The following is a 72089-nucleotide window of genomic DNA, read 5'->3' as shown; positions in this document are numbered from 1 at the left end:
TTAGAGAAGATAGTACAGAATATGATAGAACAAGTAAGATCAGAATACCCAACTACAGAGAAAATAGTTGTATCTGGCTTCACGGATCCCAAATGAAGTCTTCAAGTCGTTAACCTAATATGGTTTTGGAAAAACCAAGGTTAAAGGAGAATCGACTCTAGTACGCAACTAGGACACAGGAAAGTGCCGGGATTAGGTTTTCCAGTTGCTAGAGTTCTCCCTTATATAGTCTTTCAAATCAAGGTTGCTTACAATCAAAGCTAAGATAGCTTAGTAAAAAAGCATTCAATATTCACCTTTAGATGAAAACCTGATTTAAGATTCAAGCTAAGTCTGCCTAGAAATAAAGCAATTAATCTCCACTGTTAGATGGTATTAGCTTGTTACACACAAATGAAATATACCTTCATTTAGATATGGTTAACGTACCTAACCGTGTACATTGAGTTGGCTCAATAACAGTTAACTGAAGTTAGTCATATGAACACTTTTGTTTTAACCACATTCATCTAACACTTCTAGATCAAATATGATGATCAATCAATCATGACAGATAATCAAATGAATCTAATTGTGTTCCACATAGATTTGTTCAATTGTTCACTATCTCATAGAAATATATATGAACAAGTTGAAACAAAATCGGATTGATTCGTAATCATACAAATGACATATACAAGAATCAATTCATGAACATTAAGCCACGGTTTGCAAATATTGCATTCCTTAATTCATAAATGTTTTAGTTCATGAGTATGAGAATTATACTTTACCAATTTTAGAACTTAAACACTATGTTCGCAAACCAGGTACGCGAACAACAGCTCCGGACCTTGGCCTTGTCCAGCCGTTCGCATACATCCGTGTGACAGGAAGTCACTTTTATTCTTAGCTCAATGGACTGTTCAAAAACATTCAGAGCACAAGAATAATTGATATTTTCATCACGTCACAGTGTGGTAAATAAGATAGTAGAGAACTACATAACATTATTTATCCTCAAGAGGGCAGAAATACTCTGACATAGAAGGTATGAAACAAATGGAGTTTCCTCAACACATTGAATACAGTCAAATGTCAGAAACATTTTGCAAAGAGGCTTTTCCTATAAACCAAAAATAGTTTATACCCCCTTTTTTTTAAAACAAACTAACCCAAAATACAAAATCACAAAGCTAACCAAACCATTACTTGCCCATCTCAAGATATATACAGATGGGGTGGAGCCAAATCTTGTTACCAAGAGGCTAGATGGGCAGGAGATTGCTCAGGCACCATCTCCATTTATATTTGTGATATGTACCAGAAGTATAATCATAGTAATGATGATACTCAGGGGTTAACAAACTTTTTTACCTTCCCGATGTTTGGAACTTGGAACACACTCAGCAGAAATACTTTTATTGATTTTACCTGAATTGTTAACCAGACCAGTCTGCACATCATTAATCCATGACTTAGCAGAATCGGAACAATTATCAGGATAACCTTTTTCCTTAATCCAATAAAGTCGCTCGAAGAATTTAAACAAATCTTCAAAAGCTATAAATAGATCTTTGTCGAAAGATCCATCATGATAGTATTCCTCGAATAGACTGAGTAACAATCAAGTGAGATTCCATATCCTTGAGCTTTTGTTCACAAACTTCTTTCTGCGATTTTTCTTAGAGGAGACCTTTCCTTTCGGTTGTTTTTCATCAACTAAGATTTTTTTCTTAGTTGACTCCAGATTATCTTGAGAGACCAGAGGTCTTGCAAAGAATAAACTCTGAACAACCTTTGAGGATTTCTGGCGTGCATCACAGATGCATAGAACAAGTTTCCCAAAGTGATTTCCCATTAGGACAACTTATAGGATCAAACAAACACAAACTTATCAGGTTTATCGTGTTTGCCCACTCTTATACCAATTGAAAAAGCGGGGGTATAACAACCACACCCAATAATTCGTTCGGCAATATGTATGGACTAAACTCCAATTTAATTCCGAGAGCACCAACTTAAAAGCGAGCTCAATCAAGAGATATATCAAAGAGCTTTATCTTTATTTCTCAATGCAATCAGCAAATCGAACAGATAGAAATCTGTGAGCCTCATTGATAAGAGAAATAACTTGGACGGTACCAAAGACCAATATCCAAGTGTCAATCAAGTTATATCCAACAAAGAAGGTCGGATTTATCAACTGATTGAAATACGCATTGAAAAGTGGGGGTACAACAACCACACCCAATATTTTGCTTAGCAATCTGTATGGACAAACTCCAATATACTTTCTAGAGAATCAATTAGACAGTCAGACTCAATCTAGATAAAAAGTATATCAAAGAGTTTATCTCAATCTCCCGATTTGATATATACTCAAGAAAATAGAAGTCTGCGAGTCTTTATCAAATACTAGAGAGATAACTTGGATGGTACCAAAGACCATTATCCAAGTGTCAATCAATTTAAATCAACAACCAAAAGGTCGGATATTCTAATTGATTGAACAACGCACAACCTGTGATACTACAATTATATAACAAAATATAATGCGGAAAAGAAATAACACAGACACCAGAATTTTGTTAACGAGGAAACCGAAAATGCAGAAAAACCTCGGGACCTATTCCAGTTTGAAAACACACTGTATTAAGCCGCTACAGACACTAGCCTACTCCAAATTAACTTCGGTCTGGACTGTATTTGAACCCCAATCAATCTCACACTGATCCAAGGTACAGTTATGCTCCTACGTCTCTGATCCCAGCAGGATGCTACGTACTTGATTCCCTTAGCTGATCTTACCCACAACTAAGAGTTTCTACGACCCAAAGTCGGAGACTTTAATAAACAAATCCGTATCACACAGAAAAGTCTACGGTAATAGATAAATCCGTCTCCCACGAATATACCTACGAATTTTATTCCGTATTTTGATAAATCAAGGTGAACATGAACCAATTGATAAACCAGACTTATATTCCCGAAGAACAACCTAGTATTATCAATCACCTCACAATAAACCTAATCGACGCAGCGAAAAAAGATATTGTGGAATCACAAACGATGAGACGAAGTTTTTGTGATTACTTTTCTATCTTGCCTTTCGGAGATATAAATCTCAAGCCAACTATCACAATTGTACTCAAAACGATAGAAACAGCAAGATCAGATCACACAACTACAAGAAAAGTAGTATCGGTCTGGATTCACAATCCCAATGAAGTCTTTAAGTCGTTAACCTGGTTTAGAAGAAGAAACCAAATGTTAAAGGATAATCGACTCTAGCTTATGCAACTAGTATCACACGTGAGGTGTGGGGATTAGGTTTCCCAGTTGCTATAGTTCTCGCTTATATAGTCTTTCAAATCAGGGTTTGCAATCAATGTTAGCTTGGTAACAAAGCATTCAATATTCACCGTTAGATGAAAACCTGATTAGATTCAAGCCAATATTTCTCAACCGTTGGATCGAAATCTTAGCTTGTTACACACAAATGAAATGTCCAATTTTGGGTTTATGTAACCGTTCCCAAACATTAACATTTGTTGGTTCAATAATATCTAACCAAATGGTTAGCCATATGATCACTTTCATATCCACCATATTCTTCTTCACCATAACTAGTCCAAATGACTCAACTGAACTAGTTAGAGAGTTGTTCAATTGCTTAGATCTTATGTAACTACACAATACACAATCGAAGCAAAAACGGTTTGATTCACTCGAATCGGTTCATGAACTTTATAGCCACGGTTTGCAAAAGCATTCCTTAGTTTATATAACATGAGTTCAAGAACAACCGATTTTAGATATAACCTACTCAAGTTTGCGTACTGGGTTCGCGGACTTAAGCTCACGGAAGGAGTTCACAAACTCCAGCAGAAATTCTCGGGTCGAGAACTTCCGCCAGTTCGCGGACTTGGCTCACGCCACATTCCGTTTCTCTTGATCAACAAAGTTCGCAAACTTTGGTTCAAGGAATAAGGACTTATACATATATGTGTTTCCACAACAATGCGTATATCCTACCAATGGTTATGTAATCTAAACTCTCATTTCAATCATTGAAACATTCTCAGAGGACGTTATATAGTCGTTATTCACATACCATTTTTCGTCAGAGCAATTTCCAAAGTGATTGAAACATAACATGACATTTGTCACTAGGTAAAGATGAATTTGGATAAAGTGAAAGCTTACCAACACATATTTTGAGAAATAGATAGGCGAGTTAAACTCGGCTCGAAATAGCAAATGTGTATAATGAAAGTCTATATATCAAAACGACTTTTGTCTCAAGAATAGGAGATAGGGTAAATAGACTTTTGAGTGACAGATAAGTTCAAGTCTCCGCATACCTTTTAGTCGATGAAGTTCCACCAGTTCCTTGAGTAGTCCTTCGTCTTGTATGATGATTGCCATGGAGTCTTGAGCTAAACTACACTTTCTATCCTAGTCCGAGACCTTTAGCTATATAGGCTATAAATCAAGACTTATAGTTTTGATCAATAACATTGACAAACATGCTTGAGATAGCAACGCATGCGAGTTCGACCGAGCAATTCTCTAACAATCTCCCCCTTTGTCAATTTTAGTGACAAAACTATTAATACATATGGAATACAAAAAATAAATAAATTAACTTTTGTAGCTCCTATTCCACATGCCTAATCTTCAACATTACTCGAAATCTTCGTCACTTCCAAGTACTCCAATGATCCCAAAGGTTGTAAGTTTAGCATCATCGTTGTTGAAAATCCGTAGCTATAACAACAAGAAAACAATAGTTCTCAATCATTGTTATATAGTGTCATAGTATCATTACACAGCGTCAAAGTCCAATTGTATCACAACTTCAACAACAATACTATGGTGATATGTATCACTCCCCCTTAGTCAATACTCCATCTCACATGGAAACCACTTCCCCTTACATAATGATCCGAAAACCATATGTATTTGTAGTGTGAACTACATATTAATTCTCCCCCTTTTTTTCAATAAAATTGGCAAAGGTACAAGAATGGGATCCTAATGAAATTTCCGAAAGAGACATTTCATGACCAAAAGAAATAAAAAGTATATCATCTTATTTAGATGCAATCATAAAGCCGAAGCTAAATGCATTCATCAAGGAGTTTAAAGATACAAGATAACCCCTATAATATTCCACACCCGCACTCCCCACAAAGATTTGGAAATTAGGCGCAAGTTCAAAAAGAACTCTCCCCCATAATATGTCATTCTCGAAAGAACAACAAGAGCGACCTTAATTTCGAAAGAAAATAAGGATTTCTTTGGACATAACAAATCACATACAAGTATGAATTTGAATCCAAAATTCTCAATTAAATTAACCACAAGAGAACCCATGATGAATTTAATCGAAATACACAACCAAACTAATCACAAAAGTAATCAATTTAATTGGTCATGCTTGACATAAGAAAACTTACGGAGCAACAACTAAATAACCAAATAAGATGATTAATTTAGTTGAATATGCTCGACATAAAGTACCTTACGGAACAACAACAAAGCTAATCATAAAAATAATCAACTTGGTTGTTTAGTGCTCAACATAAGACACTTTACGGAGCCTCACAGTAATACATAAAATATGGATCAGGGAAGATCAATACTGCGGAATACATAAGGATTCATTCTATTATCCATCACTATTCGCATAACGACATTCAATAGACATAATACTTGCAAACTTTAACCTATCTTCCATCAATAATTGACAATATAGGCTTAAATTTTGTATTTGTCAAAAGTCTATTCATTTTTTTTTATCAATACATGCATATCGACATACGAAAGACTTTACTTTTGACAAGATATGGGATAATCATAGTTCACGGACGCAAACACACATGTCCCATAAACAATTCCAATATATAAAATCATAAAGATTAATACTGCAAAAATCATCTTCCAAACAAATTTATAATTTAAACCAATAAATCTAAAAAACATGAAGATGAAAACGTTGGACATAGCTATGTGTAATCACAATAATGTCTATGAAAATGCGAGGGTCTAACAACACCACCCAATATTTCGCTTAGCAATCTGTATGGACAATCTCCGAAATACTTTGCTAGAGAATCAACTAGACAGTCAGACTCAATCTAGATTAAAGTATCTCAAGGAGTCAATATCTCTCACTTGTTTTGATTTACTCAAGCTAAAACAATAGCGAGTCTTTAATCAAACACAAGGAATAACTTGGAAGGTACCAAAGACCAATATCCAAGGATCAATCAATATCAATCAACAAACAAAGTTTGGATTTCCAATTGATGATCTTAACGCACAACCTGTATTATTTCAATTATATAAAATATAATGCGGAAAAGAAATAACACAGACACCAGAAGTTTTGTTAACGAGGAAACCGCAAATGCAGAAAAACCCCGGGCCCTAGTCCAGATTGAATACACACTATATTAAGCCGCTACAGACACTAGTCTACTCCAAGATAAATTCGGACTGGACTATAGTTGAACCCCAATCAGTCTCCCACTAATTCAAGGTACAGTTGTACTCATACACCTCTGATCCCAGCAGGATACTGCGCACTTGATTCCCTTACCTGATCTCACCCACAACTAAGAGTTGTTGCAACCCAAAATCGCAGACTTGATAATAAACAAATATGTCTCACACAGAAAAGTCTATCAAAGGATAAATCTGTCTCCCACAGAAAAACCCTAGGTTTTGTTCCTTCTTAAGATATAAAATCAAGGTGAACAGGAACCGATTGATAATCCGGTCTTATATTCCCGAAGAACAGCCTAGATTAATCAATCACCTCTCAACAATCCTTCTTGACTATACAAGCGGTTTGTCGAGAAATCACAAACAGTGAGACGAAGATGTTTGTGACTTCTTTATCTTGCCTATCGGAGAACTCTCACGATCTCAAGCCAATCAAAGATTGTACTCGTACGATAGAAGATGCAAGATCAGATCACACAACTACGATAAAAGTAGTATCGGTCTGGCTTCACAATCCCAATGAAATCTTTAAGTCGTTAACCTGGTTTTAGAGAAGAAAACCAAAGGTTAAAGGAGAATCGACTCTAGCGAGCGCACTAGTATCACACAGACGTGTGGGGATTGGTTTTGCACAATGCTAGATGTCTCCTTTATATAGCCTTCAAATCAGGGTTTTGCCTTAGTTACAAAGAAATCCATATTCACCGTTAGATGAAAACCTGATTTAGATTCAAGCTAATATTTCTCAACCGTTAGATCGAAAACTTAGCTTGTCACACACACTTGGATAGACGTTTACTGGGTTTGTGAAAACCATGCCCAAACGTGTACGTGTATGTTGGTTCAACATAGTAACCCAAAAGGTTAACCATATGAGCAATTCATATTAAACTAGTTCTTCTTCACCATAACTAGTTCAATTGGCTCAAATGAACTAGTTAGAGAGTTGTTCAATTGCTATGAGATCTTATGTAACTACACAAGACACAACTGAAACAAAGATGATTCGATTCGATGAATCGGCTCATGAACTTTATAGCCACGGTTTGCATAAAGCATTCCTTAGTAATTTAAGTTTCATGTTCAGAGCACATCTTTAGATCATAAACACTTAAGCTCACAAACAAGTTCGCGGACTTAAGCAACCGACAGAGTTTCCCAAACTCAGCAGAAAATATCGGCAAAGAGACTTCCGCCAGTTCGCGGACTAAACACGCAAATGAGTTTTTGGAAAGTCCCAGCAGAAATTCTCGGCAAGAGAACTTCCGTCAGTTCGCGGACTGAGTTCGGAAACTGAGTTCGCGAACTTGGCAAAGCCAATTCCTCCGGTTTCTCTCAATCAACAAAGTTCGAAAACTTCGGATTAAGGAATACATGGTTATGCAATCTAACTCGCATTCCAATCATTGAGAAATTCTCAGAGGACGTTATATAGCCGTTATTGACAGACCGTTTTACGTCAGAGCAATTCTCAAAGTAATTGAAACTTTTCATGACTTTCGTCACTAGGTGAAGATAAACTTGATCAAAGCGAAACATTTTACCAACACACGATTTTGAGAAAAAGATAAGTAGTAAATACTCATCTCGAAATGTCAAATGTGTATGATCCAGTCTATATAGTATACGACTTTTTGTCTCATAAGAAGTAGGAGATAGAATGGATAGACTTTTGAGTGATAGATAAGTTCAAGTCTCCACATACCTTTTTGTTGATGAAGTTCCACGGTTCCTTGAGTAAATCTTCGTCATTGTATGATGAATCGCCATAAAGTCCTTGAGCTCAACTACACTTTTCTATCCTAGTTTGAGACTTAGCTATAATAGACTAGAAATCAAGACCCATAGTTTTGATCACTAACATTGAAAAACATGCTTGATATATCAGCGCATGCGAGGTTGACCGAGCTATGCTCTAACAGTCTATTCCAAACTCTAGTAATCCTTCTCAAAAAAAAGAATAAATTCTCATAAGAAGTTTCCTAGGCAACAAGACAAACTCGTAATGCACATACAAGATGATTTGATCTTATAGGGTAGATCAATATTTTTCGCATGGATTTACACCAACAATAGATACCAAAGGCGTATAAAAAGATTTTCTTAATCAAAGAAGAACATACAAAGTCAATAACGACTATGCACCATAGTTCACAAAGGATGATTGTGAACATTCAAGAATTTCATAGCACTGCGTACTACTTTCCATTATTGATCTTACTTATTTGTGATTTACCAACAACATTCTTGTAAAAGCTAAAAATGATCTTAGAAGAGTATTACTCCATGAATCCAAGTGCCCAAGTCCAAGAGAAGTGGAACAAGTGCGACGAAACGGAGCAAAAACACTCAAAAACAAGAGACAGGACAAATAACAATCTTAACTCATCCAAATTCAGTAATTCTCATCTCCAATTTGAAGATAATTCAATGAGGAAGAGAATGCAAAAAAAATGAGGTCATTCCTAGTTCGGACGAAGAATTTACGGCCAAAACAAGTTTACCGAAAATCAACGTCTACAGGCAAGTATGCATACGGGTTTGCAAACGAATTTTCATGACTTAGAGCAGTTTGCAAACTTGGTATGCGAACTTAAACCCCTGGATTTTGATTTTAAATGATGGCATGCATACTTGGTATGTGTACCATGTATTCCAAACATCCCAAACTATTATTTTCAAACCTAAACATTTAAGAACCTTAAACACAGATCAAGTTAGGTAGAAATGAACGATAAGAAAGGTACGTGGATCATTGTGAGTACTCTAGGAAAATAAAAACACAAATATTACTCAAGTTTATAGACATACCTTTTTAGAAGAATCCAATCGAATTTTATCGCCTTACCGAACATAATCTGTGTGCCCCAATTATTGTGCTTCCCTCACCGTATTCATAGCAGGGCATTCCTTGGTGAGGATGCAATTACAACACACTCAAGTTTTGTTGAGGTGAACAATATCTTGCTCACCACAAGTGACTTTCGGATTATCATGAAAGAGATCGCTTTTAGAACCTTTCACATTCAAATCCATCTTTCCAAAGAAGTTTTTAAGTTCCAACATCATGGATACTGCCTTCTCCATTGTCATGGAATTTTCTGAGAGATTATTCCTTTTCTCAATCAAGGCATCATAAACTTTCTTTGGTATCCACTTCTGAGTGTATTTAGAAACAACCTGACCCTTCTTCCTGTTAATCTCTTCTGGAATTCTCGGAAGAGAATTGGATTGACTATTCTTTTGCAAGTTAGTCTTTCTCCAATTGGGAGCATCGGATCTTGTCTTCGTCTTTACAAAGTTATCCTTTTGATAATCATCACGATTGTGAAAGGGCTTCTTATGATGTTTATAGGAAAATCTAGGTTTATCACAGCACTGATTCCTTTGCCTAAAGGTTGGACTGTTACAACCTGTAGCGTTAAGGGAATTAGCCTTAACATATGATCTTGGTTTCACAACTTCTTGTGATGCCCAAACAAGAACATCATGAAGTTTCTCATTCCTTATACGGAAACGACATCTCCTTTCCAGGTGACCTTTATTTCCATAATAGTGGCAAACATAAGGAATGTTCTTACCTCGATTCATATGTGCTGACTTTGGAGGTTGATATACATTGTTCTTTCGATTTTTAACTTCTGGTGAAGGTATTTCACTTTTTCCATCAGTGGAAACCTTTTGTTTAGAAGAATCACTAGCCTTGACAAATTTTACCTCTTTGTTAATACTTGGAGCATTTATTCCCTTATAGCCCAGTCCTCGTGTATCACGATGATTTTTACTTGCTCCTATCATAGTGTTAAAATTTTCTTGAACTAATATTGAACTTTTCAAGTCTTCTTCCAACATCTTGATTTTATCAAGAGCAACAACTAAATCATCCTCAAGGCGTTTTTCTCGAGCGAGATAAGCGCTTTCTCTGTCATCAAAGCTAATTTGTTGAGAGTTAAACCTTGCTTCAGATTCTGCAAGTTTCTCTTCCAACAAAAAGTACTTTTGATAAAGATTATCACATTCAAGTGACATCATACGTAGGTATTCCTCAGAATCCTTGAGGATCGATTCGTTAGAACGATTCGAAAAATAAACACCTGCATAACATCTTCTCAATTTCTTGTTTTCTCGACAGAGAGGAGTCAGAAGAGGTGAGACATGAGAAGTTGTAATCTTCTTCATATTCCATGAATCCAAAAACTTAACATACTCTGAGACTTCCTCATCAACATCTCTATCAATATCTGAATCACCTTCATCAGAAAGTTCATCCAACTGTTCTTCTAGGAGAGTTTCCCAATCATCAGTTTTTACATCAAGAGAATGTTTAGATATTTACTTAGATGTAGCAGTTCTCTTAGGTGAATCCAAGCTTTTAGAATCATCTGGTAATTTCTGAACTGGTACGCTATTAGAGATAGACTCGTCCATAATCAGATCGCTACGAACACATACTTATAAGGTCTTTAACGTGTTTGCCTGCTCTGATACCAATTGAAAAGTGGGGGTACAACAACCACACCCAATATTTCGCTTAGCAATCTGTATGGACAAACTCCAATATACTTTCTAGAGAATCAACTAGACAGTCAGACTCAATCTAGATAAACAGTATATCAAAGAGTTTATATCTCAATCTCTCGATTTGATATATACTCAAGCAAATAGAAATCTACGAGTCTTTATCAAATACTAGACAGATAACTTGGATGGTACCAAAGACCAATATCCAAGTGTCAATCAATTTAAATCAACAACCAAAAGGTCGGATATTCTAATTGATTGAACAACGCACAACCTGTGATATTTCAATTATATAACAAAATATAATGCGGAAAAGAAATAACGCAGACACCAGAATTTTGTTAATGAGGAAACCACAAATGCAGAAAAACTTCGGGAACTAGTCCAGTTTGAACACACACTGTATTAAGCCGCTACAGACACTAGCCTACTCCAAATTAACTTCGGTCTGGATTGTAATTGAACCTCAATCAATCTCACACTGATCCAAGGTACAATTATGCTCATATGTCTCTGATCCCAGCAGGACGCTACGTACTTGATTCCCTTAGATGATTTACCTACAACTAAGAGTTTCTACGACCTAAAGTCGAAAACTTTAATAAACAAATCTGTATCACACAAAAAAGTCTACGGTAATAGATAAATCCGTCTCCCACGAATATACCTACGAATTTTGTTCCGTCTTTTGATAAATCAAGGTGAACAGGAACCATTTGATAAACCAGACTTATATTCCCGAAGAACAACCTAGTATTATCAAGCACCTCACAATAATCCTAATCGACGCGGCGAAAAAAGATATTGTGGAATCACAAACGATGAGACGAAGTGTTTGTGATTACTTTTCTATCTTGCCTATTGGAGATATAAATCTCAAGCCAATTATTACAATTGTACTCAAATGATAGAAACATCAAAATCAAATCATACAACTACAAGAAAAGTAGCATCGGTCTGGCTTCACCATCCCAATGAAGTATTTAAGTCGTTAACCTGGTTTAGAAGAAGAAACCAAAGGTTAAAGGAGAATCGACTCTAGCTTATGCAACTAGTATCACACGTAAGGTGTGGGGATTAGGTTTCCCAGTTGCTAGAGTTCTCGCTTATATAGTCTTTCAAATCATGGTTTGCAATCAATGTTAGCTTGGTAACAAAGCATTAAATATTTTCACCGTTAGATGAAAACCTGATTAGATTCAAGCTAATATTTCTCAACCGTTGGATCGAAACCTTAGATTGTTACACACAAATGAAATGTCTAATTTTGGGTTTATGTAACCATTCCCAAACATTAACATTTGTTGGTTCAACAGTATTTAACCAAATGGTTAGCCATATGATCGCTTTCATATCCACCATATTCTTCTTCACCATAACTAGTCCAAATGACTCAAATGAACTAGTTAGAGAGTTGCTCAATTTCTTAGATCTTATGTAACTGCACAAAACACAATCGAAGCAAAAACGGTTTGATTCACTCGAATCGGTTCATGAACTTTATAGCCACAGTTTGCAAAAGCATTCCCTAGTTTATATAAACATGAGTTCAAGAACAACCGATTTTGGATATAACCTACTCAAGTTCGCGGACTGGGTTCGCGGACTTAAGCTCACAGATTTAGTTCACAAACTCTAGCAGAAATTCTCGGGTCGAGAACTTCCGCCAGTTCGCGGACTTGGCTCACGCCACATTCCGTTTCTCTTGATCAACAAAGTTCGCAAACTTTGGTTCAAGGAATAAGGACTTATACATATATGTGTTTCCACAACAATGCGTATATCCTACCAATGGTTATGTAATCTAAACTCTCATTTCAGTCATTGAAACATTCTCAGAGGACGTTATATAGTCGTTATTCACAGACCATTTTTCGTTAGAGCAATTTCCAAAGTGATTGAAATATAACATGACATTCGTCACTAGGTAAAGATGAATTTGACTAAAGCGAAAGCTTCCCAATACATATTTCGAGAAATAGATAGGCGAGTTAAACTCGGCTCGAAATAGCAAATCTGTATAATGAAAGTCTATATATCAAAACGACTTTTGTCTCAAAAATAGGAGATAGGGTAAATAAACTTTTGAGTGACAGATAAGTTCAAGTCTCCACATACCTTTTAGTCGATGAATTTCCACCAGTTCCTTGAGTAGTCCTTCGTCTTTTATGATGATTTCCATGGAGTCTTGAGCTCAACTAAACTTTTTATCCTAGTCCGAGACCTTTAGCTATATAGGCTAGAAATCAAGACTTATAGTTTTGATCACTAACATTGACAAACATGCTTGAGATAGCAACGCATGCGAGTTCGAGTGAGCAATGCTTTAACAATCTCCCCCTTTGTCAATTTTAGTGACAAAACTATTAATACATATGGAATATAAAAAATAAATAAATTAACTTTTGTAGCTCCTATTCCACATGCCTAATCTTCAATATTACTCGAAATCTTCGTCACTTCCAAGTACTCCAATGATCCCAAAGGTTGTAAGTTTAGCATCATCGTTGTTGAAAATTCGTAGCTATAACAACAAGAAAATAATAGTTCTCAATCATTGTTATACAATGTCATAGTATCATTACACAGCGTCAAAGTCCAATTGTATCACAACTTCAACAACAATACTATGGTGATATGTATCACTACCCCTTAGTCAATACTCCATCTCACATGGAAACCACTCCCCCTTACATAATGATCTGAAAATCATATGTATTTGTAATGTAAACTACATATTAATTCTCCCCCTTTTTGTCAATAAAATTGGCAAAGGTACAAGAACGGGATCCTAATGAAATTTCTGAAAGAGACATTTCATGACCAAAAGAAAGCAAAAGTATATCATCTTATTTAGATGCAATCATAAATCCGAAGCTAAATGCATTCATCAAGGAGTTTAAAGATACAAGATAACCCCTATAATATTCCACAGCCGGACTCCCCAAAAAGATTTGGCAATTAAGCGCAAGTTCAAAAAGAACTCTCCCCCATAATATGTCATTCTCGAAAGAACAACAAAAACGACCTTAATTTCGAAAGAAAAGAAGGATTTCTTTGGACATAACAAATCACATACAAGTATGAATTTGAACCCAAAATTCTCAATTAAATTAACCACAAGAGAACCCATGATTAATTTAATCGAAATACACAACCAAACTAATCACAAAAGTAATCAATTTAATTGGTCATGCTCGACATAAGAAAACTTACGGAGAAACAGCTAAATAACCAAATAAGATGATTAATTTAGTTGAATATGCTCGACATAAAGTACCTTACGGAACAACAACAAAGCTAATCATAAAAATAATCAACTTGGTTGTTTAGTGCTCAACATAAGACACTTTACGGAGCCTAATATGGTTCCGTAAAGTGTTCAAGTCGTTAACCTAATATGGCTTTAAGAATCCCAAATGAATTCTTCAAGTCGTTAACCTAATATTGTTTTGGAAAAACCTAGATTAAAGGAGAATCGAGTCTAGTACGCAACTAGGACATAGGAAAGTGTCGGGATTAGGTTTTCCAGTTGCTAGAGTTCTCCCAAATATAATATTTCAAACCAGGGTTGCTTACAATCAAAGCTAAGATAGATTAGTAACAAAGCATTCAATATTCACCGTTAGATGAAAACCTGATTTAAGATTCAAGCTAAGTCTGCTTAGAAATAAAGCAATTAATCTCCACCATTAGATGGTATTAGCTTGTTACACACAAATGGAATATACCTTCATTTAGATATGGGTAACCATACCTAAACGTGTACATTGAGTTGGCTCAATAACCGTTAACCGAAGTTATCCATATGAACACTTTTGTCTTAACCACATTCATCTAACACTTCTAGATCAAATATGATGATCAATCCTGAAATATAATCAAACGAATCTAATTGTGTTCCACATAGATTTGTTCAATTGTTCACTATCTTATAGAAATATATATGAACAAGTTGAAACAAAATCGGGTTGATTCATAATCGTACAAAATAGATATACAAGAATCAATTCATGAACATTAAGCCACGGTTTGCAAAGATTGCATTCCTTAATTCATAAATGTTTTAGTTCATGAGTATGAGAATCATACTTAACCGATTTTAGAACTTAACCACTGTGTTCGCAAACCAGGTACGCGAACAACAGCTCCGGACCTTGGCCTTGTCCAGCCGTTCGCATACTAGTTACGTGACCAGCAGTCCCGGACCCAACTCGGGTAGGACCATTCGCATACTAGGTACGCAAACAAGGTTCTCGGACCTTGACAGTTAAAATCGTTCGCACACTGGGTACACAAACACGGTTCCCAGACCTGAATCATAACAATACAGTTCGCATACTAGGTATGCATACCATGTTGTATCCAGACATGGTTAGTTGTTCTAAACTCCCATTTCAAGCATTAAAACATCCTTAGAATACGACAATAGCTGTCTCACACAAACTATTAGCTTCAAGTAATTTTCAAGTGATCGAATGATCAATATGAAACTTTCCAAGTCGACATCAAATGATTGTCTCACACAAATCATGTAAGATGTTTCAAGGCAATTTCCATATGATCTTCTTTTGACTTAATATTTAGTTTCCAACAAATAAAATTGTTTCCAACTAAACTCGTCAAGAATAATGATGAACATAGTTAAAGCAAAAAGCTTCCAACACATATTTCGAGAAATAGATACACGAGATAAACTCATCTCGAAATATCAAATGTGTACAATGTAAAAGTCTATATAGCTATACGACTTAGTCTCATTAGAACATAGAGTAGAATAAACTTCTGAGTGATAGATAAGTTTTAGTCTCCACATACCTTTTATTGATGAAGTTCCTCCAAGCTCTCCTCAGTAGATCTTTGTCTCCAATAGATGAACGACGTGAAGTCTAAATCTCAACTACATATTTTATCCTAATCCGAGACATAGATATAAGTAGACTAGAAATCAAGACTATAGTTTTGATCAACTAAACTTGACAAACAAGCTTGGGATAACAACGCTTGTGAGTTCGACCGAGCAATGCTCTAACAATATTACCATTTTATTGGTATAGGTATATGGCATATTATTGACAGGTTCTTCTGAAGACTTCTAAAACTCTGTTATCTCAAACATCAAACAACATTTTTCCCTTAAGGATATGGTGATGTTCATCATTTCTTAGGTATTGAAGTGTGAAGAGGAACCACAATGAAATTTTTCTTTCTCGGACAAAGTACATACTTGATATTCTCCAGAAATCAAATATGCCTGGTGTTATAACTTGTTCTACACTTGATGTCAAGATGAGTAAGCATGATGGTTCACCACTTTTTGATCCCTCAGAATATGGTTCACAAGTTGAGGCTCTTCAGTACATCACTTGGACAAGGCCTGAAACATCTTATTATGTCAGTCAAGTGTGTCGGCACAAGCAGAACCCAAATGACATTCATCTCATTGCTGCTAAGAGGATACTTAGATACCTCAATTCCACTCTAGACTATGGGATTGTTTTATAAAAAAACCTTGTTGCTTTCAGTTTTTTTCTTCTGATGATGATTTTGGCAGGCAATCCAGATGACAGGTGAAGTACAAGTGGGTTATGCATTTACTTTGGCATCAATCCCATCACCTGGAGCTATAAAAAGCAGACTACGGTCTCTCGATCCTCCATTAAGGCATAATACAAATCACTTGCACACTGTTAATGATAGTTAATATTCGGTTTAACCATTGTTGTAATATTCCGTCAAGTGTAACAGATAGTTACTTATTAATCATTGTGTCTGATAAAGAGCTACAGCTGTAATGAGCCGTCTCTTCTTATCGTGTCTGTATATACGAAGTCCTTTGACATCTCTGTATTGGTTAAGCGTCATTCAAATAATACTCTTCTTTTAGTCAATCTCCAATGATGAGTTTCTATTAACTGTTTTTCCACTAATTTTAGTTTTGTGTGGTAGACTTGTCATGCCTGTGGTCGTAAGATCTTCTTTCAAGAGATTTGGTTTAGTTAAATTTTGTAGCTATTGATCGATTTAGGTAAATTAAGTTTGTGTCATTTCATCTTATCATATCTTTGTTGTATTATAGTTCTGCATAAACATGTGTACCAATTAGATTCATATTAATTTTTGTATTCGTGATATGTTCGCGATTCTAATTGCATTTGCATATTCTGCATGTTAGTTGCAACCAAAAATATTTTTATTTGAAGAAAAAGTTATTTACTTCACTGTATACAAGGTAGAAGAGAAGGATATATTTCGTGGACAAGTACAGTCGTATTCAACTGAATTATCAGCAGATTATTATCTATGATGTTGTTGAATGTCAAAGGACAACAAAAAATTTACTCCCAATTGCTTTCATCCGTGGTAATTTCAGAATTATGTTTCTTTTTAACTTCCGGAGGTGCGATCAACATGTGTTTCACCCCTGTGTATCTCAAACTGCAAAGCAAAAGCGACTAGAAGAGCACATGAGCCGTGCCCGGTGCCAGGCTCAATTTTTTTCATTTTTGATAAGAAGAGATTTCATTGCACATGGGGTACAACTTAACTATGAAAATTCAGCAATTTTTCATTGTGCCGGAAAACAAAGGCATATTTAGCCTTTTTTTTTAGCGTCCGATGTGGAAACTTTTGAATATTGTGTTTTTCCTTTTATCATGGCCATCAGAGGCCCTATTAACTCAGCTGAATAATTCCTGGGGCACACTCGTCCATTTCCCTCCGCTTATTATAGGAAGGACTCTGCACTATTTCTTTTTCTTATTTATGTAGGTGTCCAAATCATTCAAGGATCTGTATGGAACTGTTTCCACAGTCTCTGGATTGCAGGGTTAACCTCAACCACGGATAACATTTACTAACAATGGCAATAGGGGATACTAACATGAGCAAACAAAGTGGTAAATGATTTACTTTAGCAAAAAAAACTTTGTAATGTGCTATAATTGTCGGCTATGCATATGGTAACAAAGTAATAACACACGGCGATATAAAATCATTTATGGCGATATCTCATCTTCCTTGTATGCCTACCAAATTGTGCCAAGTCATTCTAATGTGATTTGTAACTTAATCACTTAACAAAAGTGTTAGTGCATTAAGTAATGAGATTATAAAATCTTTAGCTAGATCCTGAATTAATTGCATCCAACGACTTAATTATTCCTTAATTTGTCCGCATATAGTAATTTTATTTTGAAAGGATAATAATGTTGGTGATAAATGGTTATCAAATCAAATCATATTAATGTTCTCCATATATATATATATATATGGCTATCAACGAACTTTTCAATTAATGGTGCAAAAATCTCTCAAAAGGAAATGCATTTTGTAAGATTTTAAATTTGTGAAACTTTTGATTGTTCATCTATAAAAACTATTTATTACTTCAAATTTTCACAAACTATTGAAAATTTAGGAAATCATGGCTACCAACAATCCTATACCGATGAAAATAGTCCTCTTCAGTTGGGTTTTCTTCTTCGCAATTTCAACCGGTACAACATTATAACTGTTAGAGAAAATGAGTTTATAAAATAGTTTGGTTTTTGGTCTGGGTGGGATTGGAACTTAGGATCTATTGATCACTAAGGACACTAGCTCATTTTCACTATTTGTGAATGAACCTTTAGTCCCACATAGGGAAAACTAAAGATGATACCTCTCCATAAGTATTGAAAATTTTAATATTAGAGTGGCCCTTGGGTCATTAGCACTTTTGTGCGAGAGAGAGGACTTAGGCAATTGGCTAGTTGGTGCAATCACACATTTTCACACACGCGCGATGCTTCGCACCGAAGCACGCACGCCGCCGCCGCTGTTCGTCCGTGCGGGTTCGGGTCAAGACTTATCTTTTTTGGCAAAACTTCTTTTGAATTTTTGAATTAATACTTAAAAGATTTCAAACAAAATAAATCTTTGGGCGACTTTATGTCTATGCATGAATGTTATATCAACATTAATTTGCATGAATGTTTTATATCAAACTTAAATTTGCATGAACGTTTGAACGTTTTTATTTCAAATTCAAATTTGCATGAACGTTTTATATCAAACATAATGACGCATGAACGTTTCAAACCGTTGGAAAGAATTTGAATTAATTGAAATTGTTTTAATGCGCGTTTATGAGACCTCTCTCTATTCTCCCCTATATAAAGCGATCACTTTCTCTCATTTCGTTTTGTGTCCAGAAGAGCTACTATCCTCTTCTTTTCGTCTTCTCCCCCTGTGTGGTCCTTTATTTTTCATTCCGTGCGCAATTGTTGTTGAGGTCGTAAGAGTGGGAAAGTACTGTAGTGCTAACAGTGCTTGCAACGGGCAGTTTTATCCTGGATACGAACTTGACCACAGGGTATAGGCATCACTCATTCTTGAGGCGTACCGGTCAAATATCGTGTTAAGGACAGCGTGTTGAACACGTGACTCTGTCCTATGTTTGCAGTCCAATTGAGTGTCTATTTACTTTCCAGAAATTAATCCTTTTATTCTTACATCTTTCTAACATCTTTCTTGAGTGTTTTATTGTTACAGACGCAACAACCTTAACATGATACTTCTGTTTTCTGTCTGTAACAATGGGTAAAAACGATGTTGAAAGGCCTGCAAAGTTTTCTGGAAAAGACTTTAAGAGGTGGCAGTCAAAAATGTTATTCTTTATAAGTTACCATGAGTTGGATTCATATGTTCTGAAACCTTTTGATGAATCACTGAATGATGCTGGTCATGAGTCTTCTTTAGAAGAATGGAAGAGGAACAATTACATGTCTAAAAATCATATTCTGAATTGCTTGGAGGATGCTTTGTATGATTTTTACAATGCTAAAGAAAACTTCTCTGCTTTTGATTTATGGGCTGCTTTGGAGGTGAAATACCAAGCTGAAACTGCCGGAAGTAAGAAATTCTTGGTAGCTAGGCTTTATGAGTATAAAATGGTGAATGAAAAATCTGTGGTTGATCAATTCCTTGAACTCCAGCAAATTATGAATGAAATTCTTTCCGAAGGTATGGTGATTGATGAAACTTTTCAAGTGTCTACTGCTATCGAGGAATTGCCTACTTCCTGGTCCGAGTACAAGAAGAAACTGAGACATGAAACTGCTGAAGTTACTATAGTTGAACTGGGTAAGAAAATTCAAGTTGAAGAATTTTTGTGCTCCAAGGACAAAAATGTATCTTCTTCAAGGGACATGTCTTACAAAGCTCATGTGACTGAACACAAAGGTTCCAATGCTGATAAGAACCGAAACAACTCCAAGAAACCTCCAGGCAAGAAAGGTATGTTTCAGAAACCTAAATCTAGCATTAATAAAATTAGGGTGATTGCTATGCTTGCGGAAATCCTGGCCATATGGCGTTTCACTGTAGAAACCGTAAGGACCTTAAAATGAAAAATAATGCTAATTTGGTTGAAAACAACAAAGATGAATTTTCTGCCACGGTGTCTGAAGTAAAATTGGTAACAAATGTGAGAGACTGGTGGGTAGACTCTAGGGCTACCAAACATGTCTGTGGGAACAAAGAAATGTTCACCTCCTACATTAAGGTAGGGGAAGGAGACAAACTCTATATGGGTAACTCATCTGCAGCTACGGTTGTAAGAAAAGGCAAAGTTGGGCTCAAGCTCACTTCTGGAAAGACTCTCACTTTGAATGAAGTTCTTCATGTTCCGGACATCTGCAAAAATCTTGTTTCTTGTTCCGTTTTAGATGATAAGGGTTTTAAAATTGTAATAGAATCTGGGAAATGTGTTGTAACTAAGGGTAAGGATTATGTGGGGCAGGGTTATAAGACTGAGGGTCTGTATAAGCTTAATGTAAACTCTGTTGTAATTAATAATAATGATTCCTCTGCTTATGTTTGTGAGTATTTGAACGTTTGGCATGGTAGACTTGGACATGTAAATTATAAATCAATGCTTAAACTAGCCAATGTGGGCTGCATACCAAAATTTAGTTTGGAAAAGGAACACAAATGTGAAATATGCGTAGAATCAAAGTATGCTAGAAAACCTTTTAGCAAAAATGTTCATAGAAATTCTAAACCCTTAGAATTAATTCACTCAGACCTAGTTGACATGAAATCAGTTCAAACTAGAGGCGGTAAGAAATGGTTTGTTACTTTTATAGACGATTATACTAGGTACTGTCATATTTATTTTCTTAGAGGTAAGAATGATGCCTTAGAAGCATTTAAGAGGTATAAACTAGAAGTTGAAAACCAATTGAATACTACCATTAAAACCATTAGGTACGACCGTGGTGGTGAGTACATAACTCCTATAGGAGATTTCTGTGTAGAACATGGCATAATACACGAGGTTACCCCTCCTTATTCACCTCAGTCGAATGGAGTAGCTGAACGTAAGAACCGCACCCTTAAGGAGATGATGAATTCCATGTTAATTAGTTCAGGATTACCTTCGAACTTGTGGGGGGGAGCTGTCCTCTCAGCCTGCTATATCCTGAACAGAGTACCTTTTAAAGGATCGGATAAAACTCCATATGAATTGTGGAAAGGTAGACAACCTTCTTTAGCATACTTTAAATTGTGGGGGTGTTTGGCTAAGGTTCAGATCCCTAAACCTAAAGCAACCAAGATAGGATCCAAAACTGTTGACTGTGTATTCATAGGGTATCCTGAGCATACACCTGCATATAGATTTATGGTTGTGAATTCTGATGTTTCTGAAATTGGTGTAAATACTATTATGGAGTCTAGGGATGCTGTGTTTTTTGAAAATGTTTTTCCTTTAAAATCTGACTCTCGTAAGAGAGGTTTTGATCCCCTAGATGTTCCTTCAACCAGTCAGACTTTACCTTTAGAGGAAGATGAAGTAGAATTTGATCTTAGGAGGAGTAAAAGGGCTATAACCGAAACCTCTTTTGGACCTGACTTCATAACACTAGCAGAGTCTGATCCTCAGACTTATAGAGAAGCCATGACTTCTTCTGAAGCTCCGTGGTGGAAAGAGTCTTCTATTAGTGAAATGGAATCCATCAAAGAAAATGATACATGGGAGATAGTAGATTTACCTCCAAGGTATAAGGCCATAGGATGTAAATGGATCTTCAGAAGGAAACGTAACATAGATGGAACTATTCAAAAATAAAAGGCTAGGTTAGTAGTCAAAGGCTACAAACAAAAGGAAGGTGTAGATTTCTTTGATACTTACTTACCCGTTACGAGAATTACTTCCATTAGGATGTTAATTGCTATAGCCGCGGTTCATAACCTAGAAATACATTAAATGGATGTAAAGACAGCTTTTCTACATGGTGAATTAGATGAAGAAATTTACATGGAACAACCTAAGGGATTTGTAGTGAAAGGTTGTGAAAACAAAGTTTGTAAACTGAAAAAATCTTTGTATGGATTGAAACAAGCACCTAAACAATGGCATGAAAAATTTGATCATGTAATGTTTTCTAGTGGTTTTAGAATCAATGAATCTGACAAGTGTGTATATACTAAGCTTGTAAATGATGCCTGTGTGATCGTATGCTTGTATGTTGATGATATGCTTATACTTGGTACAAACATGGATGTAATTAATTCCACTAAGAACATGCTGAATGAGAACTTTGACATGAAAGACTTAGGCCCTGCAGATGTAATCTTAGGGATGAAAATTAGGAGAAATTCTAACGGTTATAGTCTTAGTCAATCTCATTATGTTGAATCTGTGCTTAGAAAATTCAATCATTTTGATTGTAAACCTGCTTATACTCCGTATGATCCTTGTTGTAAACTCAAAAAGAACAGAGGTAATGGAGTATCACAACTTGAATACTCACGAGTTATAGGAAGTATGGTGTATTTGATGAACTGTACTAGGCCAGACATTGCTTATGCTGTGAGTAGGTTAAGTAGGTATACTTGTAATCCAGGGCAGGAACACTGGGATGCACTTTTTAGAGTGTTGAGGTATTTGAAATACACGTTGACCTTTTGTTTGAATTATGAAAGGTATCCTGCCGTCCTTGAGGGATTTTGTGATGCAAACTGGATATCAGACTCAGAGGAGTCTAAGTCTACGAGTGGATATGTTTTAACTCTAGCATGTGGGGCTGTTTCTTGGAAGAGTTCCAAACAGACCTGCATAGCTCGATCCACTATGGAATCTGAGTTTATTGCGCTAGATAAAGCAGGAGAGGAAGCCGCTTGGCTAAGATGCTTTTTAGAAGACATTCCTCTCTGGCATAGGCCTGTGCCGGCTATATCTATACATTGTGATAATCAAGCTGCCATAGCTAAAGCTAAAAATAGCTACTATAATGGGAAGTCTATACATATAAAAAGAAGACACGATACCCTAAAACAACTAATCTCAAAAGGAGTTATTTCCATTGATTGGGTTAAGTCCAAAGAGAATATCGCGGACCCTTTCACGAAAGGTTTGTCCAAGGAGATATTTAGTAATGAATCTAAGGGGATGGGGCTTAGGCTCATTAAATAAACTTGCCATGAAGGATACTCAACCTTGCTGACTGGAGATCCCAAGATCAAGGTTTCGAATGAGAAACTAATTTGTGGCGGGTCAAGGTAAACACTATCAGAGAATTCATTCTCTGCCCCTTCCCTATGGTATAGACGTGATAGTGTGACTGCATGTGAGGATGACTTTCTATTAAGTCTCAATGAGTTCTATAGTTTCAATTTTAGATTGAAGTGGGGTGTAGCAGTAAACACTCTTGATAGAACTCACCTATCTGAATGTGTAAGTGGGTCGCTTCTTATGAGAAGAGAGCTGATTCTCTAGAGCATTCGGAGAAACGGGATTTGTCCAGGGCCAAAAAGGACACAACGGCACGAACTCGACAGCACCTAGAGAGATAACACGCGTGGTTATTATCGCGGATTACACCAAACGATGGTAGTTCAAGACATCGCGTTCACCGTCCATTAAGTAGTTCCGGCAATTTCTCATTAAGCAAAGGTTCAAGACCTCATGGACACCTCTTGCCTAAGTGGTATTTCTCGCTTTCCGTTTTCTGATTTTTTATCGGCATTTCCTTCATGTGGGGGATTGTTAGAGAAAATGAGTTTATAAAATAGTTTGGTTTTTGGTCTTAGTGGGATTGGAACTTAGGATCTATTGGTCACTAAGGATACTAGCTCATTTTCACTATTTGTGAATGAACCTTTAGTCCCACATAGGGAAAACTAAAGATGATACCTCTCCATAAGTATTGAAAATTTTGATATTAGAGTGGCCCTTGGGTCATTAGCACTTTTGTACCACGGAGAGGACTTAGGAAATGGGCTAGTTGGTTCAATCACACATTTTCACACACACGCGGTTCTTCGCACCGAAGCACGCACGCCGCCGCCGCCGTTCGTCCGTGTGTGCGGGCCGGGCCGGGCCGGGCTCGGGTTCGGGTGTGGGTGTGGGTCAAGACTTATCTTTTTTGGCAAAAATTCTTTTGAATTTTTGAATTAATACTTAAAAGATTTCAAACAAAATAAATCTTTGGGCGACTTTATGTCTATGCATGAACGTTATATCAACATTAATTTGCATGAACGTTTTATATCAAACTTAAATTTGCATGAACGTTTTTATTTCAAATTCAAATTTGCATGAACGTTTTATATCAAACATAATGACGCATGAACGTTTCAAACCGTTGGAAAGAATCTTAATTAATTGAAATTGTTTTAATGCGCGTTTATGAGACCTCTCTCTATTCTACCCTATATAAAGCTATCACTTTCTCTCATTTCGTTTTGTGTCCAGAAGAGCTACTATCCTCTTCTTTTCGTCTTCTCCCCCTGTGTGGTCCTTTGTTTTTCATTCCGTGCGCAATTGCTGTTGAGGTCGTAAGAGTGGGAAGTACTGTAGTGCTAACAGTGCTTGCAACGGGCTGTTTTATCCTGGATACGAACTTGACCACAGGGTATAGGCATCACTCATTCTTGAGGCGTACCGGTCAAATATCAGGTTAAGGACAGCGTGTTGAACACGTGACTCCGTCCTCTGTTTGCAGTCCAATTGAGTGTCTATTTACTTTCCAGAAATTAATCCTTTTATTCTTACATCTTTCTAACATCTTTCTTGAGTGTTTTATTGTTACAGACGCAACAACCTTAACACGATATTTCTGTTTTCTGTCTGTAACAATGGGTAAGAACGATGTTGAAAGGCCTGCAAAGTTTTCTGGAAAAGACTTTAAGAGGTGGCAGTCAAAAATGTTATTCTTTCTAAGTTACCATGAGTTGGATTCATATGTTCTGAAACCTTTTGATCAATCACTAAATGATGTTGGTCATGAGTCTTCTTTAGAAGAATGGAAGAGGAACAATTACATGTCTAAAAATCATATTCTGAATTGCTTGGAGGATGCTTTGTATGATTTTTACAATGCTAAAGAAAACTTCTTTGCTTTTGATTTATGGGCTGCTTTGGAGGCGAAATACCAAGCTGAAACCGCCGGAAGTAAGAAATTCTTGGTAGCCAGGCTTTATGAGTATAAAATGGTGAATGACAAATCTGTGGTTGATCAATTCCTTGAAATACAGCAAATTATGAATGAAATTCTTGCCGAAGGTATGGTGATTTATGAAACTTTTCAAGTGTCTACTGCTATCGAGAAATTGCCTACTTCCTGGTCCGAGTACAAGAAGAAACTGAGACATGAAACTGCTGAAGTTACTATGGTTGAACTGGGTAAGAAAATTCAAGTTGAAGAATTGTTGTGCTCCAAGGACAAAAATGTATCTTCTTCAAGGGACATGTCTTACAAAGCTCATGTGACTGAACACAAAGGTTCCAATGCTGATAAGAACCGAAACAACTCCAAGAAACCTCCAGGCAAGAAAGGTATATTTCAGAAACCTAAATCTAGCATTAATAAAATTAAGGGTGATTGCTATGCTTGCGGAAATCCTGGCCATATGGCGGTTCACTGTAGAAACCGTAAGGACCTTAAAAAGAAAAATAATGCTAATTTGGTTGAAAACAACAAAGATGAATTTTCTGGCACGGTGTCTGAAGTAAATTTGGTAACAAATGTGAGAGACTGGTGGGTAGACTCTGGGCTACCAAACATGTCTGTGGGAACAAAGAAATGTTCACCTCCTACAGTAAGGTAGGGGAAGGAGAGAAACTCTATATGGGTAACTCATTTGCAGCTGCGGTTGTAGTAAAAGGCAAAGTTGGGCTGAAGCTCACTTCTGGCAAGACTCTCACTTTGAATGAAGTTCTTCATGTTCCGGACATCTGCAAAAATCTTGTTTCTTGTGCCGTTTTAGATGATAAGGGTTTTAAAATTGTAATAGAATCTGGGAAATGTGTTGTAACTAAGGGTAAGGATTATGTGGGGCAGGGTTATAAGACTGAGGGTCTGTATAAGCTTAATGTAAACTCTGTTGTAATGAATAATAATGATTCCTCTTCTTATGTTTGTGAGTCTTTGAACGTTTGGCATGGTAGACTTGGACATGTAAATTATAAATCAATGCTTAAACTAGCCAATGTGGGCTGCATACCCAAATTTAGTTTGGAAAAGGAACACAAATGTGAAATATGCGTAGAATCAAAGTATGCTAGAAAACCTTTTAGCAAAAATGTTCATAGAATTTCTAAACCCTTAGAATTAATTCACTCAGACCTAGTTGACATGAAATCAGTTCAAACTAGAGGCGGTAAGAAATGGTTTTTTACTTTTATAGACGATTATACTAGGTACTGTCATATTTATTTTCTTAGAGGTAAGGATGATGCCTTAGAAGCATTTAAGAGGTATAAACCAGAAGTTGAAAACCAATTGAATACTACCATTAAAACCATTAGGTCCGACCGTGGTGGTGAGTACATAACTCCTATAGGAGATTTCTGTGTAGAACATGGCATAATACACGAGGTTACCCCTCCTTATTCACCTCAGTCGAATGGAGTAGCTGAACGTAAGAACCGCACCCTTAAGGAGATGATGAATTCCATGTTAATTAGTTCAGGATTACCTTCGAACTTGTGGGGGGAAGATGTCCTCTCAGCCTGCTATATCCTGAACAGAGTACCTTTTAAAGGATCGGATAAAACTCCATATGAATTGTGGAAAGGTAGACAACCTTCTTTAGCATACTTTAAAGTGTGGGGGTGTTTGGCTAAGGTTCAGATCCCTAAACCTAAAGCAACCAAGATAGGATCAAAAACTGTTGACTGTGTCTTCATAGGGTATCCTGAGCATACACCTGCATATAGATTTATGGTTGTGAATTCTGATGTTTCTGAAATTGGTGTAAATACTATTATGGAGTCTAGGGATGCTGTGTTTTTTGAAAATGTTTTTCCTTTAAAATCTGACTCTCGTAAGAGAGGTGTTGATCCCCTAGATGTTCCTTCAACCAGTCAGACTTTACCTTTAGAGGAAGATGAAGTAGAATTTTATCTTAGGAGGAGTAAAAGGGCTAGAACCAAAACCTCTTTTGGACCTGACTTCATAACACTAGCAGAGTCTGATCCTCAGACTTATAGAGAAGCCATGACTTCTTCAGAAACTCCGTGGTGGAAAGAGTCTTCTATTAGTGAAATGGAATCCATCAAAGAAAATAATACATGGGAGATAGTAGATTTACCTCCAGGGTGTAAGGCCATAGGATGTAAATGGATCTTCAGGAGGAAACGTAACATAGATGGAACTATTCAAAAATACAAGGCTAGGTTAGTAGTCAAAGGCTAGGATGACTTTCTATTAAGTCTCAATGAGTTATATAGTTTCAATTTTAGATTGAAGTGGGGTGTAGCAGTAAACACTCTTGATAGAACTCACCTATCTGAATGTGGAAGTGGGTCGCTTCTTATGAGAAGAGAGCTGATTCTCTAGAGCATTCGGAGAAACGGGATTTGTCCAGGGCCAAAAAGGACACAACGGCACGAACTCGACAACACCTAGAGAGATATCACGCGTGGTTATTATCGCGGATTTCCCCAAACGATGGTAGTTCAAGACATCGCGTTCACTGTAGTTCCGGCAATTTCTCACTAAGCAAAGGTTCAAGACCTCATGGACACCTCTTGCCTAAGTGGTATTTCTCGCTTTCCGTTTTCCGATTTTTTTATCGGTATTTCATTCATGTGGGGGATTGTTAGAGAAAATGAGTTTATAAAATAGTTTGGTTTTTGGTCTTGGTGGGATTGGAACTTAGGATCTATTGGTCACTAAGGACACTAGCTCATTTTCACTATTTGTGAATGAACCTTTAGTCCCACATAGGGAAAACTAAAGATGATACCTCTCCATAAGTATTGAAAATTTTGATATTAGAGTGGCCCTTGGGTCATTAGCACTTTTGTGCGAGGGAGAGGACTTAGGAAATGGGCTAGTTGGTGCAATCACACATTTTCACACACACGCGGTGTTTCGCACCGAAGCACGCACGCCGCCGCCGCCGTGCGTGCCGGGCCGGGCTCGGGTTCGGGTTCGGGTGTGGGTCAAGACTTATCTTTTTTGGCAAAACTTCTTTTGAATTTTTGAATTAATACTTATAATATTTCAAACAAAATAAATCTTTGGGCAACTTTATGTCTATGCATGAACGTTATATCAAACTTAAAATTGCATGAACGTTTTTATTTCAAATTCAAATTTGCATGAACGTTTTATATCAAACATAATGAAGCATGAACGTTTCAAACCGTTGGAAAGAATCTGAATCAATTGAAATTGTTTTAATGCGCGTTTATGAGACCTCTCTCTATTCTCCCCTATATAAAGCGATCACTTTCTCTCATTTCGTTTTGTGTCCAGAAGAGCTACCATCCTCTTCTTTTCGTCTTCTCCCCCTGTGTGGTCCTTTATTTTTCATTCCGTGCGCAATTGTTGTTGAGGTCGTAAGGGTGGGCAAGTACTGTAGTGCTAACAGTGCTTGCAACGGGCAGTTTTATCCTGGATACGAACTTGACCACAGGGTATAGGCATCACTCATTCTTGAGGCGTACCGGTCAAATATCGTGTTAAGGACAGCGTGTTGAACACGTGACTCTGTCCTCTGTTTGCAGTCCAATTGAGTGTCTATTTACTTTCCAGAAATTAATCCTTTTATTCTTACATCTTTCTTGAGTGTTTTATTGTTACAGACGCAACAATAACAACGTTTCATATCCTATAAATTTCAACTTTGTTGTTTTATTTCTTTTGTGTTAAACTCATCTTACTCTTTCTATGTTAATATCCATTCAGGAGCTATACAAATTGGAATTAATTATGGAGATGAGGGTGACAATCTCCCTTCTCCAGACGCAGTCCCAACCATACTCCAACAACATAACATCCAACGTGTGCGCATCTTCAATCCAAATCTCAGTTTTCTAAGGGCGATAAACAATACTCTCATCGAAGTAGTCCTAGGAACACTCAATGAAGATGTTCTGACGCTCGCAAGTGACGCGTCCTATGCAACGTCATGGATCAACACCAATATCATTCCATTTACAAACGTGAATTTCAAATACATATCAGTTGGTAATGAAATTACGTTCCCTGGAAACTACGCAAGTTCTTTAGTTGCAGCGATTCAAAATCTCGATGCTGCTCTTAAAACTTCTAATAGACCAATCCCCGTTACAACCGCTATCGATATGCTCCCAATAGCAGTGTCATATCCACCTTCTGTAGGGAGATTTACTGATGATTCAACACCGATATTTAGATCCCTTGCATCATTCCTTAACACCAATGGGTACCCTCTCCTTGTGAATGCTTACCCTTACTTCGCTTACCTTGGCTCTGGAGGTGTAAGTTTGGATTATGTATTGTTCAACACCACCGATGTTGTTGTCCAAGATGGTGAATATGGATACAAGAATATCCTTTATGCTATGGTTGATGCAATTTATGCAGCACTAGAGAAATTGGATGCACCTGATGTTCGGATTGTCGTGGCTGAAACAGGTTGGCCTTGGTCAGGGAACGATGTGGCGACGACAGACTATGCTTCAATGTACAATAACAATTTGATTGCTCAATTAACATCAACAACAGGTACACCCAGGAGACCTAGTGTTGAACTAGAAACATACATATTCTTTGTTTAATGAAGATCTCAAACCTGAAGGAACCGAAAGAAGTTGGGGTATTTTAACTCATGATGGCGGTGAAATGTACCATGTTAATTTTCCATAGTTAATTAAGATGATATGTAAGAGGGAATTCTTATAGTATTATCAGTTATTTTCTTGACGTATTTCCTAAAAGTCGATTAGTAATTTGATTTTGGGATTAAAAAATGTTGGGCAGTTAGTAGGATGTATTCTTGTTATAAATCAAGTTTATTCTTATTTCTCCTCTTCTCCTTTCTACTTTTTATTTCGTAACAATTCCGAGTTAATGCAATATTATTTGAAAATGTCGCATCTGTCTTGAGATGTATCCACCGTCCAAAAGAGGCGGGAAAAATCTGAGCGTTCATTTCTTACTTTCATGATTTAACTAAGTTTTCCCTATCAATTTTTTTTTATTCTGTGTCAGCCACCTCTTCCCTTATTCTGAACTTTTTCTTCTCAAACCTTATGCAAACCCTTTTATCGACTCTGTTTTCGAATTCCCGAGCCTACTATTTCATGATTATTAATTGGTTAATGAATTTTTGGGCATTCCATTAAAGCAAAGCTATTGGTTTGGGATGATAGCTGATGGTTTAGGTAGCCTAACAATGTGCATTCTTAGACGATGCTAAGCTCAGAAGACACCAATGAAAAACATTATAGTGTAACCTAAAATCCAATGTTATTGGTAGTAGGGTATGTACTCATCACTATCCGGTAAAGTTAATGTGGCTTCTCTAATATAATGAGATGAAAACAATCAAGAATTTTATTAAATTAGTCTTTTTATATTATTTTTAAAGGAAGCATAATTTATAATTTTCATGACGTTATACTAAAATACTAAATATTTTGTAATTGATATATGAAAAATTGTAATGAATTACGTAATTAGTTTTTTTTCACTGAGTAGATTTCTAAAGTCCACAATTAATACAAGAGAAGGTAAAAATAAATATCCCATTCTTTTTTATAGATGGTATTGCTAATGACATCTTTAGTTATAGACTCTATTGAAGTTTTTTAATCGTTCTGCACGTATTACGGAAAAGCCTGATGGAAGTTCTGGATCCTTGGAAAAACGACTTAATCACACACGAAAGTAATAGGAACATGGTGTTAGAGCATAGCTCGGTCAACCTCGCATGCGTTGCTATCTCAAGCATGTTTGTCAATGTTAGTGATCAAAACTATAAGTCTTGATTTCTAGCCTACATAGCTAAGTCTCGGACTAGGATAGAAAAGTGTAGTTGAGCTCAAGGACTTCATGGCGATTCATCATACAACGACGAATATCTATACAAGGAACCGTGGAACTTCATCAACAAAAAGGTATGTGGAGGCTTGAACTTATCTATCACTCAAAAGTCTATCTCTTCTATCTCCTACTTCTTATGAGACAAAAGTCGTATGCTATATAGACTAGATCATACACATTTGACATTTCGAGCTGAGCATTCATTGCTTATCTTTTATCTCGAAATCGTGTATTGGTAAAGCGTTTCGCTTTGATCAAGTTTATCTTCACCTAGTGACGAAAGTCATGAAAAGTTTCAATCACTTTGAGAATTGCTCTGACGTGATTCGGTCTGTGAATAACGGCTACATAACGTACTCTGAGAATGTCTCAATGATTGAAATGAGAGTTTAGATTACATAACCATGTATTCCTTGAACCGAAGTTTTCGAACTTTGTTGATCAAGAGAAATCGGGAGGATTGTGGAATTGGCTTTCCAAGTCCGCGAACCTAGTTCACAGACTCAGTCCGCGAACTGTCGGAAGTTCTCGACCGAGAATTTCTGCTGGGATTTTCCAAAACTCGTTTGTGTGCTAAGTCCGCGAACTGGCGGGAGTTTTCATCCCGAGAATTTCTGCTGAGTTTGGAAAACTCAACCGATTAACTTAAGTCCGCGAACTTGTTTGTGAACTTAAGAGGTTATGATCTAAAGATGTGCTATGAACATGAAACATTAAATTACTAAGGAATGCTTTATGCAAACCGTGGCTATAATGTTCATGAGCCGATTCAATCGAATCGAATCATCTTTGTTTCAATTGTGTCTTGTGTAGTTACATAAGATCTCATAGCAATTGAACAACTCAGTAACTAGTTCATTTGAGTCAATTGAACTAGTTATGGTGAAGAAGAACAAGTTTGATATGAAATGCTCATATGGTTAACCTTTTGGGTTACTATGTTGAACCAACATACACGTACACGTTTGGGCATGGTTTTCACAAACCCAGTAAACGTCTATCCAAGTGTGTGTGACAAGCTAAGTTTTCGATCTAACGTTTGAGAAATATTAGCTTGAATCTAAATCAAGTTTTCATCTAACGGTGAATATGGATTGCTTTGTAACTAAGGCAAAACCCTGATTTGAAGGCTATATAAAGGAGACATCTAGCATTGTGCAAAACTAATCCCCACACGTCTGTGTGCTACTAGTGCGCCCGCTAGAGTCGATCTTCATTAACCTTTGATTTTCTTCTCTAAAATGAGGTTAACGACTTAAAGACTTCATTGGGATTGTGAATCCAGACCGATACTACTTTATCGTGTGATCTGATGTTGCATATTCTATCGTACGAGTACAATCGATTGATTGGATTGAGATCGTGAGAGTTCTCCGATAGGCAAGATAAAGAAGTCACAAACATCTTCGTCTCACTGTTTGTGATTCCTCGACAATCCGCTTGTGTAGTCAGGAAGGATTGTAGAGAGGTGATTGATTAATCTAGGCTGTTCTTCGGGAATATAAGACCGGATTATCAGTTGCTTCCTGTTATCTTGATTTTATATCTAAAAACGGAACAAAACCTAGGGTTTATCTGTGGGAGACAGATTTATCCTCTTATAGACTTTTCTGTGTGAGACAGGTCTGTTTATTATCAAGTCTGTGATTTTGGGTTACAACAACTCTTGGTTGTGGGTGAGATCATCTAAGGGAATCAAGTGCGCAGTATACTGCTGGGATCAGAGGCGTAGGAGTACAACTGTACCTTGGATCGATGGAAGACTGATTGGGGTTCAACTATAGTCCAGTCCGAAGTTAGTTTGCAGTAGGCTAGTGTCTGTAGCGACTTAATACAGTGTGTATTCAATTTGGACTAGGTCCCGGGGGTTTTCTGCATTTGCGGTTTCCTCGTTAACAAAATTTCTGGTGTCTGTGTTATTTCTTTTCCACATTATATTTTATATAATTGAAATAATACAGGTTGTGCGTTCGTGATCATCAATTGGAAATCCAACCTTTGGTTGTTGATTGATATTGATTGATCTTTGGACATTGGTCTTTGGTACCGTCCAAGTATTCCTTGTATTTGATAAAGACTCGCTATTGTTTTTAGCTTGAGCAAAAATCAAATCAAGAGAGAGATATTAACTCCTTGAGATACTTTTATCTAGATTGAGTCTGACTGTCTAGTTGATTCTATAGCAAAGTATTTCGGAGTTAGTCCATACAGATTTCTAATCGAAATATTGGGTGGTGTTTTTAGACCCCCGCTTTTTCACATGGACTCCAACTTTTAGCTCTCGGTCCTTACTTCTAACTATTATGGGATATTCCAACAATCAACGTTGAATGATCATAAGTTTTTTTGTCTTCATTTCCGCTTTTTGGAAGTCAGGTTATTTTCCTTATTATTTTTTCTTTTACTTACTCCTTTTCTTTCAATTTCAGTTTTTTGAAAATTAGGTCATTTTCCTTATTGATTTTTTATTTACTAATGAATTTTTCTAGGCCGACAAAAATAAGTTTGTTATAAAGGTACAGTGCACCAATCCAATAAATCCTACCTTCTGATAGTTTTTTTTATATGAATTGGTAAACTCCCATGTACTTGAGTTCCCGAGTACACCATAATCTTTTTGTTTCAACTTATAAGTCTGATATTCTAAGTGATCGTCTATTGACAAAGTCGAGGCAATACAACTTCAACATATTCACTTGATAATATAGTTAGGGTCCAAAACCGTTTTACTATAGGATCAACATCAAGTGACAAAGAACAAATCCAACTTCGTATAGTTGAGACCAAGTAATCTACCCCTAGTTCCTTAGTTCCCTCAGTATCCATGTGCCTACAACCGTCTGGCCGACACACGTGAATCCCAAGATAGAAATCACTATCTTGAGTTGCTTGATCGATGTAAAGTCTTAAGCACTCGTCTTCCAAACAATAAAGGTACAAAGCTGTTTGGTAACTACTCCAATAATATTTTATGAAAAGATTCGTTGAGTTTTGACAAAGGCTCTTCCATTTTCCTTGTCGGGTAAGATCAATCCAAATCCGAAAATCAAATAAGGATCGGTTCTACCATAACTCTCAACATAAGTTAAGATCGGTTCTACCAAACATAGTTTCCTGCAATGAAACCACACCTATATCCAGTACTCAATCAATTAACGAGTTACACAGATTATATTGATGTCGCATTTATGAATTTCAAGAGATAAACGTTATACTTCGTAATCAAATATTCTTCCTTGACACTTTGATCATAATAAAATGACCAAGTATAATACTAGAGTATTAAATATAACATCGCATGTTATGTTTTCAATCTTAAACGCCTTAAAAGTAACGATAGGAATAGAAACAAGTCAAATCAGTATCACTAACCTCAAGTGGAAGGATGATATCTTCATTGTAGTCAATACATCTTCACGATCTTCGGGTCTTCAAGGTAATACTTGTATGTCTTAACATTCCTATACTTTCTAGTCTGACCTAAAAGAAGTTGACTCTAGTACATTTAATCAAGCAACTCTAATTGAGTCTTGATACTAAAATATGAAAACCAAACTTGAAATACCAACACTTGGTGGGTTCAACCGAGCAATGCTCGAACAATCTTCCCCTTTGTCAATTTTAGTGACAAAACTCTAATACATATGGAGATGAACGAATTATAAAATAACTCATTCTTCATACGCTTGATTCCAAGTTTCAACAACACAATATCCTACATATATTCAAAAAATAAATGCCGAGGTTGACATTTGAATAACAAAATATTTACTAGCTAGGTAAATATTTAACCCGAACATTGTTGTTATTCCCCTTTTGTAGTATGAAATACTACACAACATGATGATATGTTTCTAACCCTTAGTATATGCTTTACTCTTTCGTTATATATAATATTTAAGCACATACATCCTTTCCTAGTGATTAAAAATCACTTGTTTACTGCATATATTTCTCCCCCTTTTTGTCATAAAAATGACAAAGAAACGAATAAACCTAAGAGCAAACTGAGAGGATCTTACAAATCCATAAGAACTTGAACAACCTATAAGAGTTAAGCAAAAAGGTTTCACATACCATTTTAGATAACCAACACTAAAACCGGAACTACATAAGTAATCTTGTTTTAGTATGTCATCAAGGAAACAATTGCCCGAAGCAATTTTCCCTTAGTCCGATTAGTCAACTAATTAGATAACTTAGTTACAAACCGAACCGATTATATATGTATAATCACTTTATTCAGTAAGACTCAAAAGAGATCAGAATTAACTCATAATTGCTTTATTCCATTAGTCATAAGCGACCTGAATTTTATCACTAATAAAGAAGAGAAAATAGGTGGTAATATTGTGTTTCAAAATCATCTTAATGAGGTAAATGATCATCTAGACTTTCTGGACTTATCTAGTATTAGGTTCATGGGAAATCCTTAAACTTGGTCTAATAGGAGAAATCTCTAATTTGATTTTAGAAAGGCTTGATAGAGTGTTCGGTAATCAGGATTCGTTTAATCTTTTTCATAATTGCATTGTTTATCATTTGATTGCAATAGGTAGTGATCATGGCCCTATCATGTTTGTCAACACTAAGAATGATAATCCTATCAAGAAACCTCTCAGGTTCAATTGATGTTAGTTCATGTACAGTTCTTGTGGGGACATTATTAGTGCAAACTGGAAAACTTCTGAAAGAGGCTCTCATGCATATATGCTTACTAGATCTTTAATGAATGTTAAACATTTCCTCAGATAGTGGAATATGAATTCTTTCGGAATGTTCAAACCCAAATTACTTGCTTTCATAACCAGTTGGACTTACTGAATAGTAATGGTACTACTCAGATAAATTTGAATTAGGTTATAGACATTGAGGAGAAATTGAAATACTAGTATGATGTCCAACAAGACTTCTATATGCAGAGAGCAAAAGAAAATATTCTGAAATTTCATGATAGATACACTAGGAATTTCCATGACAAGGTTAATTTCAGGAAGAAAATGACACAAATTGATACTCTTCAAAATAAGATGGGTATATGTCTAACTGATAGGAGGAGGTGAGTTGAGGAGTCACTTCTCTCATATCAGTAGTACCTCTAACCCCCTAGTCTTGACTCTTTTCTTGATATAATTAATCCTTGCATTACTACTGAAGATAATGAGACCCTTATTAGGTGTCGTTCCCATGATGAAGTTAAGTAAATTGTTTTCCAAAGGCAACCATGGACCTCTCCAGACCCAAATGGCTATCCCTCGGGTTTTTACCAAAAAATATGGGATGTTGATGGTGACGATACTGTTAAAATAGTTCAGGCTTTTTTTCCATTCAAAACACTTATTGAAACAGATGAATCATAGTTTCATCTCCTCGATCCCTAAATCTAATTGTTCCAGACTTGCCTCTGATTCCAGACCTATTAGCTTAAGAAATGTATCTTATAATATAGTTTCTAAACTCTTAGATGCTACGCTTAAGAAATTTATGGATAAGTTTATAAGACCATATCTTTTTTTTATCTTCAAGACAGATTACAAATAACATTGTACTTGCTCATCAGCTTGTCAATAGTATGAGAAAGTGTAAATCTAAGAAAAAAGGTCTATTGGCTATCAAAATTGATATGTCAAAATCATTTGAGAGAATTGAGTGGGGTTTTCTAGATGCAACTCTTAAAAATATTGGATTTCATGGGGATTGGTGTAAGTTAATGTTTAAGTGTGTTTCGACTGTCTGCTTCGGTTTTGTTAAATGGATCACCATGTGAGGTTTTCTATCCCACAAGGGGTATTAGACAGGGAGACCCCTTGTCTCCTTGCTTGTTTATTATTTGTATGAAATCTTTCTCAAGATTACTTATAGATACTAAGAATGATGGCCTGTTGCAGGGTGTTAAAGTGACCAGAGACAGTCCAGTAATAAGTCATTTATTTTTTGCTGATGATTGTCTCCATTTCACAAAAGCAAACAATGCAAATGCTAGGCAGTTAGAAAGTATAATTAAGGACTTTAGTACTTATTCAGGTCGGTCAATTAATTTTGAAAAATCGTGTATTGCTTTTAATTCAGAACTAGATAATTCAATCAAGGTGAATGTTTATGATTTATTGAATATTAAAAAACTAGCACTTAATGATGAGTATTTAGGGGTGCACCTTTGTAGAAGAAGTTTCATGGTAGACTAGCTACATGGAAGAATAAGCATCCCAATCAGCCAGCTAAGATTATGACATGGTCGATGTTAGGATCTCTAGCTTCTCACCACTTAGCAGTCTTTCATATGCCTAAGAATTTAACACATAGGTTGGATAGTATACAGATGAATTTTTGGTCGAACAAGAGTAAAGATAAAAAGGGTTTGTATCTTAGAAAGTTCGACAATGTGACTAAACCAAGAGTGTTATGAGGACTCAGACTTAAAAAACTGCTGATATGAATATATCTTTGCTTTTTAGGCTTGGTTGGAGAATGCTACCTGAACCAGATGCTCCTCGGGTACATTTTTGGAATACAAATATTTTGCTAATACTAATCCTTTGCATTGTGTCTATGAACATTGATCTTTTATGTGGAAAGGAATTTGTATGAGACTTTCTATCATAATTGAGCATTATTGTTGGGAAATAAGGGATGGGAAACGTCTTTCTATATGGGATGATAAATGCGTCCCAGACTGAGTTACAAGGTCAGTGATAGGTTTAGATCAAACAACATGGAAACTGTTGACCAGTTGATAATTCAGGAACAAAAAATCTGGAATACAGACATTTTACATGTGTTGTTTGACTGTAAATTGTAGACAAAATCACGAACATTAGAATACCGAAGTCAGGAAGTGATAGGTTGAGATGGACACCTAACAAAAATGGTATCTTTTCTGTCAAATCAGCTTACAGGGTGATTAATGATGCTGGAAATGATACAGTAGACAATGCAACTCAATTAAAATTTTCTTGGTTAAAATTTTGGAAAACAAGATTGCCTCCAAAGATTCTTCATTTTTCATGGGAACGTGTCCACGATTATTTACCTGTTAATGAAAGGCTATCAAAGCATGTGCAGAACATAGATGATCTGTGTCATATGTAAATTAGAACATGAATCATTAGATCATCTATTTATCAACTGTCATGTAACCAGAACTATATGGTTTGCCCTAGAAAGTAACTTTGCAAGTATGATAGGAGGAAGAACTCTAAGAAACTGGATTGAAAGTTGGTTTGTTCGTCTCATTAATATGAATGAGTTAATCATTTTTGCAGGTACAATATTATGGAACATCTCAACTGTATTTGAAAATACTGATTTGCAGGTTACCAGGTTACTAAGTCAGATTCAAAAAGAATTGAATGAGTGGAACGAGCACCTAAATCAACAAACTGCTCATAATGCTCATCTGTCAGTACCTAAAGTTGAAGCTAGATGGAAAATCCCTAGAACTGGATTCGATAAAGTCAACTTTGATGCTTCTTTCTTAAAAATTAAAAATCAATGGGCATAGGTCTAATCATGGTTAATGATGCAGGTACTTTTGAAGGAGCATGGAGCAAGCCTGGAATAGCTGAAGATGAGGAGCAAGATAAAGCGTTGGCTGCTTATGAAGCTATAAAATGGGCAAGAAACTCCAATATTCAGTCTCTGCACTTAGAGGGTGATTCTCTTAATATAGTTAAGGCAATAAAAGGTGTACTAGACACTGTTGGATGGACTAAAAACTCCATCATTTTAGATTGTTTAGATCTGCTTAAAAGTTTTACAAGTTGGGATTGTACTCATGTGCAAAGAGATACAAATGTTGTGGCTAACACTCTGGATAAAGAAGGTAAAGTTATTAGTAGTGACAAATTTTGGGGGCTTGAATCGCCTGGGTGGCTCAAGATTCCCATAATGAGAAACTATGTATTCCAATTTGATTTAAAGTAATGGAAATCTTCCTTTCCTATTAAAAAAAAGATACTGACCATTAAAATGCAGCGACGGAAGAAGGATTCAAAACCTATGTGGACTAAAAATATTCTACGGGCCAAATTTTAATTTTCTAGGGGGTATTAATTTTTTTCTTCGATAAACATACTTAAAAAAAATATAACTTGGGTGATTTTTATAGATTTGGGGTGGCTGGAGCATCCTCAGCCATCCCCTGCTTCGTCACTACTCAAATAGTGTCATCCCCATAAATAATGATATCCTCTTTATAAATCATTATGCCTATCAGCCATATTGCCATGGTATAAGGTCGGTTCCTATGAGCATGGCAAAGCCCCAGTTTTACCACTTTTGCACCCACTATGGGCATGGAAAAATGGAAAACATGCCTTCAAAAGTGGCACGTTTGCCACTTAGCCAGGTCAGATCAAGTTTCTACCGGGCTGTCGAGTCTTGACCGCTCGGTCACAACTACACCGAACAGTCTAGTTCAGACCGATAGCGACCAAGACTCGGCCGCTCGGTGGAAACAAGAATGTCTATTAGATCTAATCTAATAGATATAAATTCATCCTTCTATAAATACCCAATTCTGATTTCATTTCAACTCACACCTTCTTCCTATTTTCTTAGATTTTCCGATTTCTCAAAATAGGCATGGCTCAGTTCATCGACATGTTGCCGAAAATCGAAGAGTTGAACATCGAACTAATGTCCAAAATGAAATAAGAAGAGCAAGAAGTGCGAGAGCTACACATCAGCTCAACTTTAGTACGTTACAAGATGTATGCATCTGCAATAATTATGTTTTCTTAACTAGTCATCCAATCATTGATGGCGCATTACAGACCATTCCGTTTTGGGGACGCGTTTTACTAAAATTTGAAGAAGAAGCAACGAACCTCAACAATCGTGATTCGACGGTGTTGAATGCTCGGTTCTCCATAATTTCTAAGAATGTTAACAAGTATATTGATATGATAAGGAAAGCGGATCGAAACATGCGAAGTGGTGAAACCCTGCTGGACATTGATCAAAGGTGTCTTGCAGAGTGGCTCTGTGACAAAGGAAAGGAGTTCCGATATGCAATTTGTTATGAAATCTTAAAAATGTTGCCCAAATTTAATCTAATTTATATGTTTTAAGTTCTTAATTTTAACTTTAAAATGAGACTTTAAAAGAAGATTATTATTTATCAAACAAAAGTGCAATTACATTAAACCACGATTCAAATTAACGATTAACATTTATATATCAAACTAACGATTTCCAAATATGTAATCCCCTATGCCTGTTTGATCTTACGAAAACTCACTATTTTGAGTTGAGATGGTGGTTGAGTAGGATCAAGAGATTCATAACCTTGATATGGTACTGGAGATGGTTGAATTGGATGAGTAGGTGCTTGAAATCAGTGAAATGCTTGAGTACTTGTTGGGGTATAAATTACGGATTTCCTAAATGCATTCATATTTACACCACCACCAGGAGTAAGTACAGGACCTTGGGGAATGAAACCAATGGAGATTGGAACTGAATATCCATCATCTCCACGTGTGATGCTGTTGTTGGTCATGTTGTTGTTGGTAGCTGAGTATCTTCCACCATAGTTGGACCTTGGGGAAATGCCATCACGAACTAAACCTATTCGAAAACTTGACCCTAATGGAGTCTCAGGCATTTCAAAACACAAATTATCCCTCTCTATTTGCATCTGTCTCAAGTGGAAACTCTTGAATTTATTGAAAAGAAATATTAAATTGTTAACCTGGTTCTGATACTCTTCTAGTGATGCCACCACACCATAGTATGTATACCCAGATTTGCTGCAGACCTTCATTACTAAGTGGAACTGTAACAATATCTCCACCGGGTGATAAAGTCTGTACTTCCCAAGATATTTGAGGCAAATTTGACGACCCCATTTGATTCCTAGGATACGTATATGCTTCGCCCGTCGGTGGTGGAGGTTGGGATGGAAGATCTGGAAGTGGAAGATTGCCAATTGATGGAAAGTCAACACTACCTAAGTTTTGTGGATGAACATCAATATTTAACTTACACACCTTTTGAAACCAGTTGTAGTAATCAAAGTTGAAAAAACGGGGGTCTAACAACCACACCCAGTATTTCACTTATCAATTTGTATGGACTAACTCCAATATACTTTCAAGATAATCAACTAGACAGTCAGACTCAATCTTAAGAAAAGCATATCAAAGATTTATATCTCAATTTCTCAATTCAATCTGCAATCAAACAAATAGGAATTTGAGAGCCGGATTGAATATAAGAAATAACTTGGATGGTATCAAAAACCAATATCCAAGTGTCAATCAATTTAATCAACAACCAAAGGTTGGATTCACAATTGATGGAACTTACGCACAACCTGTAATATTTCAATTATATAGAAAATATAATGCGGAAAAGAAATAACACAGGCACCAGAAGTTTTGTTAATGAGGAAACCGCAAATGCAGAAAAACCCCGGGACCTAGTCCAGATTTGAACACTACACTGTATTAAGCCGCTACAGAAACTAACCTACTCCAAGTTAAATTTGGACTGGAATGTAGTTGAGCCCTAACCAATCTCACACTAATAAAGGTACAGTCGTGTTCCTTACGCCTCTAGAACCACACCGGATTATGCACACTTGATTCCCTTAGCTAATCTCACCCACAAATAAGAGTTGCTACGACCCGAAGTCGAAGATTTGATAAACCAATTTGTCTCACACAGAAAAGTCTATTGAATAGATAAATCCGTCTCCCACAGATATACCTATGAGTTTTGTTCCGTACTTTGATAATCAAGGTGAACATGAACCAATTGATATACCAGACTTATATTCCCAAAGAACAGCCTAGAAATATCAATCACCTCACAATAATTTTAATCGTATGGTAGCGAAACAAGATATTCTGGAATCACAAACGATGAGACGAAGATGTTTGTGACTACTTTTTATCTTGCATATCAGAGATTAAAAATCGATCAAATCTTAGAGAAGATAGTACTCAATACGATAGAAAACAACAAGATCAGATTATGCAACTACAGAGAAAATAGTTGGGTCTGGCTTCACAATCCCAATGAAGTCTTCAAGTCGTTAACCTACAGGGTTTTGGAAAAACCTAAGGTTAAAGGAGAATCGACTCTAGTCGTAACTAGTATCACACAGGAGATGTGGGGATTAGGTTTCCCAATTGCTAGAGTTCGCCCTTATATATTCTTCAAATCAGGGTTTGCAATCAATGTTACCTTTGTAACAAAGCATTCAATATTCACCGTTAGATGAACAACCTGATTAGACTCAAGCTAATATCTTTCAACCGTTAGATCGAACTTAGATTGTTACACACAAATGAAAAGTTATTTCATTTAGATATGAGTAACCGTACCTAAACGTGTGCACCTTTGTTGGCTCAACAATAGTTAAATGAAGTTATCCATATGAACATTTTCATATCAACCTTATTCCTCTTAACCGTAGCTAGTTCAAATGACTTAAATGAAACTAGTTCTATATTTGTTCAATTGTTTATATTTTCATAGAAGTATACATGACACAATTGAAGCAAAATCAATTTTGATTCACTCGAATCAATTCATGAACATTATAGCCACTGTTTGTAAAAGATTGCATTCCTTATTATATAAATACATCAGTTCATGAACAAATCGATTTTAGAACATAACCTACTCAAGTATGCAAACGGGTACGCATACCTAAGTAGCCGGACTTGGACTGTGTTCGCCAGTATGCAAACGGGTACGCATACCGTCGTACACTTCCAAACTTCAGTTGAATCCAGTACGCGTATAGGTACGCATACTATAGTACCCTGACTTCAACTGACTTCACCAGTACGCATACAAGTACGCATATTCTAGCTCCCGGACTTTACCTGACCTCGCCAGTACGCATACTACATTTCGGTCTTGGATCAACATATATTCAAGTACGCATACTGTGATTATAATCCAATTATAGTTAAGTGTTCTAAACTCCCTGTTCAATCATTGGAACATTCTTAGAAGACGATAATAGTTGTCTCACACAAACTATTAGCTTCGAAGCAATTTTCAAGTGATCGAATGATCGATACGAAACATTTCGAGTCTACATCAAATGATTGTCTCATACAAATCACGTAAGATGTTACAAGGTGATTTTCACATGATCATCTTTTGACTTTTGTCAAGAATATAAGATGATACGTATGATCTTTATACCTTGGTAACTATTACTATAAAAGTGGAATTCAAAATAATAATAGACGAGAAACTTAGAAGAACACAGAACACAAGTAGTAATTCGAAGAAAATATCTTCTCTAGATTATGAACAAGAAAACGATTACAATTCTCTCTTTGTTACGCTCACAATCTTCTCTAAATAGTAGATCAACCTTAAACTGTTTACTAAGCTTGCACAAGTATTGTTCCAAGCTTTCTCTAGGTTTTCTGTGCCTAGTATTCTGTGTGTGTGCGTCTATATAAAAAACACACTAACTAGTTGTGTTTAGTTATGAGCTAAACATCCCTATTTATAGGCTTGGTTTGGTTTCCCAAACGTCTTAGGAATCTATTTCCTTTTGTAGGACTAATTCCCTTTCTAGGTATATTACCTAAACTAAGAATACTGCTCAAAACAATACTCCTTCCTAAACTATGAATTTATCCTAAACAAGGAATCCTTCCTAATATAGGATTCCATCCCCAATTCGTCTTGAGGATCACTAGTTCCCGGGGTAAGGAAGATACACATGTATCATAAGATGAACTTGGTTGAAGCGAAATCTTACCAACACATATTTCGAGAAATATGTAAGCGAGTTAAACTCAACTCGAAATATCAAATGTGTATAATTGAAGTCTATATAGCTATACAAATTTTGTCTCAAATAGGAGATAAAGTAGATAAACTTTTGAGTGATAGATGAGCTCAAGTCTCCACATACCTTTTGTTGATGAAGTTCCACAAGCTCCCCTTAGTAGTTCTTCGTCTTTAATCGATGAATGCCGTGAAGTCTAATGCTCAACTACACTTTATATCCTAATCCGAGACTTAGCTATAAGTAGACTAGAAATCAAGACTTATAGTTTTGGCAACCAAACTTGACAACAAGCTTGAGATAGCAACGCTTGCGAGTTCGACCGAGCAGTGCTCTAACAATCTCCCCCTTTGTCAAGTTTAGTGGAAAAACTATCAATACATATGGAATACTAAATAAATAAACTTTGTAGCTCTCAATCAAAATTCTTGATTTCCTTGGTTCTTCAACATTACTCGAAATATTCGTCGCTTCCAAGTACTCCAGTGATTCTGAATGTGTTCAACTCAGCATCATAGTTATTGAAGATCCGCATTTATAACAATGAGAAAACAGTAGCTCTCAATCATTGTTATACAGTGTCATAGTATTATTACACAACATCAAAGTCCAATTGTATCACAACTTTGACAACAATACTATGGTGATATGTATCACTCCCCCTTAGTGAATACTTCATCTTACATGAAAACCACTCCCCCTTACATAATGATCCGTAAACCACATGTATTTGTAGTGTGAACTACACATTAATTCTCCCCCTTTTGTCAATATAAATTGGCAAAAGTACGAAACTAGTGGGATCATAAGGAAAGTATCATAGAGATACTTCATGACTAAAAGAGAACATATCAACGATTTCACATAGTCGAAACTTAGTGTATTCATCAAGGAGTTTATAAATGTACAAGAAAACTCCTACAATATTTCACAGTCGCACTCCCCACAAAGATTTGGCAATTAAGCACAAGTTCAATTTAGAACTCTCCCCCATAAAATGTCATTCCCGAAAGAACAACAAGAGCGACCTTACTTTCAAATGAAAAGAAGGATTTTTGTGGACATTAACAAATCACATGAAACATGAATTCGTATCCAAAATACTCAATTAAATTAACTACAAGAGAACCCATGATTAATTTAATCTGAAATGCTCAACATAAGAGAACTCACGGAGCCACACAGTACTTTCACATAGCAGTGGATCAGGGAAAGACCAATACTGCGGAATATTCAAAGATTCATTATATTTTTCATCAATATTTGCATAAAGACATATAATATACTTTATATTTGCAATCAAAAGTTCATCATATCTTCATCAATATTTGCATAATGACATAATAAGCTTAACGTTTGACATATATGGGACAATCATAGTTCACGGACACAAACACACATATCCCATAACAAGTTTTATAATATATAAAACCATAAAGATTAATACTGCAAATCATCTTCCAAATAAACTTTAGAATTTAAATAAATAAATCTAAAAACATTGCAAGATGAAAATCGTTGGAAATAGCTATGTGTACTCACAATAATTGCTATTCCCAACCCTAGTTATCCTTCTTAAAACACAAGAATAAATTCTCATAAGAAGTTTCCTAGACATAATAAATAACAAGAGATAAAGAATTTAATCATCATCTTCATCATCGGAAACCATCAAGAGGCTTGAATCCTATCCATATCTTCCTTGATCTCGGGAAACTTAGTGGCAATCACACGTAATTGTTCTTGCACTCATTTTACCTTGGAATTGATCTTACACACACCTTGTGAATTTGATAAAGAAGACTCAAGGTGGTAGGATCACAAGAACCGTCAAGTGATTAATATTTTTGAATGATGTTGTAGTAATGAGGTTCAAACTATCGGACTTGTGAAGATTAAATTTAAAGATTTAATAAAATTATATACAAAAATATTAATAAAGTGGGCGAGAGGTAACCAAGACACTAGATTCCACTATGACGCAAAATTGAATGATGCATATTTCAAAACTCTAATTATCTTTTAGACTCTTATTTCTTAATTCACAAATAATCTGGAAAATTCTCATAAATTAATAGTATCCCCTAAGCATAGATTATCTAAACAAAGCATAACCTATCTAATTGAATCACAACTAATGAAGAAAATTTTTGCAAAAAATTAAAAACTCTGCAAAAGCAGTGATTGAGTGAATTATAAATTATAAATTAGAGAGAATAAATAATTACCAATTATTCATGCGTAAACAGCTCCCTCATTGCCTTGGTTGTGAGAGAATTAGCCGCTCATCATGTTGGAAAACCTCTCAAAGAATTTCATTGATGCTCAAAAATGGTTTACAAATGATGAGAATATGAGAAATACAATAAAACCGGGTTTGTAACAGTTATAAGTGTTACAAACCAGCTGTTACATAAAACGACAGACAGAAAGTGTTGTAAACACTGTGCTGCGACCCTCAGCTCTGTGTCGCTGACACTGTTGAAAAACGACTGTCTCTGGGAGTCTGTTCTTCGCGTTCTTCAGCATCATCAGCACCAGAAAACAGCAGCAGGAAGCTTGATGTTCGTCTTGATTTCTCACTCCTCAGCCCTTCTAAATCCCCCCAAACTCTCGACCCCCACTCTAGGACTCCCAGGGAATCTATTTAAAGAAAAAACACACGTTGAATCTCCTCCATTAATCCCAAATAATCTTCTTTTACTCGGGATATTTTCTTTCTTTTTTTATCAATGATTTTGATTTTTACGCATCTGCAGCTGGATTAAATTCCTTATAAATCTTCTTCACGTTCCAAAGTGTTGATTAAGGCTTCCAAACACGTGCAGTACACGTTTAGATTCACCACAACTCGTGTAAGCTCATGTTTTTCCTCCAACTCCCTGTTTGGATTAAACCAAGTTATCCAGACAAATTTGATCGAAACAAACACCCATACTAGCTTTGTTAGGACATATCACAACTACCCATGAAGTTTCAGCGATTGAATCACACAAAAACTCCTCCAAAATCCGATTGAAAACTCTGCCATTGTTGCTGCCATTTTTCCCGCCTTTTTTCATTTTTTCATTTTGGGAAGAAGATGTCCTCCCCTTAATCCTGTACGGGTGTCCCTTTAGCACTTGCCATGGGGTGCAAATAGTATTTTTGGGCGTAAATAGTAATTTTTCTGGGATTCCTTCAGCGCATTTCTGGGGTGCCTTTAACACATTTCGGGGGTGTAAAACACCACTTTTCGAGCCAATTTCGCCGCAAGAGCTTATTTTTCCAAAAACATCTACAAAAACATAAAACACCATAATAAATACGAAATCGAGTACTAACAATACAAAACATTGAGGACAAATTAGACACAAAAATGTGTCTATCATCAAGGGAATCACATCTTTGCCTTTTGCAAGCATTCTCCTTCATACGTTTGAAAGTACAAGGACGAACAAGTTTGGGAGTTCCAATGAAATTGCCAATAATAGAATATGCTCGACAAATTTGCTCAATTAAGCAAGGAAATCCTAAATTTTTGTTGGATGATGTCATTGAGAGCATTTGAAGAATGATGAATCCACAAATATCAAGACTTCGAGAACCCAATTCAAGGAAATAGACTAACTCTGCAAGCTCACGACTCCATCGAGAATTCTCAATTGTGGAGGGATAAATATTAGATATACCAAATTTTCCGAAGACATCAAAGCAAGACTAAGATAATTAGTAGGAAATTTCATTTCAATCCAATCAACACTTTTTCCACAAAGACCATTAGAAATGGTTTCATAAGATGGTTTTTCTTCCCTTGGTCTAGGAAGTCGAAAATTACCCAAAGGAATTTTGGTAATCCTGGAAATGAACTCTCTATTAACAAGAATCCTTTTTCTATTTATCATGGCCTTGAATTCCATGTCATCAAGATCAACATCATGGATGTTAGCATAGAAGATTCTTGTGAGAGTATCAAGACATTCACCAAGACCATTAAAGATGTTTCCAAGATTTAATTTTTCAAAACAAACCAAATCTTCTTTATGACCACTAACCATATCCAATTTCTTTTCTAGAATAAAACCACTAGAAGAAATCCTTTCAAAGTACTACTAGAATCATTGATAAATCTAATTCTAATAGAATCTTGATTTTGAGGTATGTTCATACTAGAAGATGATGAATCCTAAGTTTTTGAAACCTTCTTTGAAACCTTGAAATTTCCCATGAGACTTAGAAATTGAGAGTACAAGGAGAAGGAAAAACTTACTTGATATGCTCCTTGAAGATGAGAAAAACCCTTAGCCACTTTTGAATCTCCAAAGAAGAATTTTAATGGAGATAATACATGAACCCTAGAATGGTTCACGTACGCGGACTAGAAAAGAAAGAACAAGGGTGCGCGTACCATACTTCTTATAAACCCAAAAATGGGCTTGGACCCGTTCATGAACCGCGACCCGCAAGAGAAAAGCAGGATTTCTTAAAACGTTCAACAACCAAGATTCGCACACTGAAGGGATCAGTACAGTGCAGTACAAGGATAGTAGGAAACTAACTACATTACTTTAATTAACCTTGGAAAGAGAAAAAAAACTTGTCAAGGAATTTTTCTCAGAGAAAAATATTAAAATATAAATTAACCCAAACATAAAGAATAATCAAACTGTTACTTGCCTCATCTCAAGTTATATGCAAATGGGGTAGAGACAACCTTGTTACCAAGAGGCTTCATGTGCAGAGAGATCCTCATGCACCTTTACCGGTTAATATTTTTGAAATGTACCAAAAGTATAATCATAGTAATGATGATACTCAAGGTTAATAGAATTTTTTAAATCCTTTTTCTTATGACCAAGGAATGATGTTTTCCGACAATTAGAACCTACACCGAACTCACTAGAAATCTTTTTTTATCAATTTCACATGAGTTGGTTGTAAGCATAGGTCATACATCATGAATACAAGATCTGACAGGTACATAATTTTATCAGAAAAAAATCTTTTCCTCAATCGAATTAAGCTTTTCTAAGAATTTAAAAATGCTTTCAAAAGCTCTAAATAGATCTTTGTCAATTAATTCATCACGATAGTATTCCTCAGAAAGATTAAGAGTAAATCTAGTGAGATTCCATATCTTTGAGCATTGAAAACGTTTTCTCGAACGATTTTTCATAGAAGAACTTTTAATTTTTCCCTTAGATTGTTTCTCATCACCTAAGTTTTCCAAAGTCTTAGATGGAACGATATTATCATGAGACACCAGAGGCATAACGGATAATAAGCTCTGAACAGTCTTTAAGGAATTATGGCGTGCGTTACAGATGCCAAGAGCAAGTTTCCCAAAGAAATTTCCAATAGGGACAGACTTTAGGGATCAGCCAAACACAAACTTATTAGGTTTATAGTTTTTTCCTGCTCTAATACCAATTGAAAAAACGGGGGTCTAACAACCACACCCAATATTTCGCTTAGCAATCTGTATGGACTAACTCCAATATACTTTCAAGAGAATCAAATAGATAGTCAGACTCAATCTTAAAGTATATCAAAGTGAAAAAGCGGGGGTCTAACAACACCACCCAATATTTCGCTTACCAATCTGTATGGACTAACTCCGAAATACTTTGCTAGAGAATCAACTAGACAGTCAGACTCAATCTAGATAAAAGTATCTCAAGGAGTTAGTATCTCTCTCTTGATTTGATTTTTACTTAAACTAAAAACAATAGCGAGTCTTTATCAAATACAAGGAATACTTGGACGGTACCAAAGACCAATGTCCAAGGATCAATCAATATCAATCAACAACCAAAGGTTGGATTTCCAATTGATGATCACGAACGCACAACCTGTATTATTTCAATTATAAAGATAAACAATATAATACGGAAAATGAAATAACACAGACACCAGAAATTTTGTTAACGAGGAAACCGCAAATGCAGAAAAACCTCGGGACCTAGTCCAGATTGAATACACATTGTATTAAGCCGCTACAGACACTAGCCTACTGCAAACTAACTTCAGACTGGACTATAGTTGAACCCCAATCAGTCTCCCACCGATTCAAAGTACAGTTGTACTCCTACGCCTCTGATCCCAGCAGGATACTGCGCACTTGATTCCCTTAGCTGATCTCACCCACAACCAAGAGTTGTTGCAACCCAAAATCACAGACTTGATAATAAACAGATCTGTCTCACACAGAAAAGTCTATCAAAGGATAAATCTGTCTCCCACAGATAAACCCTAGGTTTTGTTTCGTCTTTTGATATAAAATCAAGGTAAACATGAACCAATTGATAATCCGGTCTTATATTCCCGAAGAGCAGCCTAGATTAATCAATCACCTCTCTACAATCCTTCCTGACTACACAGGCGGTTTGTCGAGGAATTACAAATAGTGAGACGAAGATGTTTGTGACTTCTTTATCTTTCCTATCGGAGAACTCTCACGATCAGATCACACAATTACGATAAAGTAGTATCGGTCTGGCTTCACAATCCCAATGAAGTCTTTAACTCGTTAACCTGATTTTAGAGAAGAAAATCAAAGGTTAATGGAGATCGACTCTAGCGGGCGCACTAGTAGCACACAGACTTGTGGGGATTAGGTTTGCACAATGCTAGATGTATCCTTTATATAGCCTTCAAATCAGGGTTTTTCCTTAGGTACAAAGCAATCCTTATTCACCGTTAGATGAAAACCTGATTTAGATTCAAGCTAATAAATCTCAACCGTTAGATCGAAAACTTAGCTTGTCACACACACTTGGGTAGACGTTTACTGGGTTCGTGAAAATCATGCCCAAACGTGTACGTGTATGTTGGTTCAACATAGTAACCCAAAAGGTTAACCATATGAGCATTTCATATTAACCTTGTTCTTCTCCACCATAACTAGTTCAATTGACTCAAATGAACTAGTTAAAGAGTTGTTCAATTGTTATGAGATCTTATGTAACTACACAAGACACAATTGAAACAATGATGATTCGATTCGATTGAATCGGCTCATGAACATTATAGCCACAGTTTGCATAAAGCATTCCTTAGTAATTTAAGTATCATGTTCAGAGCACATCTTTAGACCATAACCTCTTAAGTTCACAAACAAGTTCACGGACTTAAGCTAATGATGTGGTTTTTATGTTGTTGTAGAAAGTGGTAGTAAAGTATCGTTCACTCAGACTTGTGAAGATTCGATTTTAGATTCAAACTCTATAGAAAACTTAAGAAGTTGTTGTTATCAAGATTATAAAAATCACCAAGACTCGGGATTCCACCATTGACCAATTAAGTGATTTAATCTAATCAATATTCATGTAATTATTTGCGTTTAAAGTGATTCTAATTTATTGCCTCTAGTAGATTTTTGAAGTAACAATTGTATACATCAAGCATGAAACATCAAAAGTCTTAAACTAAGCATGCTCCATCAAAACGGATCACAATCATTCAATAAAAATCAACTTTTCAATATTAGTTCCATGCAAATAATCATAAAAGAAATTGCAAGAATTAATTAAAATAGAAATATACCACTTTTCATTGAACAATGGCTTCCTCCGTCGCCTCGGCTAAGGGGTTTAGCTCCTCATATTATTCAGGTGCTCAAAATACATGTTTGTTGCTCAAAAGTTGATTAGATATAAGAGAAGGTATGAAGCAGCGTGTTTGTAATAGTTGTAATTGTTACAAAACGCACTGTCGCAGAAAGCACTGTTACAGAGAAATACTAACAGTAATAATTGTTGCGGACTGTTACAGGAACGATAGAAGGGAAGTAATGTAGAACAACAATAGTTTTCTGCGACAGTTTCTGTGGGTTGATGTTCTTCGTATTCTTCCTTCTACACCAGCAGAAACGAATGTCTGTAACTCTGATTTTTGTCTCCTGTGGTTCTCTAAACTACCCCAAACTGTTCGACCTCCTTCCTTGAACACCCAACAACTTATATATATCCAACAAAGTGATTTAATCTCCCCAAAACTCCTCGAAATCTCTTCTTTCCTTCCTTGGCAGTTACGACAATAATCTCTTCCTAAAATTGTTTCACGCGTTTCTGAGCTTTCCAACTTATTTCAAACTCTTCCTTAGATAGATATGTATCTTTGGGAAGAGTTTCTTGCCTTTAGTCTTCCTGGAATTCCAAAAATAAGTTCAACAACAAACCGTGTATAACTTGACTTCTATTTCTTTTTCCGGCTATTCTAGCCAATTTGGGTTCAAACAAAAGACTTCACCAGGCCTGTTTAGGCCTAGGGAGTAAACCCAATCAATTTCAGCCATTGAATCGCTCTGGAACTCGATCGAATCATCACCCAAAAATCATGCAGACGTGAACAAAATTTTCCCGCCAATTTTTTTATTTGAATTTGGAAAGAAAGTGACCTCCCCCTTATCTGTGGCTGGTCTCCCTTTAGCAGATGCCTGGAAATGGGTCACCCCTTAGTAATTAGGTTACCCCTTATCCAAAGTGAGAGTCTGTATAGTAATTTTCTCCCACGAGCGCAAAAACCACGTTTTTAGCCAATTTCGCCGCAAAAGCTTATTTCTCCAAAAATACCTACAGGGACATAAAAAGCCATAATAAATATAAAATCGAGCATTAATAATATATACAATTGAGATTATGTAATACATAAAAATGTGCCTATCAAATACCCCCAAACTTATTATTTGCTAGTCCTCGAGCAAATCTAAAATAAAAAATAAAATCCTAACTCATTGTCGCAGGCATCGTCGATTGCATTTAGCGTATGCAATAAGCCTTTGAACCCCTAGGTGGCCTTAGTGGCCGAGTTATAGTCTCGGGAGGGCTTACCAGAGGTATACCCACAAAACCTTTATACTCCAGATCCTAGCTATCTACGCAGAACCTTGGAAAGCACTAAAGAATCTCCTTGGTTGGCATACTTATTGACTACAGGAGGAAGTACCCTGATGCGAAATTCCAATTGATGTACACGAGTTTGCACTCAAGCATACTAAAATTCATATAAAGTGACAGAGCTCTACTCAGATAGTCGCACTATGGACATCAATATCCGGAGTCAAAACTAATCACATGGATAGATCAAGAAGATGGTAATAGAGAAAAACATAGATGGTTTTGATGTTTACTAAGTGAACGGCGTTTCCCATATTTGTCTGAAGGCCTCCGCCAAAATGAACCTATCCTAATGGATTGAGATACTAGTCTGACTAATATCAACACACTGGCATATACAAGGGTAACAGTGGTCGATAACCTAACTCTAGGTCAACACAACTGGCATATATAAGGGTACCAGTGGTCGACTTTATTGAATTTTCCTTTTGGTCAAATGGTCCGGTCTCAATTTTTTTTCATCTCTTTTTTTTTCTTTTTCTTTTTTCTTTTTCTTTTTCAATTTTTTTTTCATGGTATCTCAATCACTCTAATTCACCCTAGCATTGGTAACAACTTGAATCGTGATCCCCACCTAATCACTTAGAGAAACATAGTTTAAAAACAAAACAACATCAAAAATAAGTGAAAAGGACTCAACGAGATATGGTGAAACTATCATGTTATTCCTAACAACTGAGCTCTGTGCTTTTATGAATAGACTCTTTAGATGTTGCCATCTAATCAGATTGGTTCCTCAACTCCTACAACCAAAATGCTTCCATCCACTTAGATTAGTTAGTGCGATCCTTAATATGCATAAATTTCTAGGCTCTGGAGTTTATTAATGCAACTAAAAAGTTTCTCCCATACCCCCAAACTTAAATCTAACATTGTCCTCTATGTTCTAAAGATGAAATTAAAAGCATGAACAAGGAGAAACTGTTACCATTGAAGCAAAAGAGTTAGGAAAGATATTACCTTGTTGCATGAGATTGGGTTACCTCCCAAGAAGTGCTAAGTTTAAAGTCTTCAGACAGACATCAAGTTTCATAAAATGGCTAGTTACCTTTCAAATCATATATCAGTAGTCGAAATAACTGTGGGTCATCAAAACCAAATAAAACTGCCACTAATATGAAACAACTGCACAGGATCAGAAAAAATAACATAAGGAGCATAAACTCATTGAAAGTTTCTTGAAAGACTACTGGATTTATTTGGGGCACCCAATTGGGCTTCATATGAGTGTCTTGAAAAACAGATTCATCCGAAAAACGGGACTTTAATAGCTGGATTTCCTCCTGGACAGTATCAGGAGGATCGGGTTGAGGAGTCTGGATAGACTCAAGTGATACCTCATATGCACTAGGATCGAGTCCCAAGTTAGGGACTTCTACTAGGGACAATTGACGATCACTACCCCCAAACTTAGAATTTTGGGTGTTTCTAGATAGACTAGTCACAATATTCCTAATTTCTAGACCATCAGGTTTCTGAAAAAGGTCAATCGCTTTCTCTGAGTTATAATCAGGTGGTTCATCCTATAAATTCTTTTGAGGTATACTAGATGTAGGACTTATATGTTTCATATCCTGTATGGTCAACCCTAGAGTTCCCTTATTGTCTTGAAGCACGATTTCTGGCCTGCTGTCCTGATCGGATGCTATAATCACAGGCAAAGTCTTAGATGGCCCTAAGAATGCAGATTTAGGGTCCAACCTAGGAGGCTCTTCTAAACAAGGGATTAAGATAGACTCAAAAGCTAGTAATGGTTCGAACCTAGCTTTCCATTTATCAGTATCTAACATGGGAATGGAATCCAACATAGCATTCACTTGTTCAATGTTGCTATCTTCGTCGAAATCCATGCTAAAGTGGGCTAGACAACTCTCTAATGGATCTTCCGATATGAGGTTTGGTAATGACTCCTGAATTAAGGTTACTATCATGTTCACCTCTTCAATGCACGTGTCATCTAGCTCAGAATGTAGCTTATTGACATTAAAAATACTCAACTCAATAGTCATATTACCAAAATATAGATTCATAATACCATTTTGACAATTTATGATCGCATTAGACGTAGCTAAAAATGGGCGACCTAAAATCACAGGTATCTGGTTCTCTGGGTCAGGGTCAGGTTGGGTATCTAAGACCACGAAATCCACAGGATAAATAAACTTGTCGACCTCAATAAGAATATCTTTTATCACACCACGAGGAACAGACCTATCAGCTAACTGCAATGTTATCTTGGTAGGTTTCAATTCACCGAGCCCTAGCTTTAAGTACACATGGTATGGGAGTAAGTTCACACTGGATCCTAAGTCAAGTAAATCTTTGTGTACCCTGTGTTTTCTTATCGTACAAGCAATGGTAGGTGCACCTGGGTCTTTATATTTAGGAGTTGTGGGGATCTGAATGATCGAACTTACATGACTAGCTAAAAAGGCTTTTTTAGGGAAACTAAGCTTTCGCTTTCGCGTACACATATCCTTAAGAAACTTGGCATAAGCTGGAAGTTGCCTAATTGCTTCTAGTAACGGAAGGTTTATGGTAACTTTCCTAAAAACCTCCATTATGTCATTAAAGTTGGATTCACTCTTTGTTGGTACTAATAGCTGTGGAAATGGGGCTCTAGGCATAAAATAGGGCCTCTCATGAACCGAATTGACATCATCAGAAACTTTATCCGTCTCCTCAGCTATGGTTGGTACTGAGGGGTGAACTACAGTATGCTCACTATCGGGCATGGTTACCTGATTGTCTACTACTCTACCACTCCTAAGGGTTCTAACAACATTCAACTGATGTGATGATTTTGTACCTACTTCATGAACTCCTCTAGGATTTGGATTAGTCTGACTAGGGAACCTTCTATTATCTCTCTCACTTAAGGTCTTAGCTATTTGACCGACTTGAAGTTCTAACTTAGCAAGAGTTTGAGCATTAGTTTGAAAGTTCTGCTTGGTTTTGAAAACTAACTTGGCTCTTTACTAACATGTCATGGCTCTGTGCTAACATATCCTGGATCTTTCTTAATATACTAAGAGATTCCTCTAAGCTCGTCATTCTATTATCTAAAGAGTTCTGAAACTGACCTGAAGAGTTCTTATCTGAACCAAAACCTGGGGGAGCATTAGAATTACTAAACAGACCTTGACTCTGGCCTTTAGACCACGAAAGGTTCGGATGGTTTCTCCAACCAGGATTATAGGTTTCTGAATATGGGTCAAACTTTTGACGGTTATCAAATATAGTGTTATTATAGAGAGCATTGGCTTGCTCTTCATTAGGCCTGTCAATGGAAGAATATCCGTCGGATATTTAGAAATCCGATATCCAACATGTTAAGCACTACCGGATATTCGATATCCAATAATATCCTATAGGATATCAAAATCAGATATCGATTCCGATAGGCTAAGCTGTCGGATATCCGATAGTATCCGGTTATAACAAAAAATCTTAAAAACCCTTGTAAAACATTTTCATAATTGACACTTATGGGATATTTATCCGACAATATCCGATAATATCCGATATTAGACTCGAAATTAGGATAAATTATAAATAAGTTCCTAAACTATCGGATATTAACATTTCGGATGGGGTCTAATCCGTTTCCGATATGTTAAGGAAGAAATATCCGATAAAATATCCGATTTGATATCCGATATCCGATAAAACGGATAAAATCCTATAGGATCTCGAATACTCGGAAACGGATACCGGATATCGGAAAAATATTGACAGGCCCACTCTTCATTATTATGGCCTTCCCAAAAAGGCTCTAATCTACCACTAGTGTGACCCACTTCTAAAGCTTCCAACCTTTTCGCTATAGCAGCAATTTTGGCATCTGATTCAAAGTTTCCTTCTACCCTATTAATGTTTCCTCTGCCTAGAAGAATTGTTTTGTGGGGTCCCCTATTACTTTCCCATTGTTGGGTCTTTTCGGCGATTTCATGCAAATATGTCATCGCATCATCAACTGTTTGGTTTTCAAACCCACCTGTACACATAGATTCTACTGTGGTTGTAGTGGGATAATCTAAACCCTCATAAAGGATCTGAACTAACCTAACCTTTTCTAAACCATGATGAGGACATTGGGCTAATATATCAATGAACCTTTCCAAATACCTATACAAGGATTCTCCCTCCTGTTGAGAAAATGTGCAGATTTACGTCCTAATAGACGATGTTTTGTGCCTAGGGAAAAACTTGTTCAAAAAGGCAGATGTAAGTTGTTCATATGTTTCAATTGATCCGGAAGCCAAACTATATAGCCACGACTTGACTTTATCTTTCAATTAAAAGGGTAATAACCTGAGTTTAAAAGCATCATCATCAAGGTTTCTAATTTTTAGGGTACTAAAAATTTCCTCAAAGTCCCTAACATGGAAATAGGGGTTTTCATTTTCTTTCCCTAAAAATATTGGGAGCAACTGTAAGGTTCCAGGCTTAAGTTCATAATTTGCTTCAGTTTCAGATAACCTGATACACGAGGGACGAGTAGTCCTAGTAGGGTTCAAGAAAGCTTTCAAAGTTGCCATTTCTGGCACTATTGGAATATCAGAGATTTTCTCCTCAAACAGACGTTCAAAAACAGAATCTTCAAGAATCGGGCTTTCTAAATTGAGGTAATCGAGACGCTTAGAACTATTAGGTTTCTCTTTAACAAATCTACCTAGGGCGTATCTTTTACGTTCAGGCATGCAAAAGAATAAGATGGGGAATTTTATGCAATCACAAAACAAGGCTGACTCAACCAAATCAAACCTATTGATTTCTAGCAAACAAAAAGCATGATGGCTCCACTTAGATTGTTTCTAGACCAGCTTCTATTCTTTCGAAAAGGAACTCGTTACAATCTGAGCAAACCCCTCTGGAATCAATCCGAGTCAAATTAAGTTGAATAGAGGCGAGGGAAGCTCGATGGAGCTTTGATACCCAAGGCCTCACCGATATTACAAGGCGGCGCAGTCACGCATTCAACTCACAGAAACCATCATGAACTTCGAAGTATGCTCAAAAGAGTAACCAATATTTTTCGAACGACTTTCCTATTAAGCTCGTTACCCTATAGGTCTCGTTCTAGTCAAAATTTTAGGCTTAGGTTCGCGTTTGGTTTCGTTTTCCTAAGGCGGGCAAGAAGAGAACGGTGATGAAATCCGAACCCTTATCTTGTATGGTCAGTCTTTGCCCTTTACTAGGAAATTAAAGCAGTTGTTTTCAAGTCCTCAACATATATGCAACCGAAGGAATACAGTAAACCCGCTGACAGGAGATTCGCGGGTGTTTAGAATCTTACCTCCCGTTCCAGACGGGCGAAGAACCGCTGAAGTCGACTCGGGACACAACTCCTATGTCATGTACGAACCCGAGGGGCCGAGGCGATATCGTAATCGCCGTCCTTCTCTGCACACAATTTATATTTAAACTACCCTTCCGTAGGGTTTAAAAATAATGTCCCAAAATTTAAAGTCCAAAGTGTTCAAAAAGAAAAGAAAAATTACAAAAATAATAAAACCTAATACAGTTTTTTTTTAATAAGTAAAAATAAAAAAAACCCTAAGAAATAAAATAACTAAAAGAAACTGTCTTCTTTTCCGTTCTTTTCGCTTTAATATTTCGCTCCAAGTCTTTATGCTTTAAGATCCAGTCTTTACGAAATCACCAAACTCCTTGGCTCAATTTTCTTTATGATCCAAAACCTGTAGACAAAAGATAAATACCCAAAAACGTAAAAAAGAACAAAAATGATAAAACTAAAAACAAAAACAAAACCTAAAATAAATCTAAAACCCTAACCTAAACACAAATCCGCGTCGGCAGCGCCAAAAATTGATGTGGTTTTTATGTTGTTGTAGAAAGTGGTAGTAAAGTATCGTTCACTCAGACTTGTGAAGATTCGATTTTAGATTCAAACTCAATAGAAAACTTAAGAAGTTGTTGTTATCAAGATTATTAAAAGCACCAAGACTCAGGATTCCACCATTGACCAATTAAGTGATTTAATCTAATCAATATTCATGTAATTCTTTGCGTTTAAAGTGATTCTAATTTATTGCCTCTAGTAGATTTTTGAAGTAACAATTGTATACATCAAGCATGAAACATCAAAAGTCTTAAACTAAGCATGCTCCATCAAAGCGGATCACAATCATTCAATAAAAATCAATTTTCCAATATTAGTTCCATGCAAATAATCATAAAAGAAATTGCAAGAATTAATTAAAATAGAAATATACCACTTTTCATGGAACAATGGCTTCCTCCGTCTCCTCGGCTAAGGGGTTTAGCTCCTCATATTATTCAGGTGCTCAAAATACATGTTTGTTTCTCAAAAGTTGATTAAATAGAAGAGAAGGTATGAAGCAGCGTATTTGTAACAGTTGTAATTGTTACAAAACGCATTGTCACAGAAAGCACTGTTACAGAGAAATACTAACAGTAATAATTGTTGCAGACTGTTACAGGAACGATAGAAGGGAAGTGATGTAGAATAACGATAGTTTTCTGCGACAGTTTCTGTGGGTTGATGTTCTTTGTATGCTTCCTTCTACACTAGCAGAAACGAATGTCTGTAACTCTGATTTTTGTCTCCTGTGGTTCTCTAAACTACCCCAAACTGTTCGACCTCCTTCCTTGAACTACCAGCAACTTATATATAGCCAACAGAGCGATTTAATCTCCCCAAAACTCCTCGAAATCTCTTCTTTCCTTCCTTGGCAGTTACGGCAATAGTCTCTTCCCAAAATTGTTTCACGCGTTTCTGAGCTTTCCAACTTATCTCAAACTCTTCCTTAGATAGATATGTATCTTTGGGAAGAGTTTCTTGCCTTTAGTCTTCCTGGAATTCCAAAAATAAGTCCAACATCAAACCGTGTATAACTTGACTTCTATTTCTTTTTCCGGCTATTCTAGCCAATTTGGGTTCAAACAAAAGACTTCACCAGGCTTGTTTAGGCCTAGGGAGTAAACCCAATCAATTTCAGCCATTGAATCGCTCTGGAACTCGATCGAATCATCACCCAAAAATCATGCAGACGTGAACAAAATTTTCCCGCCAAATTTTTTATTTGAATTTGGGAAGAAAGTGACCTCCCCCTTATCTGTGGCTGGTTTCCCTTTAGTAGATGCCTGGAAATGGGTCACCCCTTAGTAATTAGGTTACCCCTTATCCAAAGTGAGAGTCTGTATAGTAATTTTCTCCCACGAGCGCAAAAACCACGTTTTTAGCCAATTTCGCCGCAAAAGCTTATTTCTCCAAAAATCCCTACATGGACATAAAAAGCCATAATAAATATAAAATCGAGCACTAATAATATATACAATTGAGATTATATAAGACACAAAAATGTGCCTATCAGTTAATCGGTTGAGTTTTCCAAACTCAGCAGAAATTTTCGGAAAGAGAACTTCCGCCAATTCGCGGACTGGGTTTGCGGACTTAGCACACAAACGAGTTTTGGAAAATCCAGCAGAAATTCTCGGTCGAGAACTTCCGACAGTTCGCGGACTGGGTTCGCGGACTTGGCAAGCCAATTCCACAATCCTCCAGATTTCTCTTGATCAACAAAGTTCGAAAACTTCGGTTCAAGGAATACATGGTTATGTAATCTAAACTCTCATTTCAATCATTGAGATATTCTCAGAGGACGCTATGTAGCCGTTATTCACAGACCGATTCACGTCAGAGCAATTCTCAAAGTGATTGAAACTTTTCATGACTTTCGTCACTAGGTGAAGATAAACTTGATCAAAGCGAAACGCTTTACCAACACATGATTTCGAAATAAAAGATAAGCAATGAATGCTTAGATCGAAATTTCAAATGTGTATGATCTAGTCTATATAGCATACGACTTTTGTCTCATAAGAAGTATGAGATAGAAGAGATAGACTTTTGAGTGATATATAAGTTCAAGTCTCCACATACCTTTTTGTTGATGAAGTTCAACGGTTCCTTGTATAGATCTTTGTCGTTGTATGATGAATCGCCATGAAGTCCTTGAGCTCAACTAGACTTTTCTATCCTAGTCCGAGACTTAGCTATGTAGGCTAGAAATCAAGACTTATAGTTTTGATCACTAACATTAACAAACATGCTTGAGATAGCAACGCATGCAAGGTTGACCGAGCTATGCTCTAACAATCTTCCCCTTTGTCAATTTTAGTGACAAAACTATTAATACATATGGAATACAAAAAAGATAAACTTTAGTGGCTCCTATTTTATAGTCTAATCTTCAACGTTCCCTGAAATCTTCGTCCTTCCAAGTACTCCAATGATCCCAAAGGTTGTAAGTTTAGCACCATCGTTGTTGAAGATCCGTAGCTATAACAATGAGAGAAATCGATATTCTCGATCATTATTATACAGTGTCATAGTATTATTATATAACATCAAAGTCCAATTGTATCACGACTTTAACAATAATACTACGGTGATATGTATCACTCCCCCTTAGTCAATACTCCATCTCGATCATGGAAACCATTCCCACTTACACAATGATCCGAAAACCATATGTATTTGTAGTGTGAACTACAATATTTCTCCCCCTTTTTGTCAATGAAATTGGAAAAGGTACAAGAACGGGATCATAATGAAATTTCCACAAGAGACATTTCATAGATTAAAAGAAAAATACATACCAACTTAATTTAGATGCAATCTAATAGCCGAAGCTAACAACATTCATCAAGGAGTTTTAAGATACAAGATAACCCCTATAAAATTCCACAGCCGCACTCCCCGCAAGATATTACCATTAAGCACAAGTTCAAAAGAACTCTCCCCCAGTTGATGTCATTCCTGAAAGAACAACAAGAGCGACCTTAATTTCGAAAGAAAAGAAGGATTTTTTAATTGGACACCAAAACCATAGGAATGATTTTCTATATCCAAAGCTCAACCAAATTAATCACAAGTAAACCCATGATTAATTCAATTGAAAATGCAACTAAATCAAACCACAAAAGTGATCAATTTAATTGAAAGTGCTCAACATAAGTAAACTTATAGAGCTACAACTAAGGTAATCATACGGAGATGACTAACTTAATCGTTCACATACTCAACATAAGGAAAACCTTACGGAATATACGACTACATTAACCAAAGAACATGATAGTGTAGCCTTTCATATACTCAACACAAGAATTTAGGAAATATATGAAAACTCAACTAGATTAATTACAAGAGAACCTATAATTAATCTAATTGGAATACAAGTAACCAAACTAATCACCGAAGTAATCAATTTAATTATTTTGGGCTCAACATAAAAGAACTTATGGAACCCCGACTAAGTTTATCATAGAATATGACAACCTTAACCGTACATGTACTTAACATAAGAAAGAAAACTTATGGAGTACAAACTAAATAACCAAACTGGTTGATTAATTTAGTTCCTAAAGCTCGACATATAGCATCTTATGGAACAATCAAAGCCAAGGTAAATCAACTTAGTTGTAAGGTGCTCAACATAAGACACACAATGGAGCCTTCACGGTAAAACATAATAAAATGGATCAATGAAGATCAATACCGTGGATAACATACAAGGATCTATTTTATTTTCCATCATAACGACATAATAGACTTTATCCTTGTCGAACAAAAGACTTTATCCTATTTTCCATCAAATACATGATTGCATAGGCATAACTTTTGTATACGTCAAAAGTCCATTCGTCCTTTCATCAATACGAATACTAATTAATGAAAGATTTTACTTTTGACCGCAATATGGGACCTTCAAGTTCACGGACGTAAACAATACATATCCCATGAACAAATTGCAATATCACAAAATCATAAAGATTAATACTGCAATAACAATCTTTGCCCTTAGAAGGTAGAATCAATCTTTTTTGCACGGATTTATACCAAGAGTGGTTACCAAAAGCATATAAAAATATTTCCTTAACAAAGAAGAACATACAAAGTCATTGACGACTATACACCATAGTTCACATGAGATGATTGTGAACACTCAAGAATATATAACAATGTGAACTACTACCCATTCTCGAACTTACTTCTTTGTGATTCACCAACATCAATCTTGTAACAGCCACAAAATATATTAGAATAGGATTTCTCCAAGAATCCCAGTGCCCAAGTCCAAGAGAATAGTACAAGTGCAACGAAACGGAGCAAACACTGAAAAACAAGAGACAGGACAAAGACCAAAATTAACTCATCCAAATTCAACAATTCTCATCTCCATTTTTAAGGGAATTCAATAAGGAAGATAATGCAAAAAGAATGAGGTAAATCCAAGTTCGGACGAAGAAGTTACAGCCAAAACAAGTTTACCGTATATAGACGTCAAGTATGCATACTGGTTTGCGAACTTAAACCCCTGGATTTTGATTTTGAATGTTGTTATGCATACTTGGTATGAGTATCATGTAGTCCAAACATCCCGAACTATTATTTTCAAACCTAAACATTTAAGAACCTTAAACACAGATCAAGTTATGTAGAAATGAACGATTAGCAAGATTATTATAAGTATTCTAAGCAAATAAAAGTACAAATCTTGCTCAAGTTTATAAACATATCTTTTTAGATAAATCCAATCGAATTCTACCGCCTTATCGAACATAATCTGTGTGCCCCAATTCTTGTACTTCCCTCACCGTATACAAAGCAGGGCATTCCTTGGTGAGGATGCACTTCCAACACAATCAAGTTGCGTTGGGGTGAACAAAGTCTTGCTCACCATAAGTGACCTTTGGATTATCATGAAAGAGATCACTTTTAGAACTTTTCACATCCAAATCCATCTTCCCAAAGAACTCTTTTAGTTCCAGCATCATGGATACTGCTTTCTCCATAGTCACAGAACTTTCTGGGAGATCATTCCTTTTCACACTCAAACCATCATTGAATTTCTTTGGTATCCACTTTTGAGTGCGTTTAGGAACGACCGAAACCTTCTTCCCATTACTCTCTTCAAGATTTTCCGGAAGAGAATTGGATTGACTATTCTTTTGCAAGTTAGTCTTTCTCCAATTCGGAGCATCAGATCTTGTCTTCGTCTTTACAAAGTTATCCTTTTGATAAACATTACGATTGTGAAAAGGATTCGTATGACGTTTATAGGCAAATCTAGGATTATCACAACACTGATTCCTTTGCCTAAAGGTTGGACGTTTACAACCCGTAATGTCAAGAGTGTTAGCCTTAACATATGATCCCGGTTTAACAACTTCTTTTGACACCCAAACAAGAATATCATGAAGTTTTTCATTCCTTATACGAAAACGACATCTCCTTTCCTGGTGGCTTTTGTTTCCACAATAATGACAAATATAAGGAACGTTCTTACCCGGATTCATGTGTGCTGGTTTTGGAGGTTGATATACTTTGCTCTTTTGAACCTTAAATTCCGGAGAAGGTATTTCACTTTTGCCATCAGTGGAAAACTTTTGTTGAGAAGAATCACTAGCCTTGACAAATTTTACCTCTTTGCTAGTACTTGGAGCATCTATGATTTTTACTTGCTCCTAGCATAGAGGTTAATTTGCTTGAACTAGTATTGAACTTTTTCAAGTCATCTTCCAACATCTTGATTTTATCAAGAGCAGCAGCTAAATCGGCCTCAAGGCGTTTTTCTCGAGCGCTTTCTCTGTCGTCAAAAATTGTTTGCTGGGAGTTAAACCTTGCTTCAGACTCTGCAAAATTCTCTTCCAACAAAAGGTACTTTTGATAGAGATTATCACATTCAAGTGACTTCATACGTAGGTTTTCCTCAGAATCCTTGAGGATCGATTCGCAAGAGCGATTCGAAAAATAAACACCTGCGTAACATCTTCTCAATTTCTTGTTTTCTCGACAGAGAGGAATCAGAAGAGGTGAGACATGAGAAGTTGTAATCTTCTTTATTTTCCATGAATCCAAAAACTTAACATACTCTGAGACTTCCTCATCAACATCTCTATCAATATCTGAATCACCTTCATCATAAAGTTCATCCAACTGTTCTTCTAGGAGAGTTTCCCAATCAGCAGTTTTTACATCAAGAGAATGTTTAGATATTGACTTAGATGTGACAGTTCTCTCAGGTGAATCCAAGCTTTTAGAATCATCTGGTAATTTCTGAACTGGTACGTTATTAGAGATAGACTCGTCCATAATCAGATCGCTACAAACACAGACTTATAAGGTCTTTAACGTGTTTGCCTGCTCTGATACCAATTGAAAAAGCAGGGGTCTAACAACACCACCCAATATTTCACTTAGCAATCTGTATGGACTAACTCCGAAATATTTTACTAGAGAATCAACTAGACAGTCATACTCAATCTAGATAAAAGTATCTCAAGGAGTTAATATCTCTCTCTTGATTTGATTTTTACTCAAGATAAAATCAATAACGAGTCTTTATCAAATACAAGGAATAACTTGGACGGTACCAAAGACCAATGTCCAAGGATCAATCAATATCAATCAACAACCAAAGTTTGGATTTCCAATTGATGATCACGAACGCACAACTTGTATTATTTCAATTATATAAAATATAATGCGGAAAAGAAATAACACAGACACCAGAAGTTTTGTTAACGAGGAAACTGCAAATGCAGAAAAACCCCTGGACCTAGTCCAGATTGAATACACAATGTATTAAGCCGCTACAGACACTAGCCTAATGCAAACTAACTTCGGACTGGACTATAGTTGAACCCCTATCAATCTCCCACTGATACAAGGTACAATTGTACTCCTACGCCTCTGATCCCAGCAGGATACTGCACACTTGATTCCCTTAGCTGATCTTACCCGCAACCAAGAGTTGTTGTAACCAAAAATCACAGACTTGATAATAATCAGATCTATCTCACACAGAAAAGTCTATAAAAGGATAAATTTGTCTCCCATAGATAAACCCTAGGTTTTGTTCCGTCTTTAGATATAAAATCAAGGTAACATGAACCAATTGATAATCCGGTCTTATATTCCCGAAGAACAACCTAGATTAATCAATCACCTCTCTACAACCCTTCCTGACTACACAAGCGGATTGTCGAGGAATCACAAACAGTGAGACGAAGTTGTTTGTGAATTCTTTATCTTGCCTATCGGAGAACTCTCACGATCTCAAGCTAATCAATCGGTTGTACTCGTACGATAGAAGATGCAAGATCAGATCACACAACTACGATAAAGTAGTATCGATATGGCTTCAAAATCCCTATGAAGTCTTTAAGTCGTTAACCTGATTTTAGAGGAACGTTCTTACCCGGATTCATGTGTGCTGGTTTTGGAGGTTGATATACTTTGCTCTTTTGAACCTTAACTGCCGGAGAATGTATTTCACTTTTTCCATCAGTGGAAACCTTTTGTTGAAAAGAATCACTAGCCTTGACAAATTCTACCTCTTTGCTAGTACTTGGAGCATTTATTCCCTTATAGCCCAATCCTCGTGTATCACGATGATTTTTACTTGCTCCTAGCATATTGGTTAATTTGCTTGAACTAGTATTGAACTTTTTCAAGTCATCTTCCAACATCTTAATTTTATCAAGAGCAGCAGCTAAATTAGCCTCAAGGTTTCTCGAGTGAGATAAGCGCTTTCTCTGTCGTCAAAACTTGTTTGCTGGGAGTTAAGCCTTGCTTCAGACTCTGCAAATTTCTCTTCCAACAAAAAGTACTTTTGATAAAGATTATCACATTCAAGTGACTTCATACGTAGGTTTTCCTCAGAATCCTCGAGATCGATTCGCAAGAACGATTCGAAAAATAAACACCTGCGTAACATCTTCTCAATGTTTTGTTTTCTCGACAGAGAGGAATCAGAAGAGGTGAGACATGAGAAGTTGTAATCTTCTTCATTTTCCATGAATCCAAAAACTTAACATACTCTGAGACTTCCTCATCAACATATCTATCAATATCTGAATCACCTTCATCAGAAAGTTCATCCAACTGTTCTTCTAGGAGTGTTTCCCAATCAACAGTTTTTACATCAAGATAATGTTTAGATATTGACTTAGATGTGACAGTTCTCTCAGGTGAATCCAAGCTTTTAGAATCATCTGGTAATTTCTGAACTGGTACGTTATTAGAGATAGACTCGTCCATAATCAGATCGCTACAAACACAGACTTATAAGGTATTTAACGTGTTCTCCTGCTCTGATACCAATTGAAAAAGCAGGGGTCTAACAACACCACCCAATATTTCGCTTGGCAATATGTGTGGACTAACTCCGAAATACTTTGCTAGAGAATCAACTAGACAGTCAGACTCAATCTAGATAAAAGTATCTCAAGGAGTTAATATCTCTCTCTTGATTTGATTTTTACTCAAGCTAAAAACAATAGCGAGTCTTTATCAAATACAAGGAATACTTGGATGGTACCAAAGACCAATGTCCAAGGATCAATCAATATCAATCAACAACCAAAGGTTGGATTTCCAACTGATGATCACGAACGCACAACCTGTATTATTTCAATTATAAAGATAAACAATATAATGCGGAAAATGAAATAACACATACACCAGAAATTTTATTAACGAGGAAACTGTAATTGCAGAAAAACCCCAGGACCTAGTCCAGAATACACACTGTATTAAGCCGCTACAGACACTAGCCTACTGCAAACTAACTTCGGACTGGACTATAGTTGAACCCTTATCAGTCTCCCACCGATTCAAGATACAGTTGTACTCCTACGCCTCTGATCCCAGCAGGATACTGCGCACTTGATTCCCTTAGATGATCTCACCCACAACCAAGAGTTGTTGCAACCCAAAATCACAGACTTGATAATAAACAGATCTGTCTCACACAGAAAAGTCTATCAAAGGATAAATCTGTCTCCCACAGATAAACCCTAGGTTTTGTTCCGTCTTTTGATATAAAATCAAGGTGAACAGGAACCAAACGGTCTTATATTCCCGAAGAACAGCCTAGATTAATCCATCACCTTTCTACAATCCTTCCTGACTACACAGGAGGTTTGTCGAGGAATCACAAACAGTGAGACGAAGATGTTTGTGACTTCTTTATCTTGCCTATCGGAGAACTCTCACGATCTCAAGTCAATCAATCGATTGTACTCGTACGATAGAAGATGCAAGATCAGATTACACAACTACGATAAAGTAGTATCGGTCTGGATTCACAATCCCAATGAAGTCTTTAAGTCGTTAACCTGATTTTAGAGAAGAAAATCAAAGGTTAATGGAGATCGACTCTAGCGGGCGCACTAGTAGCACACAGACGTGTGGGGATTAGTTTTGCACAATGCTAGATGTCTCCTTTATATAACCATCAAATCAGGGTTTTGCCTTAGGTACAAAGCAATCCTTATTCACCGTTAGATGAAAACCTGATTTAGATTCAAGCTAATATTTCTCAACCGTTAGATCGAAAACTTAGCTTGTCACACACACTTGGGTAGACGTTTACTGTGTTCTTGAAAACCATGCCCAAACGTGTACGTGTATGTTGGTTCAACATAGTAACCAAAAAGGGTAACCATATGAGCATTTCATATTAACCTTGTTCTTCCCCACCATAACTAGTTCAATTGACTCAAGTGAACTAGTTAAAGAGTTGTACAATTGCTATGAGATCTTATGTAACTACACAAGACACAATTGAAACAAAGATGATTCGATTCGATTGAATCGGCTCATGAACATTATAGCCACGGTTTGCATAAAGCATTCCTTATTAATTTAAGTTTCATGTTCAGAGCACATCTTTAGATCATAACCTCTTAAGTTCACAAACAAGTTCGCGGACTTAAGTTAATTGGTTGAGTTTTCCAAACTCAGCAGAAATTCTCGGAAAGAGAACTTCCGCCAGTTCGCGGACTTAGCACACAAACGAGTTTTGGACAATCCAGCAGAAATTCTCGATCGAGAACTTCCGACAGTTCGCGGACTGAGTCTGCAGACTGGGTTCGCGGACTTGGCAAGACAATTCCACAATCCTCCCGATTTCACTTGATCAACAAAGTTCGAAAACTTCGATTCAAGGAATACATGGTGTAGATGGGGAAAAACGATTTGCTGGTTTTTACGGAATTGAAGAGTCGAGCATGTGGAGACTCCTTGAACCGAGCGAAATGTTGAACCTCACACAGATGCACTGCAATAAGGGAGTGCTTTAAGTTCGAGAGATCAATCTGTAAGACTTCGGCCTAAACCAAGAACAATGGACGTTCCAGAGTCAATTCGGTCACAAGAGAGGATAGGTTGATCTGTAGGAGGGAAGCTGAGAAATGTGCGGGATCAATGGTGATCGAGATTGTAGGTGTGTTGTGTATTCTGCGTAAGAAAGTTCTGAATGATTGAATTTTACTCAGTTAAGAGTGATTACTCAGACGATGAGTTCGTGTAGGCGAAAGATTGTCTCTGTGAACTTGTCGAGAAATTTTTTGTTTAGACGAATATTCGAGTGTTCGAATCTTATCTTTTCAATCAGGATTCAAAGACATTTTATAATGCCGGAGTTAAAAACACCATGATCCCATGAAGTGTGACAGTTGCTGGAATCAGAGAGTGGGGAAGCGGGAAATCGTGTTAAAACCAGTTGCTCATCGTGCAGAGACTTGGTTAATTTTCCACCCACTACTTTGCTGACTCTTCCAACTGATTGCACGACTTTCTCACATTCTCGTCGTGGGTGAACACACGTGTCATAGACCGCCAGACCAAAACCCTAGTTGATATCCCCCCATGTGACACGATTGATTCTCGTGATTGTGGAGTCAGTTGCTGACTTTATGGGACGATGAGTCCATGTATTGCTGAGTTGAACATGATTTGCAAATGTTCTGAAACTCATGAATTTAAATATGTCTGCTGAGACGAGGTATTATTATGTTGATTACCTAAGACGAGCAAACCGTGTTGCTGAATTGTTGAATATTGATAGTTGAATCAATATTCTTGAATCTGAGCAAATATTGCTAATTCGAGCAAATATTGCAGGTATGAGCGAATATTTCTCGTTTGATGAATTGTTGGTAGCAGGACCAAATAAAATATCAATTTAAGATACTGACTGCTGGGTCGAGTATAATAAATAAAAGTGTTGATCAGGAGATCAACATAAAATTATTAGTATTTGAATCCGCTCAGAATCATGTTTTTGCAGAGTTATGGATTCAAAATCCTAATTTTAATGAATTGATGATTTATTGAAAATCAACCGCAGAACGAAGCAGGGACCGGCTACATGGGATGATGACTCCACCATGTAACCCCCAGATGCTCGAATGAGCAAAATACCAAAGTCTCTTGGGGACCAGTTGGTTAAAGAATGATTAAATTCTGGTTTAATCATTTATTAAAATAATGCTCGTGTGAGCGACAGATAACAAAACCTAGCCATGAAAAGATGAGGGACCGAACAAGAGGTTATAAGACCGAACAAGAGGTTATAAGACCGACCAAGAGGTTATAGGACCGACTCTTGGTGACCGTGGGACCAATTGATGGTCGTTTAAGCAAACCCCCAATTGTTTGGAAAGAATTTGAACCTAATATGAGCAATTGAGCAAATTAGGTTAAAATCATTAAAACGTGTGAGACCGACTGTTTGCAAGCCTTAGGGTCTCCCTTGGTCGGTCAAGGGGATGTGCCCGTGTCACCATACTGTCCGGGTCTCAGTCCTGAGAGTTTCAATATTTTCCGATGCGCGTTTGAGCAACATTTTGAGAAAATATGCAGAATCCAGGGTTTTGCTGAAACTAGGAAAAATACATAAGATGATGAAAAATAATAAATAAAACAGGGAATTGCAAGGTGTGGTACCGGCCACGGCTAGGGCATGGCCGGCCGTCTGAAAAGTACGGTCCCACTTTTCCCAGTTTTATGTAATTTTGCGTATTTTCTCTGAATTGAGGGAAATCCCATGAAACCGGAGAGTTTTATGAAATTAGGGAACTTCCATGAGATGAGAGAAATAAAATAATAATAAAATAGGGAGTGATGGATGTGGGACCGGCAATGGCCAAGGAATGGTCGGCCGGCCAACGGGCACGGTCCCATGGCACTCTTCCCAATTTTATGTAATTTTCATGATTTTAGAGAATTTTCAAAAAATCAGAGAGATTTGTTGAAACCAAGGTATTTTGTTGAAATCAGGGAGTTTTCATGGAATGAGGAAAACAAAACAAATAGCAATAATAGAATAAGAGGCGTATGGGACCGGCTAGGGCATGACCGGCCGGCTAGGGCCCGGTCTCACGAGTTTTCTTAATTTTATAAAATTTTTCATGGGTTTAGGGAAAATTCATGAAATCAGGGAATTTTCATGGTTTTAGGGAAAATTCATGAAATCAGGAAATTTTTATGGATTGAGAGAAATAATAAAATAATGGGGACGTGAGGTGTGGGACCGGCCACGGCTAGGGCATGGCCGGCCGGCTGGTGCTCGGTCCCGTGATACCTTTCCCTAATTTTATTATTTTCTTGACATAAAGAAATATCATGAGATTAAAGAATTTCCTTGAATCGAAGGAGATTTGCTCGAACGAGAGAATTTTCATGAGATCAAGGAAAAATAATAAAATATGATAAAATATAAAATTGGGCGTGGGACTGGTCACGGCATGACCGGCCGGCTGGTGAGCCCAATCCCTGGCGCCTTTGCTAATATTTTATTATTATTATTTTTCCTTCCTATTTTGCATAGGTTTATCGTTCATTCGTATTTTTGAAGTGCTCGTTTGCGCATTCAAATGCTGGTGTATGCATTATTGCTAAGTACACTTGCACCATTTTAGTCAGGGCTTATTCGATGCTCAGATGCCTGTTTCGTTGAATATTTATCACTAACCTGTGGAATTCTGCTGGGAAGAACCACGAATTGAAGTGACGAAATATAACGAAGAATCGTAGAATATTGCTGGATATTCAGGAGATTAGAGATAATTAACTGATGGCTCTATACTAGCAGGGCTTCCTATCTAGGAGCATTAATTATCTGAGAGTTGAGCAATATGAACTTGCTGGAGTATCATATTTCTCTTATATAGTCAGGGAAAACCTGGTTGCATCCTGAAGACGTTGTCGCTCTATACTAGCAGGCATGCTGTCTAGGAGACGTCCAATCTTTCGATTGTATATAAAAATAATTACTGAAA

At 36.6% G+C, this 72089-nt stretch overlaps 1 protein-coding gene across 1 annotated transcript; it reads left to right on the top strand.

The window, feature by feature from the left end:
* Nucleotides 1–16266: 16266 nt before the first annotated feature.
* Nucleotides 16267–30055, top strand: LOC113347236 (putative glucan endo-1,3-beta-glucosidase GVI). The gene is made up of 4 exons (XM_026590852.1): nt 16267–16419; nt 16571–16705; nt 17788–17845; nt 29202–30055. The coding sequence occupies exons 1-4, from the start codon at nt 16267–16269 to the stop codon at nt 30053–30055; spliced, it is 1200 nt and encodes a 399-aa protein (XP_026446637.1).
* Nucleotides 30056–72089: the final 42034 nt, after the last annotated feature.

This window comes from Papaver somniferum, chromosome 1, assembly GCF_003573695.1.
Source record: "Papaver somniferum cultivar HN1 chromosome 1, ASM357369v1, whole genome shotgun sequence".
Lineage (NCBI taxonomy): Eukaryota > Viridiplantae > Streptophyta > Magnoliopsida > Ranunculales > Papaveraceae > Papaver > Papaver somniferum.
Note: the sequence above shows the minus strand (reverse complement) of the source record. Positions and strands in the feature narration are given on the sequence as shown.

Coding starts and splice junctions, on each gene's coding strand:
- LOC113347236 (XM_026590852.1), top strand. CDS start 16,267: ATGCCTGGTGTTATAACTTGTTCTACACTTGATGTCAAGATGAGTAAG. Junction 16,420..16,570: donor CATCTTATTATGTCAGTCAA/GTGTGTCGGCAC, acceptor TGATTTTGGCAG/GCAATCCAGATGACAGGTGA. Junction 17,846..29,201: donor CACAGTCTCTGGATTGCAGG/GTTAACCTCAAC, acceptor ATATCCATTCAG/GAGCTATACAAATTGGAATT.